This window comes from Spea bombifrons, chromosome 1, assembly GCF_027358695.1.
Source record: "Spea bombifrons isolate aSpeBom1 chromosome 1, aSpeBom1.2.pri, whole genome shotgun sequence".
NCBI classification, from domain to species: Eukaryota; Metazoa; Chordata; class Amphibia; order Anura; family Pelobatidae; genus Spea; species Spea bombifrons.
The window spans coordinates 38,734,428-38,806,516 of NC_071087.1; the positions used below are offsets into that span (position 1 = coordinate 38,734,428).

General features: G+C 40.9%; 3 protein-coding genes across 5 annotated transcripts; 2 read left to right on the top strand and 1 right to left on the bottom strand.

The window, feature by feature from the left end:
* The first annotated feature begins 6,572 nt into the window (after nt 1–6,572).
* On the top strand, nt 6,573–53,138 carry ELF2 (E74 like ETS transcription factor 2). 2 transcript variants are annotated; one of them, XM_053461219.1, is made up of 10 exons: nt 6,573–6,712; nt 9,764–9,841; nt 28,019–28,164; nt 29,218–29,380; nt 46,419–46,532; nt 47,788–47,961; nt 48,477–48,563; nt 48,916–49,108; nt 49,387–49,716; nt 50,631–53,138. In XM_053461219.1, exons 3-10 carry the CDS (start codon nt 28,090–28,092, stop codon nt 51,247–51,249), a joined length of 1,755 nt encoding a protein of 584 aa, XP_053317194.1. In that variant the 5' UTR covers nt 6,573–6,712; nt 9,764–9,841; nt 28,019–28,089; the 3' UTR covers nt 51,250–53,138. The 2 variants fall into 2 exon arrangements, with proteins under 2 accessions (XP_053317194.1, XP_053317202.1); XM_053461227.1 differs by lacking the exons at nt 6,573–6,712; nt 9,764–9,841; nt 28,019–28,164; nt 29,218–29,380 and adding an exon at nt 38,578–38,754.
* Nucleotides 12,847–13,947, top strand: LOC128483546 (izumo sperm-egg fusion protein 1-like). The gene has a single exon (XM_053459804.1). The coding sequence runs from the start codon at nt 12,847–12,849 to the stop codon at nt 13,945–13,947; it is 1,101 nt and encodes a 366-aa protein (XP_053315779.1).
* Nucleotides 53,139–59,595: 6,457 nt separating the features above from the next.
* Nucleotides 59,596–71,710, bottom strand: NOCT (nocturnin). Of its 2 annotated transcripts, none has more exons than XM_053455528.1 (3): nt 71,238–71,710; nt 60,836–61,093; nt 59,596–60,527 (listed from the first exon to the last, which is right to left on the bottom strand). In XM_053455528.1, exons 1-3 carry the CDS (start codon nt 71,515–71,517, stop codon nt 59,692–59,694), a joined length of 1,374 nt encoding a protein of 457 aa, XP_053311503.1. In that variant the 5' UTR covers nt 71,518–71,710; the 3' UTR covers nt 59,596–59,691. The 2 variants fall into 2 exon arrangements, with proteins under 2 accessions (XP_053311503.1, XP_053311510.1); XM_053455535.1 differs by lacking the exon at nt 71,238–71,710 and adding an exon at nt 62,181–62,700.
* Nucleotides 71,711–72,089: the final 379 nt, after the last annotated feature.

The following is a 72,089-nucleotide window of genomic DNA, read 5'->3' on the forward strand; positions in this document are numbered from 1 at the left end:
GATTTCAAAGAGGGTCTACATTTCACATAACTGTATGTGTGTTAATTGGTATCGTTGATAAAAAAAAAAATGTCTCCTACATTTTTAGCTGACCCCTTAAGCCCAACCAAATTTGTTGACCTTTGGTCTATAGGGTATGAAATTTGATAAACACTTGATTCTCTATGCAGTATTAAATGTGGCAAATTCAGGCCTGGTCCACATTGTGCCAAAACCTGCATTATAACCATGGTAATATAGAATTAGAGGATTATAGTCCTCGATTCCACTGTATACAGAAATGCCCCCAAATGGTTACTTTTCTGCAGATCACTTTAGTGCCAACCCTGGTAAACAGGCATGTAGGAGACCATACTAATGATAATATTCCAGAAAATACTTTGCAACAAGTCCCCCATCTTGGTTTTTCTGCCTTGCCAAACTCCAATGTATAGATGAGAGAAAGTAGTGTCTTCAGGTAAAGAGAAACTCCAGCCATCATGTGCACTTTAATACATATGGTAGCTCAGTGGTTCTTTTTAACTTACATGGTGCCCCATTTGAAATGCATGGTTACACCAATGGTTATATTGGTCTGTCATCTCCCTCATTACCAATTGCTTGACTGGTATTTCTTCATGGATGTCACAACGTACGTGATTTAAAACTGAACTCATTATCTTCCCCCTTCCATCTCCATCTCAGTACCAGTATCTCCATTAACAACCCTAACCAGACCCTTGTCTGATCCTGCCACTTTCACCTAAAAAGCATCTCTCGTATTTGCTCATTCCTCACCAAAGAAGCCTAAATTCCCCATCGCTGCCAGGCACCCAGGAGGAGGATGACAGAGACAGAGAAGCAAGCCTTGACTTTGGTGCGGAAATCTGTGCCGTTCACGAAGTGGTGCAGAAGCTCCGTCTTCCGATGAGACGTATTTAAAACTTTCTAAGTGGCTATGTTCAACAACATTTTCTTTCCTTCTTTTCCTTGCCCATTTTCTTCAACTGTTTATTTTTTAATATGTTCAAGATGTTATTTTAAATTGTATGTTTTGCAGTTTCTTATTACGTGATGGTCTGTCCTGGGGCTGGGCCGGGGGCACGGGGTGCAAGTCTGGGGATGCATTGGTAAGTCTGGGGGGCAGAGAGGCATATAGGGGGGGCATAAGGCATATGTGGTGGGCAGAATAGCAAGCCTGGGGCTGATGTGCATAACTGCGGTCAGATGTACATAACTGGGGGGCAGGTTGGGAAATAAAAGGAAATAAAAGCAAGAAATATGAAAAAAACGTTTACATGTGAATTCATATTTACTAGTAAAACTTTTTGTCCTGTAGGGTAGTCTTATAGTTAGGCTTTTTCTTTTTTTCCTGAACTAATATTCAAATTTTGGGGGGGGGGTCGTTATATAATAAAAAAAAAAAAATATGGTGATTTTTTTTTTTAAAACAAAAGGACCTTTTTTCACTTTTATTTGAAAAATCTTCTCATCTGCAAAAACTAATGAAAAAAACCTGCTAAATAGATTCCACTCTTTGTCCCGGCAATAAGTACAAGTAGCGTTTTGCTATTTTAAAACCATGTTTTTTCAAATCTGGTATTTGGGACACCTTTGAAGCTGGCCAATGCAATTTACCCTAAGGTGACCAGATTTTTAAAATGAAATCCGGGGGCATTTTTTTAAAATTGGCAAATGGTAAAAAAAAACATTTTAGAAGCATATTTTCCTCAACCTATATATACAGTGTATTTTTTATGTGTATATGAAGTGATTGTATGATATATATGTTATTTCTCACATTTTCTCCATGAGAAAAAGCACTTCTTAGAATCTTTTGGGCAGGGACGGACAAAGAGCATCATGGACTTCCTGCAGAAGTGAACATTAATCCGGCGCTGCATCCAGGGCCATAATTTGTCCAGGGACAATGTCCTCAATCCGGGGACTGTCCGTGGAATTCGGGGACGTCTGGTCACCCTAATTTATCCCATCAAACCATATATTTTTGAAAACTAGACACCCCAGGGTATTTCAAATGCTGGTATTTTAACCCTTTCCATGAACTTATTTTACCACCAGCCTTTGTCACACTTTATGGTAGTATTTTTTTTGTTGTTTTTTTCACAGCTCCTGGTATATATCACTGTCAAACAAACACCCCAATATGTGTTCAGCAACATCTCCTGAGCACAGGAGAAATTTTAGGTTTTTTGGGACCAAAAAGGCACATTAGGGAGGTGTGAATTTTTCAGATTGGAATTTTGACATGTTGAAAATTCTGCCCACATGTCCTATTTGGGATATCTTTGAACCCGGCTAATTCAATTAACTCCACCAAACCATATATTTTTGAACAATATACTCCCCTGAGAATTTCAATGCTGGTATTTTAACTTTTTCCATGCACACATTTTAACACCAGCCTTTGTCACAGTTTGCTGTAGTATTTTGTTGTGTTTTTTTCCCACACGCATTTTACTTCAGGTATGAATTTACCGCTTCCGCTATAAGTCCCTTTCAAACAACATCTCGATATGTGTTCAGTAACATCTCCTGAGTACAGTGATACTCCCCATGCATGGGTTTGTTGGGTTATTTGGGAGGTAAATGGCCACCTTTGTGAGGTGTGCATTTTTTGGCATTTGTACATCTTGTCAGTCTGTGCCCATGTCCCATGTTTGAGACATCTTTGAAGCCGGCCAATTAAATTTACCCCATCAAATGATACATTTTTTAAACTAGGCACTCCATGGGCATTTAAAATGCAAATATTTTAACGCTTTCTATGTGGAAATTTTTATGAAGTATAGCGCTAATTGTAGGACTTGCTTGTATAGATATATATATATAGGGATTAATGAGCTGGGCTCCATTGACTTCCATGGTTGAATTCAGTACCTGTATTCAACCTCCAGGGGGAGCTAGAGAGTTTTCTGGAGGGTCTGGATAGACCCTCTGTGAACTCATTGATGTGACAGTTGGCGCCGCCATCTTGTGAGTGGCAGCAATGCCATTCACTGATGGCGCTTGTGGTTGCTGTTCGGAGAAATCACAAGGCGATCGGGGTAGGAGGGTTGTGTTGCTAACATGCCTCTATATCGATTACGGTTAGGAAGCAATCGCTGATCGCTTCCTAAGCTCTGTTTTAGCCGACCATTTTTTTTTTGGGGGGGGGGCTTTACTTCCATTATCCAAGGCTAGCCTGACTTGTTAAAGAATTAAAGATAGGGCATAGGCACAGACTGACCAAAATGGGAAAAAACCGCACTTCCCAAATGTGGCCTTTTAGCCCCCAAATAACCAGACAAACCCATGCATGGGGTATATCGCTGTACTCAAGAGATGTTGCTGAACACATATTGGGGTGTTGTTTGACAGAGACATTTACCTAGAGCTGTAAATTTATACCTGAAGTACAATGTGTGTGACAAAAAAAACATAAAATAAAGTATGACCCGAATGTTTGACAAAGGGTGGTAGTAGAATTAGTGCATGGAAAGGGGTAACATACTAGCATTTGAAATACCCTGGGGTGTCTAGTTTTCAAAAATATAGGGTTTGATGGGGTAAATTGCATTGGTCAGCTTTAAAGATACCCTAAATGGCACATGGGACAAAATGACTGGATTTGGACTACTTGTAATTATTGCCCAATAACTTGCAAAAAAAAAAGGAAAAAAACATAAAATGGGTATGTCTAAACTCATTTATTTCATTAGTTTTTCTAGATGAGAAATATTTTTCAAATAAAAGTGAGAAAAAGGTGTTTCAATTGTTCATCCTATTTTATTATTTATATTATAGGAAATTAGATCATATGACCAATTAAAATGGTATTTGAAGAAAGCCGTTCTTGTCCTGATGAAAAGAAAATATAACTTGTGTGAATTCTCTAAATGGGTGAGGAGAAAATTACAGCTAAACACGAGCACTGCAAAAATGTTAACCCCTTAATGACAATTGCTGGTTCATGCACTAACATCTGGTTAGTGACAATAGATGTGCCTGGACCGTCATGGCTTTAAATGGGTGCAGAAAGCGATCTACGTTCGTTTTCTGCACCCAAACAGTGTTGATAGATCGTCATCAGGGGCCATGTCTGGCCCCACCCCATTTTGATTGCCTCCTAAAATTAGCTGAAATGCCTCGATCACAGACATTGAGCGACACCGAACTCCCACCCCAGGATGCGCCGTGACTGCTCCGGAGAGCTTTTCACAACCGCCACTGGGGGTGATTTTGCCACTCACAAGATGGCGGTGTCCTTTAAAAAAAACAATGGAGTTGTAAAGAGTTCTCAGGAGGGTCTCTCCAGGCCCTACTAAGAATCTGGTACCACTTGCAGGTTGAATACAGGTACTGCATTCACCCATGCAAGTCAATGGAGCCCAGCTTTCTAATCACTATGTGATTAGTAAAATAAATGAAAAATAAAAAAAAATATATAAAAATAGTTAAAAAAAAATAATAATAAAAAATGGTAAAATGTAAAAATTTTCCACTGATGTCACCATCAGGGGAACCTTCCAGTTCAAAAAAAAAAAGGCCAAAAAATTATATATACAGTATCTCACAAAAGTGAGTACACTTACAAAAGTAAGTGGAAATGTCCAAATTGGGCACAATTAGCCATTTTCCCTCCCCGGTGTCATGTGACTCATTAGTGTTACAAAGGTCTCAGGTGCGAATGGGGAGCAGGTGTGTTAAATTTGGTGTTATCGCTCTCACACTCTCTCATACTGGTCACTGGAAGTTGAACATGGCACCTCATGGCAAAGAGGATCTGAAAAAAAGAATTGTTGCTCTACATAAATATGGCCTAGGCGATAAGAAGATTGCCAAGACCCTTTGTTGTGTGACAGTGATATATACTAGGACCTGTAAATTCATACCTAAAGTACAACGTGTGTGGGAAAAATACACACAAAAAATACTACTGCTAAATTTGAGAAAGGCTGGTGGTAGAATAAGTGCATGGAAAGAGTTAAAATACCAGCATTTGAAATACCCTGGGGTAGAGGACTGCATCAGGATGCAGGTCCTGTGGGACCCACCAAAAAACTTGTGGGCGTTTTTTGCGGGTGTTGCGTTGCGGGCGACAGCAGGCAGTAAATGTACCTGCAGGTCTCGGTAATCCCGCGCACTCTCGAAAGGCTGCCTTTGCATTGCTTCCTCACAGCGTCTCTTCGGAACAAGAGAAGAGACGCTTTGTGGGAGCAGCCCTGCGGGAGTGCCCAGGAAACCTGCAATTCAGGTAAGGAGGTGGGCGGGATTGACTGTATATATGGCGGGAGCGGGCAGGATTGACCACATATGTGGCGGGAGCGGGTGGGATTTGAACACACATTGCGGGAGTAGGCGGTAATGGTCACAAAATCAGCGGAAGCGGTATTAAAAAAAAAACATCCTGCGCAGGGCTCTACCCTGGGGTGTGTAGTTTTTAAAAATATATGATTTTATTGGGCACATTGAATAAGCCAGACTGAAGGATGTACCAAACAGGGCATGGGCACAGGACCACCAGATAAATTTCAACATTGAAAAATGTGCATGCCTCAAATGTTTCCCTTTTGCCCCAAAACAGCCCGGCAAACACATGCACATGGGGGGTATCACTGTCCTCAGGAGATGTTACTGAACACATATAGGGGTGTTGTGTGACAGTGGCATATACCAGGAGCTATAAATTCATACCTGAAGTAAAATGTGTGTGGGAAAAAAACCCCCAAACAATAACTACCATAAAGTCTGACAAAGACTGGCGGTAGAATTAGTGCATGGAAAGCGTTAAAATACCAGCATTTGAAATACCCTGGGGGTCTAATCTTCCAAAATATATGGCTTGATGGGGTAAATTGTTTTGGCCGGCTTTAAAGATACCCTAAATAGCACATGGGGGAAGAATTACAAGATTTGGAAAAAATGGTTTTGAAATAGCAAAAGCTACTTGTACTTATTGCCCCATAACGTGCAGAAAAAAGCAAAAAAACATAAAAACATTGGGTATTTCTAAACTCAGGACTAATAGTAGAATCGAGTTAGCAGTTTTTTTCGTTAGCTTTTATAGATGAGTAAGAGATTTTTCAAGTAAAAGTTAAAAAAAAATCATTTTATGCTAAACTTTTCGCCATATTTTTTTAATGGTAAATGATATGATACAATCAAAATAATGACATCTGAAGAAAGCCCTTCTTGTCCTGAAAAAAAAAACAATATATAACTTGTGCGGGTTCAGTAAACGGGGAAGAAGAAAATTACAGCTAAACACGAGCAGCGCAGAAATGTTAAAACAGCCATTGTCACGACCGGTACAAAAAATAAAATCAGCCTTTGTCACGAAGGGGTTAAAACAGTCTTGGTCACAAAGGGTACACAAATAATAAAAAAACAAAAACAGCCTGGTCCTTAAGGTGTTAATACATAACGCCCCCCCTGACATATTCCATGGGTGGGAGGATTCCGATAGTTTAGCAAACATATAATGCTAGCCCAGCACATGCCCTCCTCCTCCTCCCCGGTTATGTGTGAATGCCTCCCACTGCCTGCCATAGCCCCTCCCTCTGGTTCTGACACACTGTGTATTCCCCTTCCCTCTCACACACTGTCTCTGTCATCCCCTCCTCCCTGCCTCCACACTCTCTCTCTCTGTGTCTCAGCTCCGTGTTGTCCCCGCTGCCACCCCCACCTCTTCTAGGTCGGTGCCCCGGGACCTCATTCCCTGCATGCCAAGGTAAGATTCCCCACAGCCTGCAACTAAAGGGTAGCACTTTTGGCCCTTCCATGAAGGCAGTGACTGGCTCCATTGAGTGGTGGAGGAGGTGTAGATCTTGGAGCAGGGTGCAAATGGGAATCCCGGGAACAGGCAGCAGACATGATGGCAGCTTCCTAGTCTGCCATGGGGGTAGCAGAAGCCCACCCCTCCATTGCAGATCCCTCACTCAACCATGAGGGGAATTGTTGCCCTTGCCCTTTAACCCCGCCGGTGTTGACGGGGAGGAGGCATTACCTTTCCAGTGCAGGCACTTTAAGGGTTAAGCGCTCAGCGATTGCCTACAGCAGCCCCTCCATCCCTTGCATGTCCAGCGGCAGCAGCAGCTTGTGCATGGGGATGGGACCGGGGCGGTGGGGGTTGGTAGCTTGGTGTCATCGAGGCCTACATGTTTGTTGTGAAACCCAGTCCAGCAGCGTGTGGATAGTAAGGAGTTCGGCTTAACGATCCCAACCGACCGACCGAAGGCTGCGATCGCAGGGGGGGGTCATGCGCGTGTTTTCGGAGGGGTACGTGCTGGCACGTTGCTCCATAACGACTGCGGGGATCGAACCCGTGGTTCCGCGGCGTGTCCTGTAAACACGGGCAGCACTTTCGCTTTGGGAGGATTCCGGTCCTCTAGCCCTGCTGCGTCGCTTTACTTTACCAGCGTGAGGCCTGAAGTTTGCTGTCACATTCCTGCTGCCGTGTTTGTCCCCGTTTTTATTCGCAAGCATATTGACACACGGTAAATGCGTGTGCATAGCGTGCGGTACGTGGAGCAGCGCTGCAAAATGTATATGTATATATAACATATAACATATACATTCTAGAATATATATATAATCGCTCTATGTATGTATATGGTTTACATTTATTGGGATTTAGGCAGTTTGGGCGAAAGAGTCTCGCATACAATGTGATGTCTAAGAACACCATGCAAAGACAACTATGTTCATCTAGCGCCCGTATACAGCGAGTACGTTGTGTGCGCATATAATGCTCATAGAACGGGTGTCAGAACAGAATTATTGTAGATATCAAGATGTTTTAGATTTAACATAATGAAGTTTAGGCTACCGAGAGGGAGGTAGATAAATGGAACTGCCTCTCATCAGAAGTGGTAGAGGCTAAGAGAGCGAGGTGATTTAAACATGAATGGGATAGGCGTAAAGCTGAATCTAAGACAAGACCAACAATTGATTAAAGTCTCTGACATCAGGGGGGGAAAACCCCAAAGGTTCTCATCTGCTGTGTATATGTAATTATTAAATGGTGCTGCCCATATGTACAGCATGTAGCTGCTGAATTTGTGCGTGTGTGTGTGTGTGCGCGCCAGATTGTGCTGTTCTTTATGTGTTTGTGTATTTTTCTGCTTGCATCATTATTCCATTGTATTTTTAGACTATTACAATGGGGGGGGGGGATGATACATATTTAACCAGAAAATTACACGTCACAATATTGAATGTTGGCCGTAGTCTACTGACTCTGCCTGCTGCAATTCTAACGTTAGCGAGTGAAAAGTCTGGTACTCATGAAGGAAACGTCCAATGCACCTTGTGGATGTTCCATACCTCCCAACAAAACGTGAAAGAGGGACACTTGTCTTTTTTATTTTATTTTATTTTAGGAATTCGCTCTCGCGCAACTCACCAATACAAGCAATTGCACTTTACATTATCATTCCTGCATCGACACTTAAAACATGCTTCATTATTGTGTGACAGTCATGCATATTAAAAATATCTAACACATAGCCCATGAGGCTCACCCAGATATACTGCTTCCATGATGCTGGCTGAGCATCATGGGAAGTGCAGTTAACAGTAGATAAAGCTGCAGATGTTAGTTGTGAGTCCACAACAAACACCTGTCACGTCATCTGCTGTTAACTACAGTTCCCATGAGGCTCAGCCAGACATACGGCTTCAGTTATGCTGGCTGAGCATCATGGGAAGTGCAGTCAACTGGAAGCTGTAGATGTTAGCTGTGAACTACAATTCCCATGATACTGGCAGATTGCATCCACAGGACCTGCCCAACATCCAGATTGTAAGCATAGGACTTGCCATCCTTGCCCCCAAACAGCTTACCTGTGGCATCCTAGACTCAAACAGCCTCCCTGTGCCATGCCCCCCCTTACACATCCATGCTATCACACACACATTCATTTGTGTACTTATTCGTTCCCTCATTCACAGATACTCATTCATTCCTTCAATCAGGCATACTCGTTCACACACCCTCCCCCACCTCCTTACCTGAACAGGGCCACTGCTTCCCTCTGTGTTGCTTGTGCTGTGTGCAAAAAACTTAATTTGTCCCACCCAGAGGAAACAGGAAAGGAGCAGTGTCATGTAACATGATGTAAATTCACGTGACTCTGTTAGGTTCTTACTTCCCCTGGGCTGTAGAAGAGACGTTGCTTGCGCAGTATGTGCAAGCAACGCACAGGTAAGTAGAAGGGCCCCCTCTGTAATCCTGCCCTGCAAAGTGGGACAGGGTTGGGATAGGCTGGACTGTCCTGCCCAAATCGGAACAGTTGGTGGGGCGTGATATTCACTAGTGTGATGCTGTTATTAGTACATATAGTATATATCTATTGCTGTAGCTCCAGCAAGTCACTGACAGACAAAACCATAAAACAGGTAGGAGAGGGTCCTGCTCGCATGTTACTCACTCACTGACTGAATGGTGACTCAAGCGTTTCAGCACAGGTTGAGCAGTTGTAGGTAATCAAGTGATCTTTGGCAATCACTCTTCATACTCCAAATCTAATGTGTGACAGTCCTTTCTCCTTAGGCCACGATTGAGAAAATTAAGCGATCAGGGAGTTCCAGTGCTTACAACAACGAGTTAAGAGTATAGTTTTATTGGCTGTATTCATGGGAAAATACCCAACAGCCAACATCAAAAGTCACCAGTGGACACACACATGGCCTTCTGATTAATCATGGTGGCACACATTGTACACAAGCAAGTAGGTGCTTCTGTGGATGTATATGAACCAACTTTCATTTTTTTCTGTAGGGGCCGTGTATCCCGATTCTGGAAGATACCTGCTTTCTTCTCATGGCCTGATTTCCTTTTGAAAACGTCAAGCATCAGGTACGCTTTCTTATAAACGGTTACCTTCCTTGTGACCCCCCCAGCATCTGAGCTGCCCAGGGATTTGGATTTTTTATTGCTTAGCACTGTATTGGTCCCCAGCTTGCTTGCCTACCTATATTACATAGAAGCCAAAAAAAGATGGTTTATTTATTACCTGGTTTACGCCAACCGTAGATCAATAACACCAAAGTTATCTCCGCTGTAATATGATATAAGTTGGCGGCTACTATTAAAACTTCTATGTTTTTAACTCCACACGTGTACCAGAAAACTAGAATGGCAGCTTGGATACTGGAGGGCTAATGATTCTGGTTTTTATACTACATTTCACATTATTTATGTCGCTTTTATTCACTAAAGAACACAGCTTAGCCGGCCTTGTATAATATGTAATTCATTGCGTGAGGAGAGTCTCTTATTTAGCTATACATTATACAGGGCCAGTCAAGCTCTGTAGAAATCACAGCTTTCCTTTTAGTGAATAAACCCCATTATGTTCTCTTTAAATTCAGCCCCAGATGATGAGGGACCCTGCAGTCTTGTCAATGTGAATGTAGATGTTAGCAGTGAGTGTGCACTTGGGGTTCTGTGGAATGTGATGTCATCAATCCGTTGGGATTTATTGTTCGTGTCTCCCTTGGAAAATAAATCCAAACATTTGTATATGCTTTGATTAAACTGTACAGAGATCATCACAGCTGGGGTGAAAAAAAAACATGATGTGTATTTTATAAAAGGAAATGAGTGGTTTGCGTGTGGTGTATATATCAGAGCATCGTCCCCGTGCTTTAAGCGTGGTGCCTTGATGTTTTTGTATACTGTTGTGCTGGAACACGCTTTTAGCAAACCAGTGAAGGTCACACAGATTTAACCGGTTTAATATCCGCTGCTGTGTTTTCATGCAGCTCGTGCTCTGAGATCAGGCAAATCACACTGGGGGTATTGAGTCTAGATAGCTCGGAGCCTTATAACCTATCTCATTCAGAAGTGCTGTCTTGTGACTATGATCCTTTCATTATTGTCTTTCTGGTAATACTTATTGAGTATTTGGAGGGGAATGCGGTGATGATATGTGACCCGCATTGAGTGTGAGTGTAGCCCCCCGCATAGTGACTTTCTGGAGCTATTCTGTGCTCCACACGAGCAAAGGATGACGTTTGGTAGCATGAAACCTAATCCACAGAGCTCCCAACCACAATCCCTCCAGGATCTGTGCACAGCAACCTATTCCCTTGTGGTATTCAACTCTAACCGATAAGCCGTTGCCTGTATTTAAAGCTGTTTAGGGCCAGGCTACATTATTTTGTTTGTAATTCTCACGAGTCCCTTCTCATGATTAGAAAGAGGAAATTGTTTGTAAAATTATTATGTTTTAAATGTCTGGCGTACAGTGTTTTAATTCCGTGTATGTGTGTGTGTATATATATATATATATATATGAGTCGGCAAATCTGGTTTGGATGTAGGAGCCGTTTAAAAAAAGATAAATAAATATATAATTATTGTTATCTTTTTTTGAAATAAAGAAAATAAAAACCGTCACTCACTGACAAAATATGATACAACTAACACACGTGCTAACTTACACACACACACACACACACACACACATAGTAACACACGGCATGTTACACATTTTCACGGGAGGGTCTTATTATACCCCCTGTAAATCCCAAGCAAACCAGAGCTGTAGTTGTCTGGCAGAGTATTGTGCGTGTATACACGGTGGCAAACCAAGGAGCTCGGGGAGGTGCGCAGATGTATAGGCGGAATTTTGATCCCCCCCCCATGCATTTCCAAGGGCAAAATATTGCAAGGGCTGTCATGCATTAAGGAGCAAATGATGGTTGGGATGTCCGTTTAAAGCGTCATGAAGGAAACACTGTAGAGATGTGTAAGAAATGATGGTGTTTCTGTGAGTTTAAGCTTTTCTACCGTACCCTGAGATTTTAGGAACGGAATCATATATAAACTATATAAGCTCAGCTCTTCTTGTTGAAGAAACCTACCAATATTGGCCATTTGTAACGAGTAGTGAAATAAAGAACCTTCCTTCCATCTCTCCCTTTAGTGAATAAACCCCAAATTCACAGTTTTTACACTTGCCTACTTTTGTTGGATAATTATTGTATTTTTAATCAAGGTGAATGCTTCCAATGCTTCTGGTGGTTTTTTGTTTCGGTGCCGGGTAGGAGATAATAAGCCACCCCCCCCTACACACATGTGGGTTGCTTTTTCAATATGTTCAGTGTGATTTTGAATGGTATGTTTTGCAGTTTCCCATTGCGTGATGGTCTGTCCTGGGGCTGGGAAGGGGGCACGGGGTGCCTCGTGGGTCGGGCGCCTGCTTCCATTTGGCAAAGTGCTGGTCACATTAGCTTTCTATGGCTTCTTCCCCCATGGTGTACCTCATTCTGATGTCCCTTAATGTTCAGGGTCTAAACACAGGTTGGCAAATAAAAGGAAATAAAAACAAGAAATGCATTTCTTCTCAATCATAGTTTTTATTAAATATGAAAAAATAGTTTACATGGGAATTAATGTTTACTAGTTAAGACAATCTCAGGCAATGGCATTTATTCTCATTTCAAGGGCAGCAAGGCATGGATAGAATTTAAGCAGCTGAGGGCTCTGCAACTTTGTCTCAACTTAAAGGGTCAGGTTAAGGGGAAGGCACTTGTATGCTGTGTCAGTCAGTATAGTGAAAGGGAGGAAGCAGCAAGAAGCTCAGTAGGTAAGGCTCGTGGTCCTGTTTGTTACTCCTATTTCCTCTCTGTGGGATGGATGGGTAAGGGGACCCGTTGAGTTGTTATTCAAATTCAAATCACCAATGCAGAAACTGCTAAACAAACTGCTCAAGACAAACAAGGAATGCATCGTGATGTCACAATGACTGCATTGCGATGTCACAATGACTGCATCATCCACATCCACTGCTCGTCGTGATCAGTGTCAGTAGAGCATTTCACTCTATCCAAACCAGACGGATCTCTTCTTTGAGGATGTTTTACCATATTCTATTCTATTTCCTTGTGGTCTTTGACCCTAAAGCTTTGTGCTGTCTGAGATGTGACAAGGAATCAGACAAAAGGCTAAGAAATCTCAGAGGTTTTTTGGCTGACCAATATGAGGATTTGCAAGAATATGCAAAGACTAATGCTCACTTGACAAGGCTGTTCGAGGCTGCACTGGAACCTTTCTCTAACCGTAAAATAGATAAAATTGCTATTTTACAAATGGCTGGAGAATTCAAAAAGACCGTGGATTCGATTGAGAACTCGGGCGTTCTAGGCCACCTGCTTGTCCGTACGCTGGATGTCAGATTTGAAAAACTAAAGACAAAATTCGGTGACATTTTAGCACAGTTTTTGTCAGAAAGGTTCTGCCCTAACACCATCGGCAGTAACACATGTGGGCTTATGGAGCAAACCCTAATAGACTGTGAAAGCTGTGACCCAGAAAAACTATCGTGCATAGGAGGTCATGGCCAGTGCAAAGAAAAGGTTACCAAGTGCCCGTTATGTATATGTTCTCAAGAAAATAACAAGTGTCAAGATATACAAAAAGGCAAATCTTGCACGCCTTGCGAAGGGTACACATCATGCTTGAATGAGGTGTTGCATTGTGGAGTGCGACAGACAGAAGTTGTTCAAGATGAAGACCTGATGTTTGACTGCCATTTACCTTGGCATGCAAAAGTGGAGGAAACGCTTGAGTATGTTTTTAAGAGGGTTGGACAGACCAGAAGCAAAATCCTGAAAGTCACAGAAGACCCCTTGCTGATGAAAAAGAACATGTACTACAGTGATGCCGGGAACTATTCATGCACAGCACAATTAAAGAGCAGCATTCCCGTCAGCACCATACTGTATGACGTAAAAGTTGTACCGAGGCAGGGAGGAGAACAGCACAGGACTCGTCCAACACTCCCACCCATAACACACATCGTGGCGCCCCCCGCTCCAGTTTATGCTAGCAAAGAGGACCACCTTATACTTGCTGCTATAATTACTGCGAGTGTTTGCGGCGCTTTGATTATAATAATAATCGCCTGTTTGTGTGTCAGAAAACTGAGAAAGAGAAGACCAGAGGAAGTCGCATGAAAAGACATGAGCATTTCATGATATTGACATGATAACCATCTTAACCCCTTAACGATGGCATGTACGGCCTTTGCTGTGAAGGGGTTAAAATACACAACTGTGTATGAATTTTTAGTAGTTGATAAGTTTAGTTGATAAGTTTAGTTGATAAGCTAATAAACTTAAGATAGTTATATAAGGAAAGCAATTTCTTCATTTTTTTGTTACCTATTAGGAGCCTTAGTGAATGGGTGATGGTGCAGTTAGACTTATATAGGGGGGAAACCCTCACTGATAAATTCAACTATAGGAGACAGGCTGACTAACAAAATATATATTTTGAAAGTTTATTTAAAAGAAGAAATAAAACCGCAACAAGAGGACACAAGCATAAACTAGAGGGGCAAAGGTTTAATGGTAACATCAGAAAATATTACTTTACGGAAAGGGTAGTGGACGCATGGAATAGCCTCCCAGTGGAAGTGGTAGATGTTAATACAGTAAAGTCATTTAAGCAAGCATGGGATAGGCATAATGCCAAGCTAGATATAGGATAAGGGCAAGTACTAAAGGAGAGTACTCAGAGGTTGGGCAGACTGGATGGGCCTTCTGGCTCTTATCTGCCGTCACTTTCTATGTTTCTATATAAAAAACTTTTTTTATATTAATGTTAAATTCATCATACTGAATCAGTAAGAAATAAAGACCGTGACTCACTGGCAAAATGATACAACTGACACACGTGCTAACTATGTTACGGTCTGTGTGTTAGTATGTTAGTTTGCTTGTACGCGGTGGCAAACAAAGGAGGTCAGGGAGGTGCGCAGTTGTATAGGAGAAATTTTGATTAGCAAAATTTTGCAAGGCCTGTCATGCATTAAGGAGCAAATGATGGCTGGGATGTCCGTATAAAGTGTCATGAAGGAAACACTGTAGAGATGTGTAAGAAATGATGGTGTTTCTGTGAGTTTAAGCTTTTCTACCGTACCCTGAAAAAAAAGTGACACAAAGGTGTCTGTTTACTAAAGAGGGGATTTTTAGTTGAGTTGTGGTTTCAACTTCTAGTCTTCACTGTTCATAATGAAGGAACATGTCCAAAAAGTCCACGGAGTTATTCTTTGTACAGGGCCAGCTCAGCTCTTCTTGCTGAAGAAACCTACCAATCTTGGCCATTCGTAATGAGTAGTGAAATAAAGAAGCTGAAACGCAACTCTCCCTCAAACCTTCCTTCCATCTCTCCCTTTCGTGAATAAACCCCAAAGTCCCAGTTTTTACACTTGCCTACTTTTGTTGGATAACTATTGTATTTTTAATCAAGGTGAATGCTTCAATTAAACCTTTAATCTGAATTTCCAGGTCTTATTGTACAGACTTTCGCCAGCTTTACATCACATCAAAATTATGCAACTATTACTATAATGAATAGAAATTATAAATGCGGTGAGGGGTACAACTTTGTTGGCTGCTCCATTTCCTCGCTAACAGTTAATGCTCAGCATTCTTTCCTGTAGGCGTACAGTTCTCTTCCTTATTGTCTGGCACTTTTCCCTTCTTGGTCCTGTTGAATTGTCTGCCTTTACATTATAGCTGCACCCCACCAAAGGCATAGCCAGAGTACTTTATGCAAATATTAATTCATTTCCCATGATTCTCTAGCAAAGATTGCATTGCAGTCCTTTCGTTGTCCCAAGCAGGAAGCCGTAACGTTCTTTCCATGCTCTGTGCGCATGCGCTTCTTTGATACTACAGTACTAACTGTCTACAACCTCCTATGATCCTATGCAGAATGGAGCAACAGCTAGATTGCTTCTCTCACAGCGTGACAGAAGGTCATTTTTATTCTTTTGTGGAAGAAAAATAAAATAAAGGAAGCATTGATGGGAGAGTTGGGATTTGAAATCATTGAATTTATTATGCATTGTGAAGGGCCCTTCCTGGCCTTTCCTTACAAGAGGTCTGAACTTGCCCTGCGTAATACAGAACTTGTCAGTAAGGTGACCGTAGAACTGTCCCTTATTTAATTTATTTAGCAGGACCAACAAAGTGGCTCTTGAAACAGAAGCTCACTGAAGTTGGCCCTTCTATAATAGTGATTTTTTTTTGGGGGGGGATATGGTCTTTAGTGGATCAACTATCTTGTACTGATTATCTAGACAAATGTTGTAGTCTGGTGGTACATGATGTGGGGTTTTAATATCTATATTAGTTATATTACTCGATAAACCTTGCTACATTGAGTTTTTTAGTATATAGAACAGAGCCATACGCGACTTGCTTTAGTTAAAATAATAATAATCTTACTAAGATTTATTAGCTTGACGCTTTCCATCCTTCATGACTTACCATGCCAAGTAGTGACCCAAAGTCAATGGTGCATGGAGGAGGCAGATAATGTTGCCTGCTTCCTACTATGCCATCTAAAAAAAAAAACCAAAAGGAGCTGACATGCAAGAAAAATTGTCGGATCCCTGCTACCGTGCAGGAGATCAAACATTGTGCTCCATCCCACCTGTGAACCCCACCCAAATACCTAGAAAAAAAATACTACAACTCCTATCACCCTCAACGTGAATAATGATGAGAGTAATGAGTTATACCCCTCAACAGCAAGACACACCTGCAGTGCAAAAATGGCGCTATTATTCTACAAATGTGTATTTTGTCCCTATATTGTGTTTCTATATATTTTAACATGCAATTTTTGTTGAGGAGGCTGACCAGGACACTAGACTGTTCCTTTTAATAAAGTACCCATCATTACAAAGAGTACACTGTCCAGTGGAGCTTTCCTATCTACTTACAACATCGGTACAGAAGCTTCGTTGACCAGTCGGCTTTCTACAATGGAATAATTATAAACCTGTGCACTATTCCCACTCCATTATTGACTCTGTCATGTCAGTAAATGATATAAACAATGGTTCTCCCTTTCCATATGTCATGTGTTAATATAGTAGTCATGTGTTTTATATTACTAATTCTGTTAATAATAAAGAAGCTGCTTTGTACACGTGCTAATCAAAACTGTGTAACTGTTTCATATCCTGCATGTACAGATAAAGCTGGGTGAAGATGAGGCATTGGGTAGCTTTGGCTCTAATTTTTTCCTACACCTTTGGATATTAAAAGTATTTAAGATGGCTATACTCTGGATTTTAAATTGTATCTGTCCATCCATGTGTATGAGAATTTCAAAAATGTCGTTTTTGGTGAAAGGAGACTATATACATAGCTCTTCACGGTGACGCTCATGCGTGAATTAAAGGTGCGTTTCCACTTAAATACCTTTTTATCGAACTTTCTAGTATATTACACCGTATAAATCTATCATTTGATTATTTCTTCTTTGAAGGTTTAATCGATGAAAATAACACAGAAGGTTTTTTCAGCTTCTATGACAACATTCTAACGTTGCCATCGCGTAACAATTGCTACTACTCCTATGGGAGGGATCATTGAAGCTTGACTCTCTGGTCGGCAATCAGCCCAGACCCCCCCTGCTCCATGAGAGCGATCGTGCAGCATTCGCCCCTTCAATGAAAGTGATTGCATCGTAGATGCAATTGTGTCATTTTAGGGGTTAATGTTTGTGTCTTCAGCCCCCAAAAGCTTGTGGAGGACACATGAGGTTTGAGGTCCTCTGGCTTTCTGGGTAATATAATGTTTTACCCCGAAAATATGACGCATGTTTTCCTGGTTCAATTGAAGAAAAAAAAAAAATTATTTGCACTCATGATTTGAGTAATGTGAACATCACACATATGTGGTATCTATAGGCACTTAGTCCCAAATATTCCAGTGTTGCGCATCCATCCCAAAATGTGATTTGAGTGTAAAAAACAAACAAACAAAAAAAAACACTCTGGGTAGAGAACAAAATTCAAATTAGATTTGTGTTTGCAGTGGGCAACCTAGAAAGGTGTTTTTTGTGTCTTTGAAATCTATTGGGTTAAATTGAAATATGGGGCCTCTGTTGTGTCTCAAATGAGACGTGGATCTACTAAAGTGATCTTTCAAAATTCCAAGTTTGAAAACCGAAATGTTCACGTTCCAGTTTTGACACATCTGAGATTACTAGTTGGGGTATTGCTGAATACGTGTGTGTATATATATATAATATATGTATGTGTGTGTGTGTGTATATATCACACATTTGTGGGCATGCACTAAAGAAATTAGTGAGAAATCACAGTTGAATAAAGTTTGCTCTGGTTGTTTTTGGAAAACATTGTAAAATAACCCTGGTCCTTATGGGGTTAATTTCATTTGTAAACCTATTACTAGCTCCTAGAAAAGGGGGGCATCGGGAGAAAATACGGACAGGGGAATTTTGGTCCCTGAGAGGGACACTTGGGAGGTATGCTTTTGTTTAGTGAATAAACCACAATATGTTTTGGCTTTAACAGTACTATGGCAAGCCCGTAAGTATTATCATATATTGGGGCATAGCATGGCATATACTAGGCAATTTAATGAGATCTGACCCCAGATGTGCATTTTGGCCTGTGCTGGCCTTGTTAAGTTGCCCACAACGTGTGTTGACATCATACTTCTGGATTTCACATTGGAGTTGATGTAATAATGTGCCATTACCAGGTTACCAGTAACATTACCAGGTTACAGGAAAAAATACAAGCAGAACAAAGGTTTTATGACAATCCTGACTATTCTCCTATATCCGGGGCATAATATAACTTATATTAGGCAATTCTATTGAGATTTGATCCCAGGTGGGAATTTTGCCTACGTAAGCCTTCAGTGTCCGTCAGTGGCATCATAGTCTGTATTTGTCATTAGAATTACAGCGCTGATGTAATGCGTTGTCCGTATGTAATGTGCCAAGATGCCAGTAAAGGAATGGTATTGAAGGCTTTGGGTGATTAAAGCGCTATCAGCTGTTACAGGTTCTGTATTCAGTATTCTCTAGACATATTGGCTGATATGCAGTGAAGGAGAGGCTTCCGCTTCGGTGAAGTCACTGAATTTCCTGTTGGCTTCCTGCAATTTCATAAAGTGAACGCATGCATCATAGTGGGGTTAATGTTCTATTTCTGGTTTCATACTAACAGGCAACTCCTTTTTTTTTTTTTTTTCTTTTTTTTTTTTTTTTCTTTTTTTTTTTTCTCTCTCACAGAAATAGCAAACTATGTTAAATTTAAAGCATTTGGAAGTATCACTTTGCTCTACATTTGGGACACGTTCAGGAATACAACTCATTTATTGATCATAACATTAATGTGCCTGTAATATGACCAATATGTCTTTTTTTTTTTTTTTTTTTTTTTTTTTTTTTTTTTTTTTTTTTTTTTTGTGACTAGTCCCTGGTTAAAAAGGACCATAAAAGGCTTATCAAATTGTCACTATACACTAACTCAAGGGTACTAAGAATATCCAAATAATACTCGCATAGTGTTACCTATGAAGAGTGGATCTTAGTACATGGTCACGGTGAACAAATTGGTAATGGTTACTTAGAAATGATACGGCAAAGGGGGGAAACAACATGTTGATTTGAACATGACCAGGTTACAAAAATACTAGCAAAACAAGGGTTTTATAGGTTAGTTTTGCCTTTATTTTCTGCTTCTCGGGGTAGTTTACATATACAGCACGTGGACATTGGAAATGTTTGTGTATCTCAGCATCACCACAGACCTGGACCTGCAATAAGGAGAGAAGAAAAGGTCCATAATTTTGAGAGCTTAAGGTTTCAAGGTGCCCATACCTGACCCTGAGAGATGTAGGCTGATCAAACTGAAATTGATCAAAACATTGTAAGAATTAACTATAACATTAAAATTAACAATATACAATTTGGCAATAAGATTAATGCATATTGTGACCTAATAGTAACGAAAACAAGTGGGTGTAGAGCTCCTTTAAGAAACAAATTCTGATGTCATCACTATGAATAGCAAATTGCAAGAGAATTTTGTGAGCAGACCCTGGTATAGGGGCTTTTAACAACAAGCTAATTATGCACATCTGCAAGGCAAAGTCCTGGAAAAAGGCCAGTCTTCCACAAAGGGCCAGATTGAGAAGAGAGACACTTGCAGTGTGCTTCGCTGATGAGCTATGCCTTCTTCTAGCAAGAAAGAGTGGAAGCAAGACTTTTGGTAGATTTTAATAAACAGAGCTATGGAGAATAATGCAAATATGCAAAATGATATATTGAAATAACTAAAGTATTATATCTTTAAACTAAACGGATATTAAAGAACCTGACATTTTTGGTAAACGTAAGATAAAGGGTGGGTAATATTGTTTATTGGGGACAAATGATGGAAGTAAAATAACTGCAGCACAGTTGTCCTGAGACAACGTAAATGGTATGAAGAGAGCTTTTAAGGTGTCTGTGCTTTCATTTATAGACCAGAAGGTTAAGGAAACGGGGAGAGGAGAACAAGAGAACTATGGGAAAGGCAGTTGGCAGGAAATCATGAAAGATAAATGCAAGGTCTTGGCCGAGACTGCTCTGTAAGAAGTTGGTGACCTCAGAGTTTCCATAATCTATAGGTTGACCCAAATCATCCCTGATAAAACCCTACAGAGATCAATGGCCCTTGGTAGTGGAGAATACAGAGCATTGTAGAGCTTGCATGAAGCCTTTCGTAAAAAGAAGTGTCCTTAATCTTCACATATTAGGTGACGTAAAAGTGCGTCCAATAGGAACTGCAGCGGCTACCTGCTGGGGAACTGCAGCGGCTACCTGAGGGGAACTGCTTCACAACTGAGGCAGTCTCTGATGACCGAGTCGTGAGCTTCTAGAGTCATGTGATCGCTGTGATTGGTGGTCACATCCATGTGACAAAGTCAGTGTTAGTAAACATTGGCTTTGCCTTTATGCTCTGCCTCTCTACCTTCATTTGGCTCTGAAGCAGAGAGAGATAGTGTTACAGTGCAAATATTTATATTCTGGCGCTTTTGCACCAGAAAATCGTGGAGTGCTAAAACAAATTTTCTTTTAAAGTTACGCTTTATAAGTAGTTGCTGGGTGGTAACATGTAATGGAAAAAACAGAAATACAAAAATAATAGTGCAGTATGTCTGTATATGGAAGTATATAATATATACCGTATTTGCTTGATTATAAGACAACCCTGATTATAAGACGCCCCCCCAAAATCTGAATATTTATGAAAAAAAGAAAAAGCCTGAATATAAGACGACCCTATAGGAAAAAAGTTTTACCAGTAAATTTTAATTCATGTAGACTGTGAACAATTTTTTTTTTTTATTTTTTTATAAAAGCTATGATTGAGAAAAAAAAATGTTTTTCAACCTGCCCCCCTAGCTACACACATCTGCCCCCTGGCTTGCCACTCTGCCCCAAAAATGCCTTATACCCCCGATATGCCACTGTGCCCCATGATACGCCTTTTAACCCTGTAAATGCCACTGTGCCCCATGATATGCCTTTTGACCCCCTATGTGCCACTCTGCCTCCAGAATTGCCTTAAAAGGCATATTATGGGGCAGAGTGGCATATAGGGAGGTATAAGGCATTTCAGGAGGCAGAGTGGCATATAGAGGGTTAAAAGGCATTTCTGGAGGTAGAGTGGCATTAAGGGGGTCTGTCTCCAGAAATGCCTTATGCCCCCATTTAACACTCCCTCCCCCTCCCTCCTCCAAACTTACCAGTGCTTCTGGGTCCCCGGTGCTTAGTCCAGACTTAGCCCGGGCTAAGCACCGGGGACTCAGAAGTACCGGTAAGTTGGGGGCGGGGGGGACAGGAGGATGCAGTTTAAAGTACACACTATTTTTTTCTTTGTATATTTTGTTGGGTTGATTTTAACATATGTTTACAAAATAAATGTGATTTTACTGCATCCTGGGATTTCCACACAGTGTGCTACTGCTGCCCGCTTTAAAGAAGGGTCTGCCTACCCTATATTAGGCACAAGCCACAACACTGAGAGCCAGGTAATTTTATGGCTGAGAGCAAGGGAGGAAAAAACTGCAGAGAGACGTTTAGGTGAAGTGCCGCCTTAAGGGCACAGTCGTATGATTTTCAGGAGTGCTTTTTATTAAAGGCTCTGTTTAAATTGTGAGTTCGCTCTTCTGTTTTTTCCGTTACATGTTACCACCCAGCAACTACTTATAAAGGGTGAGTTTAAAAAAAATATATATTTTTTTTTTGAGCAGCCTTAATCTTCTAAACCTTGCACTAGAGGACTGCATTGGGAGACGAGACCCGCCAAGAAAGTTGCGTACGGTCTTGCTGGGGTTCCGGGTGGGAGCGGGCGGTCAGGCACTGTAACTGCGGGTCTCGGTAATCTTGCGCAGTCCCGCAAGGCTGTCTTCTCGCTGCTCCCTTACAGTGTCTCCTCTCTTGCTCCGCCCAGGAACAAAACTGAGTCACGTGATGTGACGTCACTTCCTGTGACTCCGACTTGTTCCTGGGTGGAGCAAGAGAAGAGATGCTGTGAGGGAGCAACTCGAGGGCAGCCTTGCGGGACTGTGTGGGAAATCTGCAGTTCAGCTAAGGAGGTGGGCTTAATTGGCCACAAATGTGGCGCGAGTGGGCACGATTGGCCACAAATGTGCCGGGAGCGGAGCACCCACATTGCGGGAGCGGGCGGGATTGGTAAAAAAAACAAAAAAAAAATCTGAAATCTTTAGAGATAGTCATACATTGTTCCACCGCATTCAATTTAATGTTAACTCCTTGATTGCCCTCCAAAACCCTTTCTGTGTGATCCAGCTGTTTCTTTTTAATTTGAACTAATTATATAATGTATGCTATGGTTTAGATTGGTGGTTAAAGGGAATTTGGGGATAGTGTAGGGCAAATCGACAAATTTGGTTGGCTTAAGAGCCAGACAAAATTGTAGGAGCCATTTTTTTTCCTTTCCAACAATGCTAACACACATTAACATACTTATACATACTAACCGACACACTTGGTAATATTCACATACAGACATACAGTAACATACTAACACACATATTAACATACTTATACATACACACTTCTTGACATACACAATCTGTAACATTTACAAAAACACAGTAACATACATACATACACACACTTTTTACCTTTTGTTGGTAGAAAGAGTGTGTATCTTCTGTTGACAATACACACCAAAAAGACAGTGGCAGTGAGTGACTTCGGGGGGGGGGGGGGGGTGTACGGTTGTTTGGCCAGCTAGTGCCTGCAGTCCTACCTTGCATACCAAAAATCAGTAATGTACCATGCAAAATGTTGCCAATATTTTTTAGATTTTCAAAGTTTATTTTCTTACACTCCTGTGTCCACAAAATTTGCAGTCAGAAAATTTCCTTGGGCTTTTTTTCAGGCATTTTCCTAGCAGCTTCCTCCATGTTGTCTCCAAGAGGGCTTCTTAGAAGCGGTGCAGAATGTCTACAAAATTGGAATTGTGAAAGTTTTTTTTTTTTGAGGGGGGTGGGGACATAAAAATTGGTCAGGAGTGCTGCAATATAAACACACAATACATTTTAAAAGTTTAAAAAAATGCTTGGTTTCCTTTTAGAAATGTATACTATGCAAGGATTAGTACTAATTGATTTTTGAATCAGCAAGCAACCTGCACAAACATTCTAAGCAAATATATGTATAGCATGCCCTGATTTGACCAAATACTAATAAAAAAAACCCCAAAAAAACCTGTGCATATGTTTGTAATCAGATTCAGCTGAACAGGTATTTCTCTCCAATTACTCTCAACCACTATAACAAATTGTAAATAATGCAGAAGTGTTTGTGACAAAAATGCAGAAAATTTACATTAAGGCAACTTTTGACATAAATTTATAGGAAAATGGCTGCATGGCAATCGTCCAGATGATCCTAGGAAAATACTTGGGATTGTCTGCAAACCAAAATTTATTTTTGTGCTGAAGGAGACAACACTTTTGGACAATGTTATGCTTCCATCTTTGTGGGAACAGTTTGGTGAAGGCCCCTTTATTCCAGCATGATTGTGCCCAAGTGCACAAAGCAAGGTAAATGAAAACATGATTGGATGAGTTTGGTGTGGAAGAACTTGACCGGCCGCGCAGAGCCCTGACCTCAACCCCATCAGGCATATTTGAGATAAACTGGAATGGAGATTGCAAACCAGGCCTTCTCATCCAACATCAGTGCCTGGCCTCACAAATGCTCTACTGGGTGAATGGGCAAAAATTCCCACAGAAACTCTCCAAAATCTTGTAGAAAGCCTTCCCAGAAGAGTGGACGCTATTATAGCTGCAAGGAGTGGACCAACTACATATTAATGCCTATAAAAAGTTGTTTTTACTTTGTTGTTACTTGTTACTTTTTCCATATAGTGTGTGTGTATATGTGTATATATGTAATAAACAAGTGATGCGCAAAGTAAATCAATAGATAACACAAATATACCATATTGGCCCGATTATAGGCCGAACCCTAAAAGTGTGGTGCTGTTTTAAAGAATAAATACACATTAGTGGAATGGTAAAACAGTATTTTACCTAATGAACAGGCATACATGTATTGTAACATTTTTGGTATCTATTATGCAGCTAGTCAGCTGCATAATAGCAGCTTAATTCATAATGCACCCCCCTTAATTCATAATGCACCTTACTTATAGATATTCCCCTCTGATCCCCTGATATGCAATGCTGTCCGCAGATGTTTTATGCCCCCTAGAAATGCCACTCTGCCCCCCCCCGACTTACAATTGCACCCCCAGACTCCCTTGTGTCTAGTGGGTCCGGCCTGTGAACAGGCAAGCATCAGGGGATCCTACTTTCCGGAAGCCAGTGGTTGTCTGTGCGATGCACGTAGACTAGCTCTGCTGACGGTACTTCCACCAGGGCTTCTATTGTGGAGCACCGGAAGGTTGTGTCATGCTGGTGCTCCACCATAGAACCCCCGGCTGAAGTGCCGGCAGCCGGAGGTTGTCTACGCGCATAACGCAGACGTCCACGGGCTGCGGGGGGTCGGGATCCTAACCCTGCTGTTTGCCCACAGCAGGGCTAAATGAAAAAGAAAAAAAACCTGCGCCCAGAACCGCATGTCCCGGGCGTAGGGGATACTGATTGTGCATCTCTGTGCTTAACCCCGATTGTAGGCTGCACCCACACTTTAAGTGTGGCCTATATTTGGGCATATACAGTAAATATCAATATAAAGTGCTGTGGGTTCACCTTAAAGAAACAAAACCCCACTGTTGTTTCACTTAAACTTCTAAATATAAACCAAAAAATAACCCCAGTGACTGTGCCCAACACCCCAATAGATGTTATATACAAAATAAAAGGATACATTATACCCAAAAGGATGAAATACAGATTCTCCAGGTACAGATTACCGTATTTGCTCGATTATAAGACGACCCTGATTATAAGACGACCCCCCAAAATCTGAATATTAACTTAGGAAAAAAAGAAAAAGCCTGAATATAAGACGACCCTAAAGGAAAAAAGTTTTACCAGTAAATGTTAATTCATGTAAACTATTTTTTTTAATAAAAGCTATGATTGAGAAAAATATTTTTTTTTTGTTTTTATTTCTTTTATATTTTCTATTGTATTTTCCAACCTGTCCCCCAGTTACGCACATCTGCCCCCAGGCTTGCCACACCAATATGGCACTGTGGCCCATGATATGCCTTTTAACCCTCTATATGCCACTGTGCCCCATGGTATGCCTTTTGACCCCCTATGTGCCACTCTGCCTCCAGAAATGCCTTATACCCCTATATCCCATTCTGGCATTTAGGGGGTTAAAATGCATATTATGGGGCAGAGTGGCATATAGGGAGGTATAAGGCATTCCAGGAGGCAGAGTGGCATTAAGGGAGTTAAAAGGCATTATATAGAGCACTCTGCCTCCAGAAATGCCTTATACCCCTATATGCCACTCTGGCATTTAGGGGGTTAAAAGGCATATTATGGGGCAGAGTGGCATATAGGGAGGTATAAGGCATTTCAGGAGGCAGAGTGCACTATTAAATGCCCCCTTAACGCCACTCTGCCTCCTGAAATGCCTTATACCTCCCTATATGCCACTCTGCCCCATAATATGCCTTTTAACCCCCTAAGTGCCAGAGTGGCATATAGGGGTGTAAGGCATTCCAGAAATGCCCTACACACACACACACACACACACACACACACACACACACACACACACACACACACACACACACACACACACACACACACACACACACTTACTTACTTACTTACTTACTTACTTACCGGTGCTTCCAATTTCCTGGTGTATTGCCGGGGCAGCGGGTTGACGTCTCATTCCGCGGCAGCCGGAAGGAGGTGGAGTTGGCAGCGGGGGTTTGTATGCGTCCGTCGCAAATACCTTCCCCGGCTGTCAGAGATCAGGAACTCTGGAACAATGATCTCTGACAGTCGGGGAAGGTATTTGCGACGGACGCATACAAACCCCCGCTGCCAACTTCACCTCCGGAAGCACCGGTAAGTGTGTGTGTGTGGGGGGGCGACGACAGGAGGATCCAGGTCCCCTGCAGCGGTGCGGGGGATCTGGATCTTAGTCTCCTAATCAGACCTCTATTTGAGGTCTGATTAGAAGACGACCCCGATTATAAGACGAGGGGTATTTTTCAGAGCATTTGCTCTGAAAAAAACCTCGTCTTATAATCGAGCAAATACGGTAATCAAATGAATACAAGTCCGGCGTGTAGTAAGATCCTGGATATCGCGGCTACTGTATCTCTTTGCGATTTAAACTTCTGGCGGATGTTCTGAATATTCCACTCCTAATGATGTCGCTGAGTTTCGCTCATAGCTTCCTCGAGTACGTCTAGGGTATATACAGTATTGATTGGGCTCAGGGATGTCCAAACTGCGGCCCTCCAGCTGCTGCAGGACTACATCTCCCATGCTCCTCAGCCAGCCCCTTAGCTGAAAGAGCATTATGGGAGATGTAGTCCTGCAGCAGCTGGAGGGCCGCAGTTTGGACACCCCTGGGCTAGATGCACTAAGATGGAGAAGATGTGGCATCGTTTAAGGACACCAGCATCGTTGTATGCACTGAAATCTGAGTACTCACAACTGAAAGGACATCGTCTTGAGTTTAGGGTTAGCCATGAAACCGGGACCCTGGATCAAACCCTATCCATATTACATTTACAAATGCTAGACTTGGGAAAACTTGAAAAAAAAATCCAAAAATATTTTCGTAATAAAAATATCAAGGCACGGTAGTTTGTTTTATAAGTTAACATTTTGCACTTACGGTTAATACTTGTTTATGACTGACACATTTTGTAACGTTAATAATAAACTTTCTGCTTAGACTTTGTTCTTGTTTACACAACAGGCTGCGTATTTGGAAATTTGGTGTTTGGAAATTTGACTTCTATCTAATTTTAGCATCATCTCTCGGCTTTTATTGAGTACTTTGTAATGCCTTGAAAGACAGAGGATGTACTATTACGCTACTGTCACCCATTGCAGATAATTGGTGGTGCCATCGGGGGCTGGCTACCCTGACACCATACAGACCTGCAGCAACCAATAGGACCCAGTGCATGTGATTTGTTCACAGGAGCCAATCGTATGCCAAGGACAGTATCGGTAAACATTGCGCTTGGCTGTGATCTCTGCCTCTTTATGACGGTGAAACCGATCTAGGCGTAAAACAATGCTGTGATGAGTTATATAATTATTTAAAATAACTTTATTTTTAGCTGCTTGATCACTAAATAGTGATCAGCGGTGTTTTGTTTGTGTTTCTTTTACTTCAAAGAGCAGTGGGTTTTAGATTAGACATTTCAAATGTCCTTATTTAGTAGTTTAGCTGTACAGGATTCCATCATCTCCTGGCATGGATGCGTTGTCACTGCCACCATTGCATTTCTAGCGGCCATCTGCAGAGGATGTTTTGTATGTTTAAATACAAAAACAAACCATAAGAACTCAAAAAATGAAAGTAGTTTTTTGTGTTTGGATACATGGTGCAACAGCAATAGTGTCCATTCGTGGAAAAGCTCTGTTAGTTTGAGCCCTGAGTGTTAAACGTCTTTTTTTCATTTTAGCAACGACCTGAAGTTCTATAATGCCAGAAGTTGAGAGAGAGCGATGCCATTTCTCTTACGTATTGTATCTTTCTTTCCAGATACGAGAGGCGTTTCCTGATCTTGTAAGACATTTGAATTGTGGTTTGTGTCCAACTTCAAGGGATGCAACATGACCTCTGCAGCGGTGGATGGCGGTGGGTCAGTGGGGGAGTTTACCAGCAACGGAGTAGAAAACCTGGATCAGGTGAGGATTGGGAGTGAAATGTTTATATTATAAGATTCTTGACACTATGCCCATATGGAAAAAACATATACATAGGAAGGACCCATGGGCCTTCTTCCTTTTACAGAAAATATGGAAATGTTTTTTTTTATTTTATTTTATTATTTTCACTCTTAAGAAAAGAAAACTACACAAGCCTTAGTGACATTGAAGGTAAGGTTTTTGCCTTGCGAGGTTCAGTTAAAGCCAGGTAACTGCACTGTGTGCCCTGGTGGGCAGATCCGGTTACTGACTGCACCAGTGTGTCTCCATAATGCACTGTTGGGGTATCACTGCTGGCAGTGAGGATCAGAAAGAAAGTTGTGGCTGCTGCTGAACTATATTATAAATACGGTTTCCTTAATGGCTTTATTGAGAGTAAAAACAAAATCCGTTAACGTCACAGTTTGGTGTCACTCACAACCCTACTATAGAAGGATGCATATTTGTGGGTAACCCTAACACTCAGTGAGTACTTTTAATATGCATTTTCTCCAAAATAGCGGGGGGACACCTAACATAGAATTTTTAGCCATGGTGCAAAATCTTTTCTGGTTCTCATGATTTGAAAATTCTTGCCATTAATTGGCTGCTTCCAATGAAATCAGTGGGAGTATGTCCTGTCACTGACTGACAGCTTTAGCAACTAATCAGTGGCAGGAAAGTGCTGCCATGGAAATAAATAGACTTTCCACCTACACGCTGGGGTCTAAACAGACCACTGCGCACAGCTTTCAGGAGGGTAAATGGGGCAAATGCATTTGGGGGGATTCAGCAGGGTTTAAGTTCATATGAGGGCTTGAGTGTCCCTTCAAAGATGCGCACTTTTTTTTTTCACCTTATATTCTTAGAGCCAATTATTGTGTTTCATGGATGTTGGAAAAAGTCTAGATGAGCTTTGTTTCTGTTAAAGACGTGCCTTGCATATTGGGGAAGGGTCTTTGCAATGTGATCAGCTGCAAACGTGTCTGTAACAAAATATGGTTTTTATTTTGCTGTTTTAAAAAGAGGATTTTTTTGTTTTCCCTGTTTCAGGAAGAAGTTCAGGTTGAGTATCCTGCCGTAATTGTGGAGCCCGTCCCTAGCGCCCGGCTGGAGCAGGGGTATGCAGCCCAGATCCTGGTGTATGATGATGAAACCTTTATGATGCAAGATGTGGCGGAGGAACAAGAGGTCGAGACTGAAACCGTGGAGATAGGTGGGATTTTACTTTCTTTGATTCAAACTCCAACACGGTTTACTGAAATGCTGAACAAAGTTCATATAAACCCCATTAGTAAGAGGACTAATCACTAGAGAGCAATAAGACGTAATCAATAATAAACGTCTTCCTTGACATGCACAAAACATCCCTATGCACCAGTGTGGTGAAAGGAGCAAACCATGACATTTGCTAATAGAATTATTAATATAATTACCCCACCTTAAGTTATTCTGTACAGGTAAGCTGTTATTGATCTCTCTCTTTGCCCAAATATATTAAATGACATGCCAATACTGTAACCTAGTATTGTTATAGTTCGCCTATGGATAATATTTATATGTTTTTTTAAATAAAAACACACATCATACTTAAATGAAACTTTTAAAGGTAAGTTATTCACATCTTATAGGTATAAAAATTGCTTCTTGTCTTTCTTACCTTATTCTTATTTTTTCAAATGAACTTGTCACATATGCAGTTTAACATGATTAAAATGTTCAATAATAATTAATTTAGAGGAGCAATTATGTCTGCAATACTTTTTACTGTTCAGTGATCCATACTGTGCCAGCCTTTCTGGGCAGTAGATGGGCTTAGCAGCCTTAAAATTTTCATATTAAATGAGAGCTGTAGTTTCAACTCTTTGACGTCGCTATACATCTAACCCCAGTGACATTCTGCTGCAGAAAGAGCTTGGCTTGACCTGTGTTATGTATAGTTAAATCATCAAGATTTCTTCAAAGCCTCCTTACGCATTGTATAATGCATTATACAGGGACAGCCCTTCTTGGTGGAGAAACGTGCCAGTTCTAGCCCTTCATAATAGTGAAACCACAAGCATTGTGCGTAGATTGACTAACATACTGTGTGTGTGTATATGTATGTATATGTGTGTGTGTGTATATATGTATGTGTATATATATATATATATTTGCTCGATTATAAGACGAGGTTTTTTTCAGAGCAAATGCTCTGAAAAATACCCCTCGTCTTCTAATCGGGGTCATCTTCTAATCAGACCTCAAATAGAGGTTTGATTATGAGACTAAGATCCAGATCCCCTGCACCGCTGCAGGGGACCTGGATCCTCCTGTCCCCCCCCCCCCACACTTACCGGTGCTTCCTGCTGTATTGCCGGGGCAGCGGGTTGACGTCTCCTTCCGCTGCAGCCGGAAGGAGGTGTGGCTAGCAGCGGGGGTTGTCTGCGTCCGTCAAGCATACCTTCCCCGACTGTGGGAGATCAGAGTTCCCGGTGCGGGGAACTCTGATCTCTGACAGCCGGGGAAGGTATGCGCGACGGACACAGACAAACCCCCGCTGCCAACTCCACCTCCTTCCGGCTGCAGCGGAAGGAGACGTCAACCCGCTGCCCCGGCAATACAGCAGGAAATTGGAAGCACCGGTAAGTGTGTGTGTGTTAAATGGGGGCATAGGGCATTTCTGGAATGCCTTATACCCCTATATGCCACTCTGGCACCTAGGGGGTTAAAAGGCATATTATGGGGCAGAGTGGCATATAGGGAGGTATAAGGCATTTCAGGAGGCAAAGTGGCGTTAAGGGGGCATTTAATAGAGCACTCTGCCTCCTGAAATGCCTTATACCTCCCTATATGCCACTCTGCCCCATAATATGCCTTTTAACCCCCTAAATGCCAGAGTGGCATATAGGGGTATAAGAGTGCTCTATACAATGCCTTTTAACTCCCTTAATGCCACTCTGCCTCCTGGAATGCCTTATACCTCCCTATATGCCACTTTGCCCCATAATATGCATTTTAACCCCCTAAATGCCAGAATGGGATATATCAATATTTTTCTCAATCATAGCTTTTATTAAAAAAAAATAGTTTACATGAATTAACATTTACTGGTCTGGTAAAACTTTTTTCCTTTAGGGTCGTCTTATATTCAGGCTTTTTCTTTTTTTCCCTAAGTTAATACTCAGATTTTGGGGGGTCGTCTTATAATCAGGGTCGTTTTATAATCCAGCAAATACGGTATATATAATATAATATGTGTATGTATATATATATATATATATATATATATATATATATATATAAAATGTGTGTGTGTGTGTGTGTGTATATATATATATATATATATATATATATATATATATATAACTTAGAAATGTAATACATTTATACATTTAATTATGATCAGAAGAAGAGTAATTTACTTGTAAAAAAGACTTTAGTAAAGAGCCATTGCAAATGCTTCCATTGTGCTTGCAATACTTACAAATTTCATTTATTGTTTCCTAATAAGAAGAAATTAGCGGGGAATGAATGCCTCTATAGAGCGCAATACTGAAAGTTTCTAAGATCTTTTTTAGTCTCATGCTCAAAGTGTATTCTTGCTTTTCCCAGCAGACTGTAAGTAGGTCTCACATGATTAGATTAAGATAGTAGTATAATCTAAAATATTGTTTCTTATACTACACTTAAAGCTAGCATGTTTATTAAACGATTACTCATGCTGGATATGTCTCTTTGTAATTCTGTTACAACAACCAGCTGTGTACTTTATTTTCATTGAATCAGAACAGTTCATGCAGCGTTCGGAGCATCTCAGATCCATTATATTAGTATCAACATTAACAGGAACTACATGCTCTTTACCTGCTCCCATTTGTACAAAATCAGAGATGCATTCCGTACTTTTACTGGCTATTATTATTTGCAGGAATGACATGATTTTGTAGGACTATTGATCCAGGTTATTTGCCGGTGTTTTCGTCTTGTGCTGAGTGCAAAGGTATTTTGTGTATAGGTACAACGCACCTTTTGTGCAATAGTATTTTTTAAGCCCTTTCTAGCGTAAGAGAACAGTCACTATTTTATTTTCACTGTAACATGATTAAAAAAGTGTCAAAATTGCATTTAAGGGTTGACTTCCCATCAATGGGAGTTGACCTCTCACATGGCAGCACATGTAGAAAACTCATCTATGGTTTGTGCTGTTTGCATTTCAGTCTCTTGAATTGAGCTCAAGGTACAAACTACAGAACTAAATATTTTTTTTAATGGACTGGATTCTTATCTGACCCCTCCTCCAAAAGGCCCCAAAACCAATAGGCTTCCAGCAAACAGGAGGAATACCGTAAAGGGGAGGATTAATATTGCAAGTCTTTTGACAAGCAGTTAAGTTCTCATTGTACAAAAAAATCTTTAAAATAATAACATTCTATTGATCACGTTGATAAAAAAAAAAGAGGAGATATAAGTGTATCCAGGCTTTATTTATTGAGTACCGTATTTGCTTGATTATAAGACGACCCCCCAAAATCTGAATATTAATTTATGAAAAAAAGAAAAAGCCTGAATATAAGACGACCCTATAGGAAAAAAGTTTTACCAGTAAATGTTAATTCATGTAAACTATGTGAACAATTTTTTTTTTTAAATAAAATCTATGATTGAGAAAAATATTTTTTTTCTTTTTTTTCAACCTGCCCCCCCAGTTATGCACATCTGCCCCCTGGCTTGCCACTCTGCCCCAGAAATGCCTTATACCCCCTATATGCCACTGATATGCCTTTTAACTCTCTAAATGCCACTGTGCCCCATGATATGCCTTTTGACCCCCTATGTGCCACTCTGCCTCCTGAATTGCCACTCTGGCATTTAGGGGGTTAAATGGCATATTATGGGGCAGAGTGGCATATAGGGAGGTATAAGGCATTTCAGGAGGCAGAGTGGCTTATAGAGGGTTAAGAGGCAGAGTGGCTTATAGAGGGTTAAAAGGCATTTCACAGAGCACTCTGTCTCCAGAAATGCCTTATGCCCCCCATTTAACACTCCCTCCCCCTCCCAATTTACCAGACAGCCGGGGAAGGTCTGCGCGGAAGTTGTGTACGCGAATCGTGTAGAGCTCTACACGCTGCCCAGTGCTTAGTCCGGGCAGCGTGTAGAGCTCTACGCGCATCGCGTAGTGCTCTACACGCTGCCCGGACTAAGCACCGGGGACTCAGACGTACCGGTAAGTGTGTGTGTGTGGGGACAGGAGGATCCAGGTGCCCTGCATCACTGCGGGGGATCTGGATCTTAGTCTCATAGTCAGACCTAGTTGAGGTCCGATTATAAGACGAGGGGTATATTTCAGAGCATTTATCTGTTATCCTGGAGATGGCATAATGTTGAGTTTTACAGGATTAAAATAGCACCTGATTAAAAACCACCACATTTCTTGTATTATTACATGGTATAAAAATAAAAGCCTAGAACTTGAAATGCTTCCAAAAACTTGCAATGTTTACAGAACGTTAAAGACGTGGATGCTTCTTGTATCGGGCTCCTTCTGTGGCTGTATCTGGAACTGCCTGCCACAAAACAATCTGTGATTAAAGCTTCAAATCTGAGCTCCCCAAGAACTGACCGTATCTTTATGGTGTGAGGCTCAAATAAGATGTATACTGTTATATTTCCAGCAGTAGTGGCTACCAGTGCAGTTAAATGCATTGCCTTATCCCCCATTTCTGTTTAAATGAACCACAAACCGAAAGTACTTTAGTCTTACTATGAACAGATGTCATGGTAGATATGCAGCTTAGATGAGGATCAAAACAGACCATCGAGGTTGATGGTGCATCCTGCAAGTAAATGGTGTTTTTATTGTCATTAATATACAGAGGGAGGGTTTCATGGTCCATAAGAGTAATGGGTTGCCAATTAAGCAAACTATACATGCAGCTAAAGCAGAGGTTTTTCTTACGTGCCACCAGTGGCAAGTTGGTATGGCTAATGGTTATCTCTGCCCACCCAAGGCCTCTTATTAATTACTCTGCCACCCTCATTCCATAACTGCCATGCCAAAATGCGACAAGGGACACTGAGAGAGTATGACTTTGGAATTCCCTTCTGTGAATCTTGACTAGAAGATTGATGTGAATAAACCATTATTCTCATAAAAAATGCACACTTCAACTATAAAATTAAAAACAAGTAACAGTTCTATAAGTTGGCAGGTCCACTATTATATTGCATTACACAGGACAATGTCAGCCCACCTTGCAGGACAACTTTGTTTTTAGGCGTCCTCCATAGTCCAACAATTCTTGCCAATGATTGACTTCTTGAATAGTTGGGAACCGGGCGAATGGATATGAACCCTCCATGCATTTACAAAAGGGACACAGCGGATATTTAAAGAGACCTCTTAAATGATATATTGTGGGCGAGGACAGCAACCCCTCTGTCATATAAGAGGGAGTTAAATGCCCTATTGGGCCACTGCTCAAAAGACTGGTTACAAGGGAGATCATTGATTTCCCCAACCGGCCCCATAACACTTGAAGGGCCATGCTGATTTCTTTTAATTAATACTGTTATTTTTGTTGCTTTTTCTCGCCTGAACGTAAATGAGCTGTTTTAGAGTAGTAAGGTTATGTGAAATTTAGGATTGATACATTCTATGGGTATTGCTGCATTTAATTTGAAAATTCCCTTCATAGAGTTAAGCTTTTTTTTTTTAATGACTTTGCTTTTTTACACCATGCCTAACGTAGTAGACTACAGCCAATATTTATTGCATGGAATATGCGTCCTTGCATTAAGAATCCCAAAGTACTGATTGTTTCACACAGCGCTCCCAGCGGGGGGCTTGTTCCTACATTGTAATTCTCATACAGCTGGTAGGACATCCTGTTTCCCAGCAAACTAGTAGCACAGGCACTTCCATTATTAAATAGAAGGATATTTGAGTGAGTGATACCTCAAACGAAACAAATCTGAAAATATTCTGTATTGTAGTATTATGAGCGTGGGCTGGTGGCATATCAGTGAGTAGTTCATCACGATTCATCAGGGAATGATTAATGTACAGTGGAGCGTTATGTCTATACATCATACCTCTCCAACTACCGTTATTCACAGCAAACATCCCAAAAGCAAAGCTATGTTCATTGGTGAATAATAGACTAGTAGTTGTATTCCCGTTACACATCTACTGCCGGCTTGTGCCTGTCCCTACTGTAGATACTACCAAGCACAGGAGCAAACTTAAAACCTAAGGGGCTTATGTTCTTTACTATATGACTTGAGGAATTTGATCCAGTGGCAGTAGATTTTTTTAATCTATAAATATAGTCTGGAACAATGTAACAATGTACAGTATTGTGAAAAACTGTTTGCCCCTTCCTGCTTTATGTTTTTGCATCTTTGTCACACTTAAATGTTTCAGATCATCAAACTAATTTTAACATAAGACAATGTGAGTAAACACAAAGCGATTTTAAAATTATGATTTCATGAACAGAAGAAAAAGGCTATCCAACTCTACATGGCCCTATGTGAAAAATAACCCCCCCATAGCATCGTTACTACTACTACTACTACTACTACTACTACTACTACTACTACTACTACTACTACTACTACTACTACTACTACTACTACTACTACTACTACACATCCGTTAAACCAAACCTGTCTTGCAAAGTGAAAAAGCCCAAAAAGTCTCAAAAAAACAGCACATGATGCCTCAACCTTTAAAAAAAAAAAAATCCAGAAAAGATGAGAAACAAAGTCATGGATATCGATAAGTCTAGAAAGGGTTACAAAGCTATTTCTATGGCTCTGTGACTCCAGAGAATCACAGAATCTAGAAATGGAGAAAACCTGGAACAGTGATGAACCTTCCCAGGAGCAGCCAGCATACCGAAATTCCTCTCAAGAGACCAAAGGGAACACAAAGACTCATCTCACATTTACCAAAAATTGATGACCCCCCCCCCCAAAAAGACGTTTGGGGGCAGTATTCTGTGGAAGACATGAGTGGTGTTACATCTAGCATAAAGCTAACAAAGCATTCAACCATAAGAACATCATACCAACACTTAAACATAGTAATGGTAGTGTGATGGTCTGGGGCTGCTTTCCTCCTTCAGGACCTGAGTGACCTCCCATAGTTAATGTAACCATGAATTCTGCTCTCTACTATAAACTCCTTAAGTAGAACATCCGTCGACCAGTTTGTGACCTGAAGCTCAAACACAGGTTATACAGCAGGACAATGATCCGAAGCAAACCAGCGAGTCCACCTCTAAATGAGTCAATCACAATTACAGTTTTGGAGTGGCCTAGTCAACTGATTTGACTCCGATTGAGATGCTGTTGTATGACCTTAAAAAAGGCAGTTCATACTCGAAAAGCATCCATTGTGGCTGAATTAAGTATGAGCGAGATGCCTTCGCAGCGCTGTAAAAGATTAATTGCCAGTTATCATTTTTTAGTGCAACCAGTTATTGGTTTGGGGGGGGGCAGCTATTTTTTCATATGGAGAATATAGGTTTTGATTAACTCTTTAAATGATCATGTAAAATTAGTTGGATGATCTGAAACATGTAAATGTTAAAAAGAAGCGGAATTAGAAGAGGGGGAAACATATTCAAAACACTGTATGTGCTTCCTTTATGTACAGCAGATTCAACTAATACTTATGTGCATTGAATAGGACCTGGGCTGGATAGGATTCATGTTTTGGGGTCTCTGTTCACCAAATACCATCGTATTTTTAGCACAACAAACGTACAGGTGCTCTCATGTTGTAAGTTATACTTAAAGCTTAGCTGTGTGTTTAAAGAAAACTGCTGCTGGTGGCCCAAATCTTGTAAGTGTTGGCCTGAGGGCAGTTTACTCTTTGACAAACATTTTGGTAGTGAATAGCTTGGGATGATATCTAAACTTCAGAACAGTTTCTAAACAACGTAAATATATCAGATAGCATGAACCATGTGTACAGTGTATGCATTATGAAAACTACCTGACGTGAATGCACACATCCCTTCACTACATTGTGTAGTGCGGGCAAGTGTACACTATCTTTTTTGCTTAAGTCTTGGTAAACATGGCCCTATCTTCTGCAGACTTGCAAGAAGTTGATAAGGGTGGAAGTGTTCTGTGACCAAGCAAAGTCTGGCATGAATGAGCTAAATCAAGTTCAACCCCATTAATCTAAGTGAGAACTGAACATTGGCACAAGTGTCCCCACGGTGCACGCAGCAGCTGAGTTGCACACTATTGGTGTATTAAGGGGACTAGCCGCCGCAATTGGATCCCCATTGCAAGGTTGCTCGGTACTGTGACCAGATCAGCCCTTTAACAGAGCATTCATATCGGTCAAAGTATACGGCAGAGCTGATTTAATATTACCACTGCCATTCAGGATGCGTTTTGTATTGCATTAAATGGCAATTAAAAGACCTTGCCATTATAGCAGCTAGTTCTTTACATATGTGTGTGTGTGTATGTATATGTATGTATGTGTATGTATATATATATATATATATAATTATATGTATAAAGCGCACACACACAATAGTATAGTTTAGATACTTGGTTTGATATATATATATATATATATATATATATATTTTTTTTTTTATATATATATATATAAAAAACCAAACCAAGTATCTAAACTATACTATTGTTTGTGCTTTATATTATATATATTACATACACATATACACTCACACAGGTATATTTCTTTTTTACACCACTTATCTCTTTAAAAAAAAAAAAAAAAGTTCCCGATTTGCATCCATTGTCTTAGACACTCTGTAAGCCACATGTAGATAGCATTGCAGGAGCGAGGGCAGCTGGATGTGTTACTGTTGCAAGTTGCCGTCAGTGTGCTGAGTGCAGTGCAGATCGATGCTGTTTCTTTTCACGCTTCCACGCCAGTGGGTACCACTTCCTCAGATCACAAAGTTACCCTTGAACTCACAACTCTGTGCTGTACAGAAACGTACTTATTCCTTATTAGGGCATACTTGTCATTAAATGGCTTGCCTCACTGACAGTCTCACAGAAATAACCCACAGCCACCATTGATTTAGTATGGAAGAGACCTCTCAATTAGCTGAAGCATCTATTAATTTACTGAGCGGCCCAGCTGTCCTTGAATTCCCCGAGAGTCCCGCTCCCAGTGAAGGCGGCTTAAACAAACACGACTGATTTAATTGGTACGGAGCATTGTGGCCGTGAGGTGTAACGGAGGCATGTCGCCTCGCACTCCCGCTCTGTGGGGCCAGTCTCGGGTGGGTGATGCTGTAGTGTGCACCCCGGTGTCAGCGAGATGCACTTCCTGTGTGCGGAAGGATCGCGCTGCTCTAACAGACACTCGCTGGCTGCACTGAGCCAGCCGCTGCTTGGCGCTTCCTGTAGGCTGCTGCGGAAGGATCCCAGTGTCCCTCCTCCCCTTGCACACACATACACACACGCACTGAGTGTGTGTATGTGTACCTCCGCTTCCTCCTCTATGCTGCTGCTGTGACTCAATGTGAAGCTGAGCCTCCTGCATAAACATGGCGACTTCGCTGCATGAGGGACCTACCAACCAACTCGATCTGCTCATCAGAGCCGGTAATGTCTTGCGTGCAATGGAGGGGAGTGGAAGGCGTCAGTGTGGCCGATACTATTGAGCATGCACAGGCAGCCCCGGCCCTGCTGGGCACTTGCTGTGGCTGAAAGGGGGTGGGATGCAGCTGCGCACGTTTTGCTCTCGGGGCTCCTGCTTTGGGGAGTCGTGAAGGGCGAATCAGGAAGCGATCATCTGCTCAGGGCAGCGGGGATGGCAGAGGCCGGGACTTGCGTTGGGCTTAGTGCCCTGAGATGCGTGCTAGGAGAGGGCTTAGGCGCTGTTACCCGAGAACCAGGAAGTGTGTGAGATTGTTGTCTGCTGCCACGCTGTCTGCCTGCACACAGCGCTCCGATCCCCCTGACATCTCTAGGACCGCTAGGCATGGAAATGCAAGGCGCGGGATGCTCTGTGATCTATGTACGGATTTCTTATCGCTGAGTGTTTGTGTCGGAGACTGGGAGACTTTAGCTTTTAAAATAATTCCACTCGCCGGGACCAAATGCTGCGGCTATTAATCGCATATACATATAACATATATATTAAAATATTTTTGTTTTAATTTAGAATGTTTTTATCGTCTTATAGCTTCTTACACCTTTCGGATGTTACTATGTGGTTAAAATGTGTCTACAGATTGATGCCTATGATAGTCCGCGCACGTAACTGTCTGCGAAATATGCATTATAGGGCTCATGCCCGCTGCTTGTGAAGTCATATATATAGGAGAGGTTTTGCGCCTCCGGTTGTGCGATGTGTTGCACGGCTATTAACGTGTCCCAGTGCGTGCAGTTATTTTTTATATATATATCACTATAGAGATAAATATATTTTAATTCAACAAAAAAAAAAAACCCGTTTATAGCGGAAGCGCTGAGATCAAACGGGCTGGGAGTATGTCATGATGGACAGCACCCCCTGGCCAATGAATGCGTGGGGAAGGTTCGAAATCCGAGCGCTGGCCTATGAGTGCTCGGCGGAGAGGTTGGGCTATGGGCCAATAGACGCTCAGCACTGCTTTGATTGGCAGCGAGCTATGAGCTCACAATGCGGATGGAATTGGAGGGAAGAGAAGAGATGTAAACACGGAAGTGAGGGGCGGGACCTAAGCTGAGCACCTGGGCTGCTTTAGCCTTATAGACACGTGCCGGTTGTGCTGCCTGCTGCATTGTGTACGGTCACTGTGAGAGGTTTGTTACTTCCGGGTCGTGGGCTGAGGATCTGGAAGCCGTTATCTAACACCCCTGACAGAAGAGTTTTATTTCCACACCAGGCAACGTTAGTAGCTTGTGTGTGGGTTTAAGTTTTTAGTTTCTTTAACATTAGTGGTCACTTGAAAGACATGTCCAGTGAATGGTTAAAGTGAACATCTACACACGGTTCTAGTTTTAAGAAGTTAGAAATAATTTTGACTTTACCGATGAAACGGCTTCCTTTATCGATTGATGTAGAATAAGTAGTTGTGATATTATAATTTTTTTCTGATTATCAGTAATGTTTTCCCCCACATACAGTAATTGTGCCGATTACACTCTGCACATTATTTAATTAAGACACATCTGTCAGGTGACCTTTCCTAGTTTTTACTTATTTTAAGGAATCTATGTACTACATGTTGGTGTTATTAACAAATTAAGTGAGCTGTATGGGAACATCTGAAGTATGCTATTAAATGCTATAGGGAAAGAATAGGTTATTTCTATACTGCTGTCTGTCATCTGAATCCTAAGAAGATGTTATTGTAATATCTGACCCATTAAAACACAATTGCTTTGCTCCTTAGTGGCATAGTTCATACTCATATTGGGCCATTTAGTTGCCTGTGACTTTGCCATTCATAAGCAAACTTAGATTTTACTCATGCGCTGCTACTGAATTGTGTTTAAAAGGTCCTTCATTCATTCACGTCCGTATCTTTATTTAGTATGCCATGCTACATCGCCATGCTTTGTGTATCTGCCTTTGATTTCCATATAGATAAGAGCATGATGTCAATATCAGGTTCTTTCTTTTGTTGGTAGAGGTTAAATGCTTCCTTCCCTTAGCAAGGAGTATGAATGAAGCTGGAGTGTTAATTACCCATCACATCCCCAGGCTACAGACATCAGGATTCCTCACACAGCATTGTCTATTCCCATGACACTGACAGGTTTGCCATTTTTAAAACTGGCAAACAGCCCCTTAGATGTAACCATTCCTGATATAACATTCGGCATCTAAAGTTTTAGGAGTCACAGTGACTATTGCTGGGATTAATCAAGTTTGCGTCAGTCTCCTCAGGATAAGAAAACAAGCATACATGGTCATATACATGTAGTGCAGATTATTATCCGTTGCTTCCTGTCTTAGACCTCAGACACCTATATTTTCAGAAAAAAAAAAAAAAAAAAATATATATATATATATATATACACACACACACACACACACACACACACACACACACACACACACACACACACACACACGTAAAAGCTAACATGACGTTTTGATCTTGTGCTAGATATGTGGTACGTTGGTGGTTTGCACGGTGTGACCTTCTATATGACCTGGTGCATTAGCACACAAACTAATGTGAAACATATGGTGGAAGCAGGTAGTGAATTTTAAATCCAGGCTTAGAGAATGTGTGTGTGAACGAACGACACAACCTGCTCGCCTTTTGTTCCACTGCTTCTCCGTGTGTAATGTTCCTGATTATTGGCAACGACCCGCTTTACTCTCCCATGAACCGTGCGGCAACCTCGTAATCCAATAAAGATGGCTTTACATACAAGTTTTTTAACCAGCTGCGCTTAATGTCTACAAGCGCCCTGCAACACTTTGTCACCCGTGTATTAATGTTACATATATTAGCGATGTATAGTGCATACTAGCATCGCCAGTAGAGACTTTTACATCGATTTTAAAGCAGGTCTTCATGGAAACGATCCTGACTCCTCCTTCTCCCAAGTATGTTTTTGGCGTAGCGATAACCATAGAAACACCCACTAGTGACTGATTACTGAGAGGAAGCTTGCATATTTTTGGCTGCCTTCCAAGGCTGGCCGCTCTTTGAAAAGGCCTTAACTGCTTATTGTCCCTAACAGAGACCTTTTGGAACTGGGTGAGTTTCACAATGCGGGGTTCCAGTGTATCTTGGCTACCCCCAGGGCCCAGCTGGGAAAAAGTAACTCCTTCACTGCCTTACTGGTATTAAAACGCTTTCCTCCAGGATGTAACGGTCCTGTGCAAGAGAATTGCATTGCAGTATAGCAAAATATACTTAATATATTAACTGTAAGGTTAAACGTGTGTGTATGTATGTATGTGTATATATATATATATATATATATATATATATATATGTATATATGTATATATATATATATATATATGTATATATGTATATATATATATATATGTATATATAATGCAAACATATATTTTTTAATTGGCTAGTTACTCTACTCATGAAGCCTAATGGAGGTTGTACAGTTAAGTATAGCTTCGGCTATGGAATATTGACATGCTAAATACATAGATTTGTAACATATGTGTAACAGACTGTCGCCACATTCCGGGCCGGAAATTTCCGCTAGTCCCCTTGCCCGTCGCACAAGTTAGCTAATCTGGCCTTCAGAGATTAAGCATTCCATATGCATAATATTTGATGTTCTAATGAATACTCTCTGCTTGCAAGTAGCTTAATCTGCTGGCTAATAAGCCTCTGATGTATTTTCATGTCTGATGATGTAGGTTGAAACTAGGACTAGACGAGCACCAAGAATCTTGTACCTTGACTTCACTATTAACCTCAGTGATTGGGTGGCCCTGTGTAATGTATAGTTCAAACAGTGCAATTTCTTGAATAACTGAAGTCTCCCACCATCATTGTTAATATTTTTACCACCAGAAGTGGTGTTAAAGGTTATAAATAAAGTAACACTGTTAACAAGTATGACTGTTCTTCATGATCATTTGGTGTATCATAATGAACTGCGTTAGCAGATGAGCCGGTTGTACTGGAGTTTTGGAAATATTCATTTGATTTTCCTTAAATCTTCTGTAAGGGAGAAACTATAGGGTTATTAGGGACATATACTGGGCAGTCTGATAAATTTTCTTGTGTGGGACGCACAGGCGGCGAGTCACCTAAAGATAGCTGGAAGCAGGCACTGCTCGTTGGATGGCTGTTAGGAAAAGGCCGTGTTGTGAGCACATTGCCATAAATGGCCGGAGTGAGAGCAGATGACACCTTGTGGGGAGAGTGGACGGGGAGCGGCAGGTGCTGCTCAGTGACATTATGCCAGGAAACGCTTAGCCAGCGCAGGGCATGCCCCATCCGCTGGGAGATTACAGCTATGCTCTCAAGGTGCTGTCAACAGTATTTTGTTTCGGATTTAAGGGGCTCAAATTTTGTTATGTAGGTTGCACACTATATGTATATGTAATATATATTTTACATACATAAACTTTACTTTTAGTAAAATGCACATGGGTTTAAGTGATCCGGTGCAGATAGGGATAAGGAGCAAGCAGTGCTTTTACTTCATGGTCCCTGCACCTCCATCATATTAATAGCTAGGGTGATGCCAGTTGACATGAAACTGTTTTGCTTTGAATGCCCTTAACAGAATGAATTTATTACAGATGCATAAAACCCACAGAGCATCTCATTAATTCCTGCCATACAGCTACAAAAAAGAAAATGCTAAATACCCAGGGAACTGCGGCTTCTAAATGTCACTGCCGGTCGCTAATATTTATGGGCTGCTTCGTGCAAAACCGCTCACTATAGTTTCAAAAGGACCATGCTTGTCTGCAGTATTTTCTTCTTCTCTTCTTCTGATTCCATTTTGAACTTTTTCTTCCTTGTTATGATCACTAACATATGAGATACATTATTATATATATATATATATATATATATATATATATATATATATCTATATCACGCACATACTCTCACTGGCCACTTTATTAGGTACACCTTGCTAGTACCGGGTTGGACCACCTTTTGCCTTCAGAACTGTCTTCATTCTTCGTGGCATACTTTCTCAGATGTTTAAGAAACCAGTTTGAGATGATGTGAGCTTTGTGACATGATGCATTATCCTGCTGGAAGTGGCCATTAGATGATCTGCCCATTCACCTCTGACATCAACAAGGCATCTTCGTCCACACAACTGCCGCTCACTGGATATTTTCTGTTTTTCTGATCATTCTCTGTAAACCCTAGAGATGGTGCGTAAAAATCCAAGTAGATCAGCAGTTTCTGAAGTACTCAGACCAGCCCGTCTGGCACCCATAGCCGTGCCACATTCAAAGTCACTTCAATCCTCTTTCTCCCCCATTCTGATGCTCGGCTTGAACTTCAGCAGGTTGTCTTGACCACGTCTACATGCCTAAATGCATTGAGTTGCTGCCATGTGATTTTAGCTATTTGTTCGAGCAATTGAGCAGGTGCACCTAATAAAGTGGCTAGTAAGTGTATATATGGCATATTGGGGAACAATTAAAACAGATTTACGAAAGGAAAATGGAAGATGTATTAATTTGAATCTAAAAAACAAAATGATAAATTGGAATAACGTGGCTACATATGTTATGAACCATTGGATAAATATTAATAAATGAAATTGGTCCCAGCTATTAATATACCGTATTTGCTCGATTATAAGACAACCCCCCAAAATCTGAATATTAATTTAGGAAAAAAAGCCTAAATATAAGACGACCCTATAGGAAAAAAGCTTTACTAGTAAATGTTAATTCATGTAAATTATGTAAACTAATTTTTTTTTTAATAAAAGCTATGATTGAGAAGTTTTTTTTTTGTTTTTATTTCCTTTCCTTTTATTTTCCCACCTGCCCCACAGTTGTGCACATCTGCCCCCAGGGTTGCCACTTTGCATCAGAAATGCCTTATACCCCCTATATGCCGCTGTGTCCCGTGATATGCCTTTTAACCCTCTATATGCCACTGTGCCCCATGATATGCCTTTTAACCCTCTATATGCCACTGTGCCCCATGATTTGCCTTCTGACCCTCTATGTGCCACTCTCTCTAAAATGCCTAAGTTTAAAGGCATATCATGGTGCAGTGTGGCATAGATGGAGGTATAAGGCATTTCAGGAGGCAGAGTGGCGTATAGAGGCAGAAATGCCTTATGCCCCTCATTTAACACCCCCCCCCAACTTACCGGTGCTTATGACTCCCTGGTGTGTAGTCTCAACAGCGGGTAGACGTCTACGCGATTCGCGTAGGCAACTTCTGCTGCAACCGGAAGGAGGTGCCTTAGCAGCGGGGGTTGTCCGCGTCCATCGCACATACACCCTTCGGCTGTCAAATTCCCATAGACGTCTACCCGCTGCCCTGACTACACACCAGGGAGTTGGACGCACTGGCAAGTGGGGGGCATAAGACAGGAGGATCCAGGTCCCCTGCGGCACTGTGGGGGATCTGGATCTTAGTCTCACAGTCAGACCAATTTGAGGTCTGATTATAAGACGACCCCATTTGCTCTGGAAAAAAACCTTGTCTTCTAATCGAGCAAATACGGTATATTTTCAATTCTAAAATCTTCTGTACAAGTGCCCTACACTGTCTGTCGTTAACACCGTGATGGTTTTTGTACATGGGTCATGTCGTCTAATCTAAATAAAAAAACACATGTATTACGATAGCATGATAGAAGTGCATGTTGTATGTATTATATCAAAATAAAAAGACACTTTCCATGGTGTAAACAATGCCGGAGCTTCACCTATAAGCCTGCTTGCTCCTGGCTGATTAACCCTTCTTATCTGAGACACCCTAATCTCATTATCGAGAGCTGTGCTGGCAGGGAAAAAGTTACAGCATGTTTGATAAATCATGTTCAGTTGAGTGATTCAGGCACCTGAAATAAGATGACGATAAGTAGAGCAAAAGCACACCCATAGGTTGTGTTAACACTTACAAATGCCATATGGTGTGTTAAAGCTGCATCACTCGACTTCCTGACTCTTCTGATGATATCACGTATCCCAGAATGCACTTGGCTTCCCTCTTTCTGATTGGCTGTTGATTTAACAGCTTCTTAAGTCTCTCCAGCATGTTCCGTGCGGGGTGCAGGTGATATGAGGAGACTTGTAAGTGCTCCATGTCCTAATAAAGTGGATTTCTACAATAGATTGGCTGACAATGTTTCTGCCTGTCTCTGTATGATGACTACATTAATGTGTAGCCAACTTTTATCAAATTGGTGTCTCTTTACAGTTTGTCCCCCTCCCTTCCTCCCTGGTTAATGAACTAGCATTTTCACTTTACTTTAATCTTAATGCCACTTGCAACCATATGTTGGTCGTTGTAGTATGTTTTCTGACGGGAAGCATTAAGGTTGACATGCATTAGTAACTCATAAAGCTGGAAATGTATTACCTCTACATAGGGGATGTATTTTTCCGGGGGCAGAACCTGGCAAATAATTGTATTTTTTACAATCTTTGCACCCTTTTTAATCACAGACTTCATTTTTCGGATTCCAGTTACAATCGACTGCAATATGTGTGCAAAGTACCAGCACTTCTCGATACTTCTTGATGACACCTTTTTATTTTTTGTGATTTACCGTATTTGTCAAAGAAGTATTTTAGTGTGTGTCGTTAGAAACTTTAAACGTTATTTTTGTTCCTTGTCTTTCAGTGGAGGCATCCGTACATGGCAGCAATGTTCACTGCACAGACAAAACCATTGAGGCAGCAGAAGCTCTGTTACACATGGAGTCTCCCACCATTATGCGGGACTCCAGGAGCCCAGGTAAGCAATCCTGCCATGCCATATAACTCTGAGAGCTGGCTTCTGCTGTTGGAAGCTCATGTGAACGCTGTTGGGCTTCCTGACGGGGGAAAAAAAAAAGATTTCTAAGAGTAATTGGTTGTGCTTAAGATATTCAAACTGTTTGAAAAGTTTAGATTATGATATATGAACTTTTAGGTGACGTGGCTCCTGTGATGTAGCTTAACATCTGTTAATTATTACATATTTAATCTGTTGTTAAAAGAGAATACCCAGCCCCGAAAATTGCATTTTTTTTTTAAAAAACAATGGCATCCATTTCGCATCAACACTTGTGACACTTCAATATGGTTTTCCCATTATATTGATAATACCCTACTATGGGTAGATTGTGCTTAGTGTAATAAGGCAGAGCTTCAAGTTTCCGTGCCAACGGCTATGTTAAGACGGTTTAAGTTGCATTTGTTTGAAGTGCTTGTAATCATTAGCACTGCTTGGCAAGCAATTTTGCTCACCAACAAACAGTCTACTCAGGACTTCAAATCTCCAAAGATTTGTTGCTGTGTTTGGGGGAGCTGAGCAAATCTGTGCCTCTTGGATGTTGTCGACAGAATCATTATCTCCTTCTGGCCTGTGGGTACACGATATTCATTCTTTCTTTTCTTCTATAAAAGTTTTCCAAAGAATTAACAATTTCCAAAGATCCCATTCCCTACATCTTCTACTCGGTTTTTAATAAAATGTTTAGATTGGTTTCCTCAAACATAATTTGATACTGTTACAATAATAGTCTATTTGCTGGAGGAGTGAGGGTATCATACCATGTTTCCTAACGTCATCCAGGTACATATTAAAAATATGAATAATCAGATTTGAACAGATGTTTAAAGACGGGAAAATTGAATATTCACTTTTCAATCTTCATATTAAAGAGGACATATCCCTTTTCCAAAACATTGTGTACACAATGAGAGATGATACCCTAAATTTCTCCCATCAGGATTTTATCCTTGTGTGTTGCTTCTCTTTTGACAACATTCTGTTCCCGTTTGTTGTGCGTTAAGAACTTCTGGCCTTCTGACATATTTAGAGGATATCTAGATGGTGTCTCGCTCCTTTGTGCTGAAGTTTATGCTTCCACTCTAATGAGTTACGAACGCTGTTGCTGTGGGTGTACTGAATAAATGGCTGTGCTTCTGTCCCAAGACCCTACACACCGTCTTCAGTACAAAATGTTGTCCTTTCATAACTGACATGCTCTATCCTTCTTCCATAGTTGAAGTTTATGTCCCTCCGTGCGTTTCCACACCGGAATTCATTCACGCGGCCATGAGGCCTGATGTCATAACCGAAACCGTGGTGGAGGTTTCAACGGAGGACTCAGAGCCGATGGATGCCTCGCCAATCCCAATATCTCTAGAGCTTGGGGAGCCAATGAAAAAGAAGAAAGGTATAATATAGGGGGGGGTCTAACATGGTTGATTTTATATTTCTAAAAGATTCTACTTATTCCATATAAAATTAATACTTTTCAAAATTACTTGGTTTTTTTTATTTATTTTGTGGAAATATTGATCATTTCTGGTCAAAACTTTGACCTGTGGCAATGTTCAGATTTCTTAGAAATGATTGCTCATCAATGCATGTTGAAAAATAATTCCTTTCCTGGAATGCCCTTATTATATAAGTAAAACATTAAAAAAAAAAGTACTGAAAAATAATTTGCATTAGAATGTTTAGCAGTGGAAAAATAGTTACCTAGTGTTACAAGCCTCCCTCCATCCATGTTGTTGAAGTCCACCTAGATTTCCCCCATGAGATGATCCTTGTATTGTAACTGCTCTTTGGACGGATTTTTTTGTTTGAGAACGAGGGTCAGGACTGCTATAAGTCAAATAAATGGCTTAAAAAATTACCTTCTAAAAGGGTTTCTTATCTGTCCTCTCTCTCCTTCCTGTTGTTTAGCTGGCCGGAAACCAAAGATACAGCAGCCTACCTTTCCCAATGGGTCCCCAGACTTGGGAATTAAGAAGAAACCAAGAGAGGGCAAAGGTAAATAAGCATTGGTTTTCTCCAGTATCAATTTGATATTTATGTAAAAAAAATTTTTTCTATAGTATGACATCCACTATTTAAACAGATATTTCTACAAATAAAATGACACTGACAGAAATGGCCTCGGAGACTTCTGATTTTACAATAAATATAACTTCATACAAATTTAATGTAATCTCATATATTGTGTTTAAGTAGAAATAAGGTTTGCATCTTTGCATAAACAAGGTTTTTTTCTTCTAAGAATTGGTGAATTTAATGGATGTGCATCTGTAATAATTGTAAAGGTTATAGCTCTAAACATTATAGGTGTTTTGCAGTTAATTGGAAACGGCTTTGTTTCTTCTAGGGAACACCACATACCTGTGGGAGTTCCTGCTGGACCTGCTTCAGGATAAAAACACCTGCCCTCGATATATCAAGTGGACACAGAGAGAGAAGGGGATCTTCAAGCTAGTGGATTCCAAGGCTGTCTCCAAACTGTGGGGCAAGCATAAGAACAAGCCAGATATGAACTACGAGACTATGGGCCGAGCCTTAAGGTACTGAAATCGGACTTTATTTGCCTTAGAAATACAGCCACTCGATTAGGTGAAGCCATTACACTTATATGCAGCTGATTGTATTGCTAATCATTAAAATGCCAGCATCTATCGCTGGTAAAAATATGCAGTGGCCATATACCCAGTAAGTCTTACTGTCCTATAAAACTGGTTTGCTATGCGCAGGAGTTTTAGATAAGGTCACTTGGCCCTTTTGTAGGACGTATTTCCGTCTTTAAGGAAACAGGTGTGCAAAATGAATTCTGTGACTTTTGCAGGTACTACTATCAGAGAGGTATTCTTGCAAAAGTTGAAGGGCAGCGTCTGGTATATCAGTTTAAAGAGATGCCCAAGAACATTGTGGTCATTGAAGATGATAAAGCGGAGCCCTGCAGTGAAGAACTTGTGTCCCCCGTTGATGATAAGTCTCTGGAGCGCGTATCCCTCCCCACTGAGGGAATCCTGAAAATGGCCATGCCTGCTAGATTGGAGAAGAGCCCCACTCAGCAAAACTCCTCCAAAAAACACAGATACGTCAGTTTGGCCTCTCCTGGGAATGAATCCTCACCTAATTCACCCACCAGCACCACACAAACAGGAGCACAAAGGTCTGAGTCAGAGATTTTCTGCATGTTTTGTATTTGTGTTTGTAGGTGTGGCTGTATTTACATCAGTGCAGTAAACAAGGCATTTCATTCTCCCATCGTTCACATCCCATGTTGATTCTATCGGAGTATCAATTGTTTACATTACTACAAACCTAGTTATTTTGCTATAGGTAGTCCAATAAGTTGTGAGGAAGTGCGTTATGGCTTTCCTCTTTCCATTTTCTTTTGTGTGCAATTAGGTGGTGATAACTATCCAGTTATCTTCAGAAACCCCTCACCCCCCTCACTTAACCCCTTTACAAGACAGGTTTTATTTTTTTTTTTAATTTATAGAATATTGTGTAGTTAGTGTGGTGGGACTGAGATATGGGGAGTTAGATATGGTTAAGGTTAGGTAAGGGTTGAAAAAAATTAAAACCTTAACAAAAATATGTAAATAACTGACAATTATATAGAATTATAGGGTGTTTTATAAATCCAGGCAACTTTTTGGTATCTATTTCTTACTTATACTAGCTTTGTGTAATTTATATACTCTATGTAAACTGTGGAAAAAAAAAAAATTGCCCTAGTTGTCGTGAAAAAAAAACAGGATAGTAGTTTTGATCTAAATTTTCATGCAAATTATTGCTAGTCACAAAGCTTTTGTTCTGTTAGTTTCTCTATAGAACTTGTGCTTCATCAGTAGCTTAAGGTAGAGCCCCAGGCTGATTTTCTATGGTTTGGTGTTAAGTTTAAAAAAAAAAAAAAAAAAAAAAAATGGGGGTTTTGAAGCAATTATCTGTTCAGTTGCACATCCTGCATTTATTTAGGAATTCTTGATTTGTCCAATATGAAATGGCGTAATTGCCGGTTTCTAAAACAATTATTTTTTTTAGTTTTTTACTGAAAGTGTTCTATTTCTGCTCTCACAGAACTGTCCGCGTGGCGATGCAAGTGCCTGTCGTTATGACCTCGTTGGGGCAGAAAATATCCACATTGGCCGTCCAGTCTATGAATTCAGCTTCGTCTCTGATGACCAACACAAGCCCAACGACGACATCAGCTCCAAAAGTAGTGATCCAAACAATTCCCACGATGTTGCCAGCGTCCTCGGATAGTGACAAATACACCATGCAGCCTGCCAAAATAATCACCATCCCGACCTCCCAGCTCACGCAATGTCAGCTACAGACAAAGCCTAACCTGAGCGGGTCTGGGACAGTGAACCTGGTTGGAACCCCACTTACTGTGAGAGCACTTACCCCTGTTTCCATAGCACATGGAACCCCTGTAATGAGACTAGCAATGCCAGCACAACAAGCCCGTTGCCAGACTCCCCCTAGGCTCATTAGCACACTTATTAAAGGACCTGAAATGAAATCAGACTTGCTATTGGGCCGGCAAGATGGGGAGCTGAAAACCTACCAACTGGTCAAAGAGGAAAAACAAACAGAAGGGGGCAAAACAGTTACCCATGTTGTAGTCGTTAGTACCCCATCTGGTATCACCTTGCCAGTGACTGTCAAACAAGAAAGGGACGGTGATCTGTGAGAAGTAAAGAGCGTTCTATTGATGTACAGTAAGATTTGGGTCAAACTGACATTAAATATTAAAGGACAACATTTTGGATTTGGAGGATGAGAACTGATTAAGTCTAATGAGACGCTAAAGTATGATAAAAGGCATGTATGTGATGTTAAAATGAATTGGCCTTTACTGGAAATGAATAACTTGCCCCGTGTTTTCAGTGGGAAATCTGTTCATATGCTGACGAAATATTGCTTCTTGCAAAACGTTTAATTTGACATCAAGGAAAAAAAGAAAACTGAAAGGGACCAAAGTTTTCAAGTAGATTTTTTTTTGTTTCAGGTTACACTAAGTAGAAAGTGGAACACTAATGTTTGGCAGCAACTGTTTAACTACCATGAGATAGAAAGTAGAAGAACAGATCAAAGAGGCAATTGTAAATTGTTTTTTTTTCTCCTTTAATTTTTTTTAATACCAACATCATATACCACTGTGTACAAACAGCTCTTATCCGGTGCTATGTGGAGATTCTGCTGAATGTGAATTGCATAAAAAAGTGCAGAGATAAGATGTATACCCACTTTAAAACACAGGCGCAGATGTGGTATCTTAAGCAAATTTCATGCGGAAGCCTTAGACTGAGTCTCGGTTTTATTTTCCTTGAAATAAGCTAATGGCTTGTTTGTGTAAAGCTTTTTTTTATATATAACTATATTGAGAAAAAAAAAAAGAAAAAATCAAACAAAAAAACTTGTACCTAGCACAGTATTGGCATAGAATTACATGTAACATATTTTATATGGTAGATTAAAGTCTGTTTAATTTTTTTTTATTATTTTGTGTGTTTAAACATTATACTTGGCACAGATGGTCTGATGTGTTTTGAACTGCAGGCCTTCTGTGCAAGATAGAGCGAAATTGTAGACCTGTTACGAGAGGGTAAGTAAGCCTGTAACAGTGTAACATGCTCTCATCACACACAATATGCGCGTACATTTCAATTTTTGCTATCCACTTGAAAGGTCAGCCTTAGCATGAGTCCATTAACTGGGGGGGATGCAGAGCGGGAATTAGGTTTGAAGCTATTTTTTTAGTTCACGTTACGAAGAGGCTGTTAAAGGGAGAACATAGGGGGAAAGTACAGTGTTCAGAATGAACTATAATAGTTTGTATATTCAACATTTGAAGTATATTCTATTTTGTTGTACTCTTGTTTCAAAGTGTATTCAAGTAGATTTTACTGCAATATAGAAAAAAATAATTTCAAGATCTGCGTCCTGTACTTGTTTCTTTACATGGAGGTTTACATCCCATTGTTTTCAGTGGTGGTGGCGGCCTCTCATTGTGTCCCAATCATGTATCAAGCGATCACAAAAACGGCAGATAAGAACCATTCCGACTATTTTGCCTGTTTATAAAAGCCTCAAACCTTACTTGGGCCTTCTTCTCGTCTTAGGATTCAGGATTCCCTCCCTGTATTAACCTCTACTACTTCTACTTGAAGGCTTGTTTTACTCATATGTACCACCATCCCAGTGAAGTAAAACTTCACTAGAATTACATCCAAGCCTCCAACCCTCTACTCTAAACCTCCCTCCTCTACTTTAAATCCCTTTATGTATTTAAACACTTCTATGTTTGCTCCTCTGATCTATACGTACAGAGATCGCTTAATTTTCCTGATAATTGTTATATTGCAAATGGTTGACATTTACTAGCTCTTCTCTGAACTCTCTCCAGAATGTCAATAGCCTTCTGGAGCTGAGGTCTGCAGAACTTTACACAGTACTCTACTTGAGGTCTGACCAGAGATCTGTAAAGTGACATAACCGCCTGCGTTTTTCTACTAGTAATGCCTGTAACTATGCAACCCATTGTTCCATTAAAACCTCATCTTATATTTTGTATTTAAACTGTTACTCTCCTTGGTTATTGTAACTTCATTATAATTCTCAACTATTAACCGCCTCAAGTAAAACATGTTGGGATTGGGATTATTCTGTTGCACAGGCTGTGTGTGTAGCCTCCGTTGTCTCAAAACTAGCTTTACATATGGATGGAGGAAAGTTCTCCATTGTGGCTTTAATAACCGCTTACATTGTTTGTTATCCCTGATCTGTATCAAGGCCTGTATAAGGCCACGTGTAAATGCTTATACACAGTATAGTGTCAATGCTTCAACGGGACCATAAGTATGTTTACTATATTAGTCTGAACGTACCGTTATTTCCCCATGTATAAGACGCATTTGGGGTCTAAAAACTGGGTGCGTCTTATACAGTGGTTGTAGATCGGCGGCACATTTTTGGGGCAAAAACCCCCGCCCCAAACGCCCCCACAGCAGTTACTGCTTCCCAATCCCTCCCTGGACTCGCACTGATTGGCCCGCCCTATTCCTTATAGCGTCCACACTGCTCAGCAACTCATCTAATGGTAAGTATAAAATTAATATTTTGGCTGCTGAAAGTTAGGGGAGGTGGGGGTTAATTCAGGGGCAGTTATGGTTAATGGGGTGTTTAGGGTTAATTTAGGGGCAGTTAATGGATGGGAGTGATGAGGATGATGAGTGAATTATATGATGAATAAAACTTTATGTAATACATTTTTTTTTGAATTTCGGGCCCCAAAATTCAGGTGCGTCTTATACATGGGGAAATACGATAATTATCATTATAAGGAATTCATATTTCTCCTGTTTAATATCAAATGTAAAAGTGAGGTATCTATTTAAAAACGATCGCACTCTTCCATAAACTTTTCATGAAATAAGGCAGCAGTGTAAGTAAGTATACTCTACTGGTTTCTTTTGTCAAACACATTTCTACCATGCTGTGCTATTTTTGTGCCTTAGCTCACACCGCTGGCCTGCTGTAAATATTGTTTAGGCAGATTCCTGCTGAAGCTATTGATATGATTTGATGTCGCTCTGCACAATCATGAGTTTAGAAGCCATTCATTTTGTGCTGGAAGAGTTTTGTTATTGCACATTAGAGACGTCCAAGGGCAAGGAACCTGTGTAAAAGTTCTTTGTTGGGAGATAATTAAGCATGATATTTGTCGTGTCTCCATAAATGCTTATTTTGTGACTGCCAATCACCCTAATGAGATGCTTTACCCCTGACTCACACTTGGACACCAAAAGAACCCACATTTTCATGTGCTTGTGTGAAGGCACTCAGCCTTTCTCGGGTGTGTTGTGTATGTATGTAACTTGTTTTGTGCACAGGGGCACAGTCCTAATTGAACAGGGAAGGGCCTTCTCCAAACTAGTGCCACAGTTGTAAGCATACAATGTCTAAAATGAACTTGAGTGCTGCAGCATTGACATTACCCTTCACTGGAACTAAGTGGCCTAAACCCTGAAAACCAGCTCAAGCCAATTATCCCTCCTCCACCAGTAGGTTCTGTATATATTTTCGAACCCTGATCATGAGACTGCATTTCCACTGCTCCAGAGCCCAGGGCTGGAATGCTTTACATCGCTCCAGTGGATGCTTGGTATTGTGCATAGTGATCTTTGGCTTATGTGCAGCTTCTTGGTCTTGGAAACCCACCTCATGAAGCTCCTGTTACGCACAGTACTTGTGCTAATGTTGCCTTCAGAGGTAATTTGATCCTACAGCAAATGGGATTTTTACTCTTCAGCACTAGGCAGCTCTACTCTTTGCATGGTCTACCTCTTTGCGGTTGAGCTGTTGTTACTCCTGGAAATTTCCACTTCACAATAGCAGCACAGTGGGCCGGGGCAGAAATTTCACGACCAGACTTGTGGCAAAGGTATCCTATGAGTGTGCCATGTTTAAAGTCACTGAGCTCTTCAGTGTGACCCATTCTACTACCAATGTTTGTGTGTGGAGATAGCTGCCTATGTGCTCAAGTTTATACACTGGTTAGCAATGATTGCGGCTGAAAAACCCAAATATAACTTTGATTGTCTGAATCAAGGACTGGTCTTAACATTTATCCTATCTTATGCCTATTCACAAGGCCTGGTGTATATTGTCAAACAGCACTGATCAGCCATAGCATTATTACCACTGACAGGTGAAGTGAATAACACTGATAATCTTGTTATCATGGTGTCTGTCCCTGGGTGGCATATATTGGGCAGCAAGTGAAAATTTCGCCCTCAAAGTTGATTTGTTACAAGCAGGAAAAACGGATTAGCGTAAGGACCTGAGTGACTTTGATAAGGGCCTAATTGTGATGGGTAAGAGCATCTCCAAAACTGCAGCTTGTTTGAGGTGTTCCCAGTCTGCAGTGGTCAGTGCCTATCAAAAGTGGTCGAAGGAAGAAAAAGCGATGAACCGGCTACAGCGTCATGGTTGGCCAAGGCTTATTAATGCATGGGGGGGTTGAAGGCTTGGCCTATATGGTAAAATCAGATGGTAAAAAAACGGACAAGCTACTGTATCTCAAATTACTGAAAAAAAGTTAATGCTGGTCCTGATAGAAAGGTAGCTGAACACGCGGTTGGTTGCTTATGGGGCTGCATACCCACGGACCAGTCAGGATGCCCATGCTGACCCATGTCCACTGCTGAAAGGGCCCACAATGGGCATGAGGGCATAAGAACTGGCCCACGGAGCAATTGAAAGAAGGTGGCCTTGTCCAAAGAATCACATTTTCTGTTACATCACGTGGATGGCCGGGTGTGTGCATCTCTTACCTGGAGCACACATGGCACCAGGATGCATTACGGGAAGAAGGCAAGCCGGCGGATTCAGCGTGTTGCTTTGGCCATGTTCTGCTGAGAAACCTTGGGTCCTGCCGTTCAAGTGGATGTTACTTTGATATGTACCACCTACTTAAGCATTGTTGCAGACCATGTACACGCTTTCGTGAACACAGTATTCTCTCATTGCATTGGTTTCATTCAGTAGGATAATGTGCCCTGATACGAAGCAGAAATGGTTCAGGAATGGTTTGAGGAACACAAGTTCAAGGTGTTGACTTGGCCTCCAAATTCCCCAGATCTCGCTTCAATCGAGCATCTGTGGGATGTGCCATGGGCAGAATGACCAGATTTGGAGTGGTTTTGAAATAGAACGCGACTTGTACTTCTTGTCCTATAACTTGCAAACAAAAATTTTACTTTTGAGTATTTCTAAACTAAGGACAAATAGTAGAATCTATTTAGCAGTTTTTTTTCCAATAGATTTTGCAGATGCATAAAAGATTTTTCAAATAAAAGTGAGAAAAAGTGCTTTTTTTCATTTTTTATTTATAGAAAATTAGATATGATCAAAAACAATGGCCCAAAAAAAAAAACAATGTTGGTACACTACAGAAAAAAAACAGCTTGGTCCTTAAGGTGTTAAAGCTCAGTATGAGTTTTGGTCTCCATGGTTAATTTGTGCATAAGCCTCCCCTGTTCATTACAGCTGAGCAGTCCTAACTGGAAAAATAGCCAGGCCTGTAAAAACACTGATAGTATTAACCTTCAAGATACTATTGTTTTGGGAAAAGGAAATTACAGTAGCTAGCCATTCTAATGTCCCTACCTGCTCCTCTAGAAGTACAGCAGAAAATGTCCTTCACTTTGCATTATATGGATCTTAGTGTATAACAGACATAAAATAATTTGCCCAACAAATATAGAAAAATGTTTACTAATATTTTATAATGGAAGTGCTGATCCGTTAGTAGGTAAACTTAATTTGGACTAGCTATGTGAATGCATTACTTGCTATGAGCAGAGCACCATCTGCTGAAGGACAATATGTACTTCATGGATGTTTGTAGAGGTAGGAATAACAAAGAAAGAAGCACTGTGTTGACTATTTCTGTGACTGCCATGCTTTACAAATAGATTATGCTGTGCTGTCTGCAAGCATTTTACCCATTTATAGGTAGCATCCAACAGATCCATCCAGGCAAAGAACATCACACTTATATTAACCTTCCCCATTGTTACCAGATGGTCTTACTGTGTAGGGAGCCAGTTCCTTTGAGGAGCTTAACCTTCATTTAATAATGTACCTCATTAAAGATGTGCCCTCGAGATTCTGCAAGATCCTATCAAACCACAAATACGCAAGCCATAGCTCCTTAGTGTTCCTGGTTAGGAGCAGTCCGTTCTAATAAACCCAAACACCTAACCATGCCTCTAACCACACTGTTTAAAACATGTGTCCCCTTTTATCCATCTGAAATGTTGAGGGGTGTTCATGTTACCCAAAGCCCATTTTGTAAACTGCGCTAATGCCATTTGGGCCAGGTCATGGAAACACATGCATGACCTGATTTTTTACCAACTCTCTCTTCCACTATTCAAGTCAATGGGGCCCAAATGTTTCCTCTAAACACTAGGGCCATTGGTTCACGGTAGTAGGAGTAGTACACCAAGTGTCCTTTTTACAATCCACTGCCATTGTGTGTGTAGCGAATTACTTGTATTAAATTTTGCATTTTTTTTTTTTTTTTTAAATTGTTTCAGCATTTTTAAAATATAATTTTGGATGGTCCTTTTCGCTGGGTTGAAGAGAAGGAGGTGAGGAGATTGGCAGGGCAGGCTGGGTAAGTAAAATAACATTTTCCTGGAAATTAAGACATGGAGAACATGTACAAAGAACTTAGGGCAGTAGAGAAACACCCTTTAGAATGGAGAACATGAGATTAGCTACCTATTCATTGCAGTTGTATGGGGTACCCTCATACAGAAAAGTAATCAGGTCACATAAGAAGGTATCAAGAAACACGTTTCACCATGAGATAACACTAAGGAAAATCTCTTCCAAGGGAGAACACTAACTGATCTAATTATTATTGTTTATTGATTTATATAGTATATTCCACAGTGCTCTACATGGGGTACACAGGACAACAAGTACCATCATATAATTTGAATGTACAGGAAACACAGACCTGCTCAAACTACCAATCAGAAACAAGTCTGCAAAGTAAAGTTTTAAAAATATTTTAATTTAAATCATACCATATTTATATATATAACAAATGTGATGATGAAAATGAATGTTTTTCCAGAATGAGGCAGAATTCTCCAAGCCTTCACTGCATCGTACCACAGTGCAGAACTAAGTTGAGCGTAAACACAGACGTTCCAATCAAAATATTAACATTGAAAAGAGAATTTAAAAAATATGAATTATACATATACCCACTTAAAACCTTTTTTTCCCCCATTGTGATTAAAGACTGATGATTCTAACGCCAGTAATCTCCACCCCCCTTTTCCAGTACAGGAAATCCTGCAATCAGTGTAGCCCCCTAATGGCAGGGGTAAAATGGACTCAATTCCTGAAATCAATTACTTACAGAAGTAGAGTCAGGGACAACCGGGAGCCTGTATGTCCTGAATGCTTCTCAGGTGATCATTTAATACAAATATTTTTTATTGGTCAACATTTAAATTCCTTTACAAAGGCTAAAATGGTTGCACAATAAAATAATTCCCTTTAAGCAACAATATGGGAATCCCTTGCGGTTAGATTTTGGTGTGTGGTGTTTTGACCAAAAATATCTGTCCGGTATGATCAGTGGTTGGGAATATTTTATGATTAAGAATAATAAAGAGGCTAACACACATACCTCAGCACCCACATATCTGTTTATTTCACTGCCCAGGACAACAATATTCAACAACTTATTTTGTTGTCCAAAGCTGGTTATTTTAATAAAAAAATTACACAGTGCTAAAAAGAGAATGGTGTATACTGATAAGCTTAATTGTTCCCACAAATTACTATTTCATAAAAATAAGGTTAGTGATTTTTCTTCTATCTAAGGACTTGATATCATGGTAAAGCAGTAGGGTAGATGTACACACAGTACATACTCTGGTAAAGAGGCAAATCTCCTTAAATATTGCACATTTACACAAATGCATTGTAAGAAAGCATCACCAGTTTGAAAGACATCTTGCACATACGTCATTTAACATTGAATATTAATAAATACATTGCAAATTATTAGTTTAATTAAACATAAGTATTATTATTAACTAAAATAATGTTAAGTAGAAAAATAAATACTATCAAAAAGGTGCAATTTTGACAATCAGCACCATAAACCAAAAGAAATTAAATAAGTGTGCATGTCATTCATTACAAAAAGGCATTCGGTTTAAGAAATTGCTACAACCTCAATGGTAGAACAGAAACATACATTTCATGTCAGCTGCTAAGCGTTTGGCAAAAAAATAAAACAGATAATATATATATATATAATGAAGTATCTATAGAAGCAGGTAGATAACCTTTGGTTCTTACTAGAACTACGTTTCCTTGTCATCTGCAACAAGCTATAGGCAAGGAGTTATAGTCCAATATCTAAAATGCTGTCATGTTCTACACAGCACAATCATTATTCAAGTTTGTTTGCGGAGGAGACTTGACAAAGACAAAAATATGAAATCATAAATTTACATTTCATACACATTCACCTCACATCAGTTTAAACATCACAGTCACAGTAAAAAACCTAGTGGAACTTCACCCATTTTTCTTATAAGAGCCTGTTGGGTTCTTCGTTGAAGCTGAAGTCACAGACCAGTGACAGGTGATCTGAAGGGTAATTAAATGAAGGAAGCCTGTTAGGCCCAATCTGTTCTTCTGTGAGCAGGCTTAGAGCAGAGTTCACTTTTAGAGCATGATGGGAGTACCAGATATAATCTAGAGTGTTGCAACACTCGCCACTGGGACGGATCTTCCATGTGGTGTAAGGTGGCTCGGATTCTCCATCTTCGCTTAAAACCTTGTAGGCGCTGTTGAGGTTTAGGCCGGAGGAGGCAAACCGCTTGTACACTTCCTCAGTAGGCTCTGCATTAAAATCTCCACAGATGATCAAAGGTATTGTGGACCCTTGGGTAATTGACTCCAGGTTGCGCAATAGGTCAGAGCCTTGGGCCAACCTGAACCGTTCCCACCCAGATCGAGCCTTCAGATGGGTGACAGCAAAACATAGCAACTTCCCAGTATCGTTGCATCTCAAAGTCTCTGCAATGGCCACCTGATTTGTTTTTAGAGTCCGGGCAGAAAGCCTAATTTTGGCGCTGCTGACTTGCTGGAAGCGGTCCTGCAGATAAAACAAGGCACAGCCATCTGGCCCATTATTGTGTTCAACGTCTAGACAAGGAGACCAGGGCTTGGCCAAGAAAGTGCACTGATAACCTAATCGGCTAAGGATTGGTTGGAAGGTGTCGAAAAAGTGATCTACTTCCTGCAGACACAATACATCAGGGCGATAGCTCAAGATTTCTTCCAAGATCAGGTACTTCCTTTCCTCCCACTTCAAGGCCTCCATAGGACACTTAATAAAATTATCTTTGCCTTCTCCGAGAGCTACAAAAGAAGCAAACGCAAACATACAATTTTAAACAGAAATCTTGATATAACATTTTCATTAAAAGTAAGCAAATCTTCAAAGATGTGAACTGTCAAACATATTTTTATATAATAATCTTTCACCCCCCCCCCACTTACTGTATATAAAAAAAATTCTCTTAATCCAACTGATTACTAAAAGTGGGGGATTGTATATTAAGAAATTGATTCCTTTGTCCTTTGCTGTGATAGAGGTTTAGTGCACTGTATACAGTTCATTTTAATTACGATAGTACTTTGGTTTGCATTTGGTCATAGAGCCATACCTTGAGCCAGGATATTCCACTGCATAACTCTGAATGATTGGTTCCTAGAGTCATCACTCAAGACGACAAACTCTCTATGGAGCCTGGGAGGCCTGTCCTGCAGGGCCACTTGGCACTCCTCCAGAAGATCCTTGGGATCCAGCTGGTCATGATCGGACTGCTGCAGGTACTCCTGGTGCTGGGATACAGCAGGGTTGCTGCGGAGTGTCTTGGCTAGGGCACTGTACAGCCGGCTGGTGCTGTTTCCCATGGAACAAACTGCAGGAAGAGAAAGAGGTTAGGCTCTTTTAGCTGAGTATTAAGCACAGAGCATTAGAGTTATTTGAAGTACATTACGACTTCTGCAAATCATACACTTTGCAGCTCAGTATCCCTTAAAAACATGTGTGTTAACAGGTTATAAGTAATGCACGCGTACAGGGAGTTTTCAAGGCATTGGCATCATTGTAGCAGTGCCATTTACTTCCTATCCAGGTGGCCTAATAACAGACAAGGTGAGGTCAGGACAGAGGAGGTAGTTGACACCATTTTACAATTACCTGCAAGTGAACACTTCTAGCCTCTTACTTCTAAATCACATCTCTCCATAACTATCACTATAAAATAAGCACAAGCCATTCTCAGCGTTTATATTTACATGCATTTCCATAATCAAGAACAGCTACAATTACCCGAAACTCTCAAATATTAGAACGTTAAAATGTAAGCGGACAAAGCATCCTTGAAATTCAGTACTTTTGCAAAAATATTCCATGTACCTTCCTCGTAGCACATACCCATGACTATAGTCCTTGGGTATTTCCCAATGACCCCTTTAAGTGCATGTAGGTCAGTTAGATCTGTGACCAAGTCAATGCTTAAGCAGATTGTTAGACACTGATCATAAAAACAAGCATTAGTGGTAATTTAGGCACAGTCAGGACATGGTAAACCAACGCATACCATACTCAATGCTAAAAAAAAGTAAAAAAATTATATGTCTATATGAAACTCTCCAATTAGTATCTCTCGGAGCAATAACTTTCAGCCCCAGGGGTATTCTGTGCTTTTGGGCATCGATACAGTTGATGCAGGAGCATCTTCAAGCTCCATGCTTTGTGGGGAACCCAAGCCACTGTATGTCATAACACATTACACAATTAAGGAGGCCAATGTATGAAAGCTATACACAATATTTTCTACACAAGATCTACAATTTGGAAGCCTCCTAATTCTACAGCACAATAGAGCAAAAACTTTGGAGCACAACTTTTACATTTTTTTCTTAAGGTCACAAAACTATACTGTTTCAATATGGAATATAACATGCCCCCCTTAATGAGTCAAACAGCCAACTCTATGGTACCTTCAGCTGAGAGCACATGGTATCCCTTCTGCAAGCAGGTCATGGTATCTCCAAGGTACGTGTCCATTCTGTCTCTATGATTCCTTGTACAACATGAACTTGTGGTTCTGCCTGTCCTCTTACTGAACATGTGAGCTTTAGCAGCTAGCACTGAAGCCAAGAGATTTATATCACCACACACTGGCTAAGTCTGTCTGAAACCACCCATAGATAAAGGAAGTTAAAACGCTTTATACCATAAGCCACGTCATTGACGGCCAAGGACACAGACACATTTAAGACCTCTAAGCATGAAAAGCAAACAAGACATCCGGCATTGGGAGTAAACCTCCTTCCCAGTAACACTCCAGGAGGACTCAACTTTAGTTATCTGTTCTGTACTAAAAGTACATCGTGGGTGGAGGGGCCTGGAAAATAACACATGCTCCTTTTCAATTCTAAAAGTGCAAAATGGCATTTGGAGTTTGTCAGCATGGGAGGCAGTGTAACTTGAATCTGGCTGCCAGTAAGGTCACAGACAACAACAAAAAAACACATACCCCCTGTAAGGATAACGATTTGTTTTAAGATCTAGTTAAAACCAAAACTATTTGATTAGAGATTCTATCATATTGTTTTAATTACCTTTATCCCTTAAAATAGCTTATAAATGGTATGAGTTGTGTAAACAAGTCGTCATGTCACCATAGCAGAAAATGTCTTCGCTGAAAGGTCAAAAGTTACACACCCAGGTTCCCCAACCATTAAAACATTACAGCTTCTGAGATCCACAGAAACTACAGAAATCATGAAGAAATACACGATGCCTCATCAGTTAAAATATTTTTCTACAACAGCATGAACACCATGAAGCGGGTTCAATGATCCTAGCTGCCCACCATTTGGGCTCTCTGAGAGTTAATTCACTGTACTGGCTGACAGTATCTGCAGTACGCCAAGGGTGGTCACAAACTTAGATTTCAACATCACTAACGTCACTGCTGGAAAGGGTGATGGTGGGGAGAGAGTCTAGGACTGACGGAGGGAAGTATGTCTACCCTGCAACACAGCAAGAACCTTACAATCGTACAGAACACATATTTTAGACCCGCACAGCCAGGAAAAAATAAAACAGCAGTGCAATAGAAGGCTTTCAAATGTAGTCAACTGGAAGTAACAAGTACCATCTGGCAATGTAACTTGAGACTTCCAATGAGACAATCAACCTTTCCCTGACACAGCGTAAGATTTGTTATCCTACAGAGGAGTACTACTCTCATGCCGGTGGCCCCCAGTAACACCACTTTGTTTTCCACAGTTAAATTAAGATAAGCTGTTTGGTGCACAGCCCATTATCACTGAAAGTTGGCACCACAGCGTTGGGCAGGAACATGTACATGCCTCAGTGCTGACGAGCAGGCCGAAGCATGCCTACAACCATTCAATGCACCGTTCCATGTCATGATCAACAGCATGCAAGCTGAAAATATATATGGATGCAGACGGTACAAATCAAATTAAACTTTAAAGCCCAATGAGTCAATGATAAAACATCTCCTCCAGATGCCAACTGCCATTCCCTTGCCATTAAGGGTCCAAAAGTGGTGGAGATTGGGGTATCGGACATAAGAAGTACCCCTATAATAAATAATAATAAAAAAAAAAAAAAAAAACAACAACTTTGTATTAAAGTCTTGAATAACATAACGGAAAATACTCTACATGATTACATTTTATGACAGCTGAGGGAAAGCCCTGTAAGCCTTGTCTCTTTGACCTTGAATCCTGTAAGAAAAGTTCTACTGTAATTAACCTCTCCAGTCGCACAGGGAACAGAGCTTGCAGGCGCTGGCATCCGTCAGACTGTTATGAAATGCCAGAACTATAGAAGGAAGCAAATGAGAAGGCATACACAGACGTCACATGCAGTTCCTGGACCGACCGTTTATAATGATCTTTGCTTCCCACACAGGATGCAAGTGTGCCTAATAATGCTGTTTACTGCGGGAGTGGACTTTGCTGGCATACGCACCTGAGGAAAGCTGGATATTCTGCCAACCTTGGGAATACTGCTTCCTTCTAACAGACTCCCATGACATTTAAACTTCATGATCACATGGCAAACTTTTCATTCTAAAGTGGGCAGTGACATCTAGTGGTAGTCACTGCACACTGCGATCACAGTACTTTTTACATTTCTGCAGCAAGTCATACAGTAGAACCTGCTGAAGGCTTGAAAGCATGGTATCCAGCTGTAACATTTTAATGAAAATAGAGATTTCTAGAGTAGATACATTTATTTTGTACTTCTTTCTAAGGGGGTGTGGATTGCACCTGGTCTTTGTTGATGGGTGGCAGAACTGAGAGCTGATAGGTGGCAGCCGTCCAGCTAACTGTTGAATACCCCTGCTGAATGGGACACAGATTCATAGATATTTTCTAGAGCATATCCATAATAACACAGCACAGCCCAAATAATGATAAAGCAGTATGCCATAGTGTACCCTCCTAAAATGGAAGCATAATGTAGGACGCTCTAAGTTTAATCGAAACAAAAGAGTTTCATTGGCAGAGTTCAGTTTCCCGATTAAGCTGCAGGAAAGATAGCCTTAAGCAACATGGTTTATCCAAGGCAGGATCAGAAAGCGAGCCTTCCAGCAGTTTACAGCTACAACTCTTACAATGACCTGAAGGCATTTCCCACTAAAGTTAAAAGGTAGTAGAGACAGCCAAAGGCACAGATGCATGATATTCAGCGGCGTTCATAACTGCATTAGGATGCCACTACTTACATCAACTTCAATGGTGGCACTACAGGGCATATGCAGGAATAGAGTAGACACAGGGGCAGATAAAGGTCAGGTGGGGCCCTGAGACAACATGGTTACAAAAGCTCCCCTTTACAAAACAAAAAAGCCCCAGACAATATAATGCACAAGAATCATATTCCAAGAGACAGGAAGTGGCCACAGAAAAAGTTTGGAGATCCTCATACCTGGGGACTTGTGGGTGCCAGGTACCTGGAGCCTACCCTTTTCGGGATGCGGCCAGTGGAAAGTCACACCGACGTCAGCTCATGCCTTCCATTGTGCTAAACAGATTTGTGGCCAATTCCACCTTTGCGCCATACAATGTATCACTGACCATTAAACAGTTAATATCTAAACAATAAATCAAAATATCCCATCACTGAATGCAAAGATACTGGAGATGCATTGCATACAGTATAGTTACACATGCAGGATCCAGTGCATTTGGAAAGGATGAACAAAATAGGTTCATTCAGACATAACCTATATTCCAACAGTGGAACCTGGAAATACTCCAGAAAATATGGAGGAAATTCAACCTGCAAATGTGGCAATGCCTGGAAGGATAGACAGATGTACGTGTACAGAGAGTTATTTTAAAACTACCGGATTTGGTTAGCTGGCTTACAGAGCAGAATTGTCAGAACATTAGCAAGATCTGTACATAGTCAAAAGAAGATTACAGAATAGCCGACATTACCAAGACCATGAAACTGCTATGGAAGAGCTGCTGACTAGGCTGCATTGATAAGCAACAGGAATAGGAGGTGAAGAACAGCTGCCTGGAGTCAGCCTCTTCTGTTGATGACCTGCAGCATTGCTGGTTGGGAAGAGAGTACTGGAAGAACCAAGGTCTGGATAACTGCAGGACAGTCCAAGAAGGTCCATCACAAGGACTAGGCCGAGCTGAAGCTGCCAGGGGCAAGTTCAAAATGGGTAATGTTTAGTTAAGCAAGTTCATTGGTGGATATTTTAAGATTTGCAAGGCTCCAAGCCAACTCAGGCTTGGGAAAATTAATGCTTCTAGTGGTAATACTTTAAGGCCCAATGTTATAAACGAGGCTTACATGAAACGGGCTCTCATGTGAAAGTTCTCCTTTGGGTTTTCATTTAAGTAAGGCGATTAAAGAAAAGATTTGGAACGATGAATATTTTGATAATCTCTGCTTCCAGCAGAAGGATGAAGAGAGGCAGAAACCTTAACAACTGACTTCAGGCTTTTTGTATTTTTTTTAGCGTATACTGCAAGAAACAGAGAGGGGAGTTTAGAGCTTTTTCAGCATTTAGATGAGGTGCTGAAAGCATGTAAAAAAAGGTTTGGTGTTCCAGCAAGGTTTAATCATGATGAGATCTTTAATCAAAAAGATGTCTGTGCATAAAAATATGAAATGAGGTATGAAAGGTTGAAACCTGAGTTTCTTGAGCATTATGCTGTTGCATAGGTCACAGGGAAGGAATGCCAAACAACTACGCCAGAAGGGCATTTGTTGTGCACTTAACCAATCACAATGTAAATGGCCTTGTTCTTGTAAGTTTAATTGTCCGAGACTGCTCATTGTGGTAATGGAGAGGGTTATTTGTCTGTAATATACACTGATCTGCCATAACATAATGACCACCTGCATAATATAGTGTAGGTCTCCCTTTTGCCGCCAAAGCAGCCCTGACCCCTCGAGGCATGGACTCCGCTAGACCTCTGAAGGTGTGCTGTAGTATCTGGAACCAAGACATTAGTAGCAGATCCTTTAAGTCCTGTAAGTTGCGTGGTGGGGCCATGTGTTCTCCAGGTAAGTGACGCACATGCTCCCAGCCATCCACGCGATGTAAAAACATGATTCATCAGACCAGGCCGCATAAGAAGCAGCAGACAGGTGCTAAATCAAATGCTCTCGACTATTTAATCATTAGCAACTGTGACCACCTCTACAAAAGCCTAAGTTGCTGGTCTAGAGCATATAGGTGTGTTTTAACAAGGAGGAAATACATCAGCAATGATCTTAGAGAAGCAATTGTTGCTGCCCATCAATCCTGGAAAGGGTTATAAGGCCACCCCCAAACAATTTAAAGTCCACCATTCTACAGTTAAGATTATACAAAAGTGGGAAACATTCAAGACAGTTGTCAATCTTCCCAGGAGTGGACATCCCAGCAAATCAACCCCAAGTTCAGACCTGCAATGCTCAGAGAAACTGCAAAAACCAAAACAAACAAAAAACCCAACAAGACTTACATCTCAGGCTCGGTTAGCATGTTAAATGTTAAAGTTTATGAATACAATTAGAAAAAGGCTGAACAAGTATGGTTTGTTTGAAAGGGTTGTCAGGAGAAAGCCTCCTCTCTCTAAAAAGAACATGGTATCACGACTTAGGTTTGCAAGATTGCATCTGAACAAACCATTAGACTTTTGGAACAATGTCTTTGGACAGGCGAGATCAAAGTGGAGCGCTGCATTTGGCAAAAACCAAACACAGCGTACCAGCACAAACACCCTTGACCAACTGTCAAGCACAGCCATAGAAGGGTGATGATTTGGGCTTGTTTTGCAGCCACAGGACCTGGGAGCCAAATGTGAGGCCATCTGTCCGACCACTAATGCTTGGCCGAAATTGGGTCATGCAACAGGACAATGATTCTAAGCAGCCCATGCAAATCTACATCTGAAAAAGAAAAGAATCAATGTGTTGCAATGGCACAGTCTACAGGTTGGTTATTTATAGCAGAAATTGGGCCTGGCAGTATGTTGGGAACGGATATGTACAGGAAATGGGGAGGAGTGACAAAGTGAAAAATAAGAGTGAAGTCCAGGAAACGATCCCCTGGGGCAATAAGGATGTGTGTAGGGGAGAGCAGTGTTGGTGAGAGCAGTGAGAAGGATGACTCATTTATATGGTAATAGCCACCCACCAAGTATGTAATGGATTAAATGATTCAGAATTATGTGCTGAGCATGCTGCTTCACACAGTGATGACAAGAGATCCACCATTAAAGCCAGTGAGATTTCATTCAAGGTATTTGTTGAAATTTTGAAGGAAAAAAAAATATTCAAGAATAAATTTACAAGGAATCATACTGTGCCAACATGGCTGTTAAAGATAACAAAGGCATTACCACAGTCAACTCTTCATAAAGCATAGAGAGATTGGTGACTTGAAGGTTTCAAGTCATGTTTTATCAAATAAATTAGAATTCGAGAAATCCAGTGGTCTGCCGCAAATTAAAGCATGCGCAGTATTGGAAATCAATAGAAGACGGGCATGTTGTGAATTACACTATCGTGTTCAAAGAATAAATCAGCACGTTCCAGCTTGGCAATGGAATATGGATCTGTCACACCAGCAAAGAATGAATGATCTGCCTCATTCATGTATATCTTTAAAGAGTTTTCAGACAGAAAGTAGACTTGCTCTGTTGAACTTGGATCTTCCATAACCTGTTTCTTCAGTGACAAGTACTAAGCTACTTGTACCTGCTACCGTCAAACTTAAGGCTGAAATTTAGATGGCACTTTACTAATTACGGGAGAGGCCCTGTACTAAATAACCCATATGATGATCACAGGAAAACCAAGATGCTAATCTTAACATGAGGAACGCCTTTCAGCTAAGTACAAGGACAATAGGGTCTGTGACTAGGCTTTTGAGTGTTATAGGTGCCTTGTGCAATGTCTGTTGCTATGAACTACTAATAAACCCTTCTACTATGGAGAAGGTAATTATGTCGCAAAAAAAAATAAATAAATGCAGAAAAAAAGTAAGATCATAAAGTAACACAAAGGTAACCATCTTACCTTTTTCATCTGGCTTATATCAAAGGAGCTTTGCAAGAACACTGGGGTTTATATTTATAGACCAATTCTGGTGTAAACTGGTCAAAGTGGTGCAACCGCTTTAATGCAATCAACTGAACGTCCCCACTGGTTGCTCCATAACTTCACTTTTATACGTAACCTCCATTGTATCCTCAAACTGTAATTCACAGACAGCATTTATCAAAGAAATACTTTGCAAGAATTACATAGTTACATAGGCTGAAAAAAGACATGCGTCCATCAAGTTCAGCCTTTCCTATATCTGTTAATTTGTTGCTGTTGATCCAAAATTAGATGAGGAATTACCCAGTGCTGCACCAGACAGTTCTGAAAATGAATCCTAATAGTAAAAATATACTACACTTGTGGATCACTAGTAATATATAGTAACACACACACACATACATACATACATACATACATACATACATACATAAACACGGTTACAAAAATGTATGCGTAGTTGGCCAGTAGCATTTAGATTTTACCATGGAGAAAACTGTTGGAACCAGTACCGGCACCAATAGTAGATTAAAAAAAACCTGTGACTTAAGGTGAGCAACGGAATTCACCATTAAACAAAAGGGTAATTTGCATGGTTTTGTGCGACATGTGAATAGCACCCTGCATTAAATTCTAGAAGTCATTTTCACCAAGGCAACACACGATTTTAAGAGAACACTGCAATCCTATTGTAAATTTTACAGAGACAAATTCCAATGAGAAATGGTAAAAGTGAAGAAATCAAATGGAGAGTAACATTGGTTCTATGGTGATGGCACCTCTTTGCAAGTGATTTCTCTACTCATACCACCACTGACAACACAAAACATAAGGGTCTGCAAACAGACCAGGAGCTTTCGCACAGAAAAGCCCCAGCAAAAGTAATACCATCGATTCAATTATCTATACGATGAGCTTCTATTACACGCTGACGCATATAAAAGGTGATATAAGCATAAGCCACATTTTCTAGAGAAACCTGGACTAGCTTCTTTAATCGTTTGAGATCCACATGGATGTTGAGCCTCAGTGCTATGACTTTTTAAACATTAAGACAAATGTATCACTCAAGTATTAAAAAAAATATATATAAAAAAAATAATTGGACCTCAAAAGCTGGGTGGCTTAACGTCAGAACCGCTCTAACATATTTATTAAATAATTAGTAGAACCATTACTCAACCCTCTTCATAGTTAATGGGTGAACAATTGCTTTTCGCCCTGATACAGAGAAGGATTAATATATCTAAACGTTTCTCCATCAGATCCAACAAGTTAATGTTTGAGTTTGTGTTCATCCAGAGGTAACAGGTATCTGGCAGGCAGGGGGTGTTCAGACACAGTCTTATCTAGTGCTTTTTAGCACACTGTGTGCCTGTTTGGAACTGAACCAAAACACAGAGAAGCCTGGCAGTGTAGCCAGATCTGGAACCTCTCAGTATCAACCTGGTACACATGCTGCATCTGGTAACATCCTGTGCCAATGTCACTAGTATGAGGTCCAGTGAATCATACTGAACAAAAATGTTTACTACATGCAAATCATCCATCTCACCAATGCAAAAGGTTCATTAATGTGTCATAACTGCTCATTACAGGTGAGGAACACATTTTTTATTTTTGCACAGCAACAATAATACACAAATATAGCGTCGCCATTGCCGGCTTCTATGGCTACGGGGCCTTGCATGTTACGTCCCCCCCAAAGGAGATAAATCGATCACAATAATTGAATAACAATCTTCACATATTACATTTTATTCATAATGCACCAGTAGATTCCATGGCGCTATTAATAAGGAGCGTGAATGTTAAAGATAACATTGACAGTAACATGTTAAATACATAAAAGAAGAGAGCCCCAATACACCATCTACGATAAAATGTATCTGTATCACGTTTATAGGTTTTCCTACTGGGATCTATGAAAAGATTGCCACCTCCAGCACAATGCATCCAGCCTACATGAAATAGTGTGTTAATGGGGTCGTCATCTTGCTTAGGACCCTGTAACACCTTAATCCTCCTCCAGAAGACGTTTGAGACAGCCAGTCCCCGGCCCTTATTTTACAGGATAATAAACCGACCACTACCTGCAGCACACGAGCCGGAAGGGCTTAGAACCGAGGTGGTTTCATTTTGGAACCCCAATGCATCTAAGTAACGTTAAATGTAAAGGGGACCGAACATTCTGATTACCTCGAACGTTCCATTCATAAATTCCAGGTATAGAACATTTCGTCCTTACCCCACGAGTGACATTTCAGGACTCTGATGTACTGAACGTCCCGCCCACTCAACGCCAACGTTCCATTTCAGAACCCTGATGTACAGAAAGTTCCGCCCACCGAACATCAACGTTCCGTTTCAGAATCCCAATGGTACCGAACATCCCACTGATGCAATTCTAACGTTCACGTCATTAAAACCAAATCTACCAACATCCACATACTAACCTGATCTAGTAGCCGTTCTGCTTGTGGTCCCTGGTGTTACACTTGTCGGGACAGTGGCTGTAGAAGCCCCGCTCGTAGGAACTGCCTTTCCTGGTGCTTCTCCGATCCACCCGGCCAGATTATGGCAACAAGCGAAGCTGGCCAGTGAGCCCAGCAAAGGAGGCGAGAGAGCCCTCCTCTTTACCGGGGAGTGGTGTGGCTGTTGCCGCAGAGAGGAGGCGCACAGTGCAGGCACGTCTCGCAGCGCCGAGCACAATCTGCCTGCCGAACCTTGATACATCCCGGGGTGCACAGCGCTGAGGAAGGGAGCCGCGGGTCACCGAACTGGGCGAACAGGCCAGTCACTAACCGGAAAGACGAGACACGTCGGCGTCAATGTAAACCTATGGGGATTAAAGCGTGTATCCCACTAATAACGTATGACCAATAAACCCACCTATAGGACTGAACAGCTAGCTTTCGGGGATACCGGCTTCTGAATAACTGAGCCACTCCCCAGGCATACGAGTAATAGCGTTACAGCAGAATGCTGGTGACGTCACTAGCAGCGTCCACTTTATGGGACGGGTGTGTGCCCTAGTATTTATGTCACGAAATTAATAAACCCTCTGGGATAACCGCGAATGAGCACTTGCGGCAATCTTTTACTTTGTTTTGGTTGTCCATATTCCCTCCTTGGGGGCTAAGGCTGAAGGTACGATATAGATTACAATTCCCACTCTGCTGTCCCCCCCCTTTTTTTGAGAACTGGTAGGGTCGGGGATAGGGTTTCCCTAGAGCTGAGGGAGGTTCAATGAGGGCTTGCTGGCAGTGATGTGAAATGGGGTAAAGGTTATGCAAGCTTAGGGAGAG

What these genes read in the sequence shown, in the direction of transcription:
- LOC128483546 (XM_053459804.1), top strand. Translation starts at nt 12,847, where the DNA reads ATGTTTTACCATATTCTATTCTATTTCCTTGTGGTCTTTGACCCTAAA.
- ELF2 (XM_053461219.1), top strand. Translation starts at nt 28,090, where the DNA reads ATGACCTCTGCAGCGGTGGATGGCGGTGGGTCAGTGGGGGAGTTTACC. An exon ending in GCGGGACTCCAGGAGCCCAG is followed by an intron (nt 46,533 to 47,787) that starts GTAAGCAATCCT and finishes CTTCTTCCATAG; the next exon opens with TTGAAGTTTATGTCCCTCCG. An exon ending in ACACAAACAGGAGCACAAAG is followed by an intron (nt 49,717 to 50,630) that starts GTCTGAGTCAGA and finishes CTGCTCTCACAG; the next exon opens with AACTGTCCGCGTGGCGATGC.
- NOCT (XM_053455528.1), bottom strand. Translation starts at nt 71,517, where the DNA reads ATGTATCAAGGTTCGGCAGGCAGATTGTGCTCGGCGCTGCGAGACGTG. An exon ending in CAGAACGGCTACTAGATCAG is followed by an intron (nt 61,094 to 71,237) that starts GTTAGTATGTGG and finishes CTCTTCCTGCAG; the next exon opens with TTTGTTCCATGGGAAACAGC. An exon ending in GTGGAATATCCTGGCTCAAG is followed by an intron (nt 60,528 to 60,835) that starts GTATGGCTCTAT and finishes CTTCTTTTGTAG; the next exon opens with CTCTCGGAGAAGGCAAAGAT.